Below are 60948 nucleotides of genomic sequence, written 5' to 3'. Positions count from 1 at the left end.
TGCAGTGATCCATAAAGATGTTTTCTTCTTGGTTTCAAGTTTGGGTATATTTTATTTTATTATTATCATTTTTTTTTTTAGACGGAGTATCACTCTGTCACCCAGGCTTGAGGGCAGTGGCACGATTTCGGTTCACTGCCACCTCTGCCGCCCAGGTTCAAGCGATTCTCCTGCCTCAGCCTCCTGAGTAGCTGAGACTACACGCACCCGCCACCGTGCCCAGCTAATTTTTGTATTTTTAGTAGAGACGGGGTTTCACCATGTTAGCCAGGATAGTCTCGATCTCCTGACCTTGTGATCTGCCCGCCTCGGCCTCCCAAAGTGCTGGGATTACAGGCATGAGCCACTGCGCCTGGCTAAGTTTTGTACTTTTAGTAGAGACAGGGTTTCACCATACTGGTCAGGCTGGTCTTGAACTCCTGACCTCATGATCCACCCACTTCGGTCTCCCAAAGTGCTGGAACTACAGATGTGAGCCACCGCGCCCAGCCATGTTTGGGTATATTTTATTAGGTTTGTTTTTTCCTTTCCTATACTTTGTCATTCATGGCCTTTTACTTAGAACATAGGGAATGTGAAGAAGTGTGAAATTAAGGGGACCCTGTTTGACTGGAAGTCCATTTCATATAACTTTATCTAAAAATTAAATATAAACTTAAGCTGGCATGCAAGATCTTTCACAATTCAGATCCGCTTCCCACTCCCACTGCTAGGCACCCGGCACTTCACTCACATCAAATTGCCTCCTGTTTCCTGAACACAGCACATGCTTTTATTCTTTGGGGTACGTGCGTATCCAGAACAACCCTCCTGCCATACCTTTGATCTTCAAGACCTTCGTGAAAACTCATTTCAACTGGGAAGTTGGCTCCAGATCCCACAGATTAAGTTACTTCTTCCCTCTCTGTGCAGCTGGTATTGTTAAATACCTTTATGTAGTGCTTTCTGTATTCCTCTGTATTCTATTTCTATATACTACTTAATGTCATCGAATTGTGAATTTTAGTATTTATAATCTCCCCCAGCTAGGCTGAGAGCTTCCTGAAGACAGACACTGTCTTTTCCATATTCATATTCTTGGAAGTTAGCACAGGAACTGGCACAAAGTATGCACTCAGTACGCATGTACTGAGTAAATGAATGAATGATTCATATGATGTACAGATAAAGTAAGCATATAGTACATGTGGTTTATTGCCATATTGTTATGTCCATAACAATTGCTGTTTATCTAAGTGTCTGCTTTGGGCAACAAGAATGTGCTATATTTATCCACTGCACTTAGAAATAAAGGGAAAGCAGTGGACAAATTTTTGTCCTAAAGTTTGCCTTATATAACTACCATTAAGCTAACTCTGTGTAGAAGACAATTGACATACTCCAATACACCTTTTGTAAAAGTGTGGTTTTTACAACTATTAAGGCAACATGAGACAAACAGTCTCATTACCTTCCTCAATTTCATGGCATTCTTCGAAAAAGAGTGGAGGAGGATGTTAGCACGAATTGTTATCTTTCTTTTTTTTTTTTTTCTTTTGAGACGGGAGTCTCGCTCTGTCACCCAGGCTGGAGTGCAGTGGCGCAATCTTGGCTTACTGCAAGCTCCACCTCTCAGGTTCACACCATTCTCCTGCCTCAGCCTCCCGAGTAGCCGGGACTACAGGTGCCCACCACCACGCCCGGCTAATTTTTTGTATTTTTAGTAGGGACGGGTTTTCACTGTGTTAGCCAGGATGGCCTCGAACTCCTGACCTCATGATCCGCCTGCCTTGTCCTCCCAAAAAAGTGCTGGGATTACAGGCATGAGCCACCACGCCCGGCCCGTTATCTTTCTTTTGAGCAAAGTAAAAATACGATAGAAAAAGCTCTAGTATGTTTAAATGCTTTTACAGCTATAACAACTCAGTTCTATCTTTCTATCAATTATAATTCTATCTCAGGAGAAGGGTTACATTTTTTTGTTCCTTTTTTTACAAAGAGGATATAATTTTGATACCAAATGGCATGCTGTGTGAGCAAACATATTTGTCTAACCATCCAACTTTTCTGGAATCCTTCAGGATACTATTTCTTCCTCAGAAACAGAATGAAGGCTCTGTGACATGGAAGAAACAAAAAGGTTTTCATTCTGGCGGGAGTTACTTGTGCTTTCATTCCCTCCAGCTCGATTGCATGTCTATGGCAAAAACAGAAATTCAACTGAGTAGAATTTCTGTTCTAAAAACATCTAAAATTCATCTCAAATCTGTATCTCTTCTGGGGAGAGAAACTAAATCCATTCTAACAACTAATTAAACAAACAAACAAATACCCTAAAACCACAGCCTTCTCCTGGCGCCAGTCTACACCCACTCCTCCCCAGACCCCTTCCCCCATCTCCTTCCGCACTAGCCCAGTCCCACCTGGTCCCGGGATCAACATGGTGGGTGGAATGTGTTGGATGAAAGTTATATGTGGAAAATGTGGGTAAGAGAACTAGAAAATGAATGTGAAGTTATCACTGTGTTGAACTTCAAACTTTGCCCTCTGATTCCAGCAGTTGTCACAGTTTTCTGAAAACCTGAAATGTAATGTACGTGACGTTTCTTCTCCCTAGTGATTCAGCAAACAAAAGCCTGAAATTCTTCTCCAAATCGCCATTTTCCCCCACATTCCTAATTCAAGCTCAAAGCTTTATTGAATTTAACCACATTTAACACATAATTTTTAGTTATGTACCCTGATTGATGCAGTACTTCTTATGGATATAGACTTTGAATGCATTGTATGACCTCAAAAAGAATTTAGAATTTAGACAATTTAGAATTTGGAACCAATTTCAGTGTCTCCAGAAAAGATCCAAAGTTGATAGCTTGCCGCTTCTCCCTGTATGGTGAGCCATCTCACTGTCCTCGAGACTGCTACATCTTGGAGAAGGGGATAACACAGAGGGACACAGAGATTTTTTATTTACAGAAATAGTATCTGGAAGTGCCCTTTGGTTTACTATCTTGATCTTTTATGTTAAACAACTACGAATGTTTGAAAGGGAGAACAAAAAAATCGCCACTAAGAGAAGGTAATATTACCTGAAGGAGGCCGGGTGCGGTGGCTCATGCCTGTAATCCCAGCACTTTGGGAGGCCGAGGCGGGCAGATCACAAAGTCAGGAGATTGAGACCGTCCTGGCTAACACGGTGAAACCCCATCTCTACTAAAAATACAAACAAAAAAAAAATTAGCTGGGCGTGGTGGCAGGCAGCTGTAGTCACAGCTACTCGGAGGCTGAGGCCGGGGAATGGCGTGAACCCGGGAGGCTGAGCTTGCAGTGAGCCAAGATCACGCCACTGCACTCCAGCCTGGGCGACAGAGCGAGACTCCATCTCAAAAAAAAAAAAAGAAAGAAAGAATATTATCTGAAGACAATGTTATCAATGACAATTCCTAGACACTAATTGTGGTATGTTGCATTTCATTTCATTTCCAGTCACACTATGCGCATCTGCCATGAGCTAGGTACTGTATCAAATTCTAGACCAGCTCTGTTCAGTAGAAATAGACGCCAGCCACCTACGTAACGATAAAGTGGACGCATGAAAGCCATTAAAGAGAAATGGGTGAAATTAAATATTTGTATCATTTCAACATATAATCAATACAAAAATAATGAATGAGATTTTTTTTTTTAATACTGCATCTTCAGAATCTGTTGTGTGTTTTTCACTTAACAGCACAGCTTAACTTGGACTCACCACCTATCGAGTGCTTGGCAGTCATGTGTGCAGTGGTTCCTACATCGAGCAGCATAGATCCAGAGATGCAAATATTAATGAGGACAGTGCGTGCTAGTTATAGAGTTGCTGAGCAGTCTAGGTCCCCTTGTAAGAAGCAGTGCCCCAGGGGAAGAAACAGAACTGCACAAGGTAGCAGTGTGAGTGTAGTATCTGCACATGCCCATGTTATGGGAATGTAGATGGGGAGTGACCACCACCAACAGAAGTGTGGCCATCTTACCCGAGATGCATAAGGACCTCCTGTTTTTAGATGCTGCTGCCCAAGGCCCGCATTTCACGCTATGGCTTTTGTCATTAGCAGTCTCGGAGCTAATAGGCTTCACAAGGCCCTGGAGGATATCATCTTATACAGTCCACTGGGTTTTGGATATGCAGTCTGTGTCTTTCATTGCCTTCCTGGAAAATGATAACTAAACTCTTCCTCATCAGGCTTTTTGTCTATTTTAACTTTCTCTTTGTCTAGTTTATTTTGGTATCTCTGTTACTATCGTTTCTTCAATGTTTTTTTCCTGCTTATCTAACTCCTTTATCTTGTTCAAGTTAAAAAAAAAAAAAAAAAAAAGGACCAGGTGCGGTGTCTCACGCCTGTAATCCCAGCACTTTGGGAGGCCCAGGCAGGCAGATCACAAGGTCAGGAGATTGAGACCATCCTGGCTAACATGGTGAAACCCTGTCTCTACTAAAAATACAAAAAATTAGCCGGGCGTGGTGGCAGGTACCTGTAGTCCCAGCTACTTGGGAGGCTGAGGCGGGAGAATGGCATGAACCCTGGAGGCAGAGCTTGCAGTGAGCCGAGATCACGCCACTGCACTCCAGCCTGGGCAACAGAGCAAGACTCCGTCTAAAAAAATAAAGAAAGAAAGAACTTTGCCTGGGGCCTGGGGCCTGTTGAGGCATCTATGGGCATAGCTTATGCACATTGGTGACGAGAAATGTTAAACACAGAGCTAAAATGTATCAAGTATTTAAAACTATTGTATGTATATAATAAGTAAATCCTAAGATAATGATGCTGACACAAGGGTGAGCAGAATTTGTGAGGGCAAAGCTTGAGAGTGAGAGAGTAGAGATGTGCAGGTCCCAGTCCCTTATGTCTTGCCGCAGGAGCAGAAAGAGAGGCCGTCATCAGAGATACAGGATGCTCATCTTTCCATCTTGTCAGGACCATTTTGATCTCAAGGACAATTTGATATGCAGGATGCAAAAAGAATATAACTAAGATATTTTTGACAGCAGCAGAAAATGTCTTATGAAAAAACCACTGAATGTCCACTTTCAGATATTATCAAGTAGTAAATCCCTCATCCTTTCCCCATCCTGGACCCTGTTCTACTGGGTGGGAGTCAGCATAGGGTGGAGGGTGTCCTTGACATCTATACTAGGGCCACCGTACAAATAACCCCAACAACAAAATGACTACTCCAGTCCACATATGGTATATCCCCCTTCCCACCAGAGGTTAAATCCATACCATGTCTCCAGTAAGGATTGTGGCTTAACTTTTGACCTGGAGCCCACACAACTTTCACACATTATAGTTCTCTCAAGTTTAAGTCAAGTTTAAGAAGACAACTGATATGGTTTGGCTGTGTCCCCACTCAAATCTTATCTTGAATTGTAGTTCCCACAATCCCTACGTGTCATGGGAAGGACCTAGTAAGAGGTAATTGAATCATGGCGGTGGGTTTTTCCCATTCTGTTCTTGCAAAAGTGAGTAAGTCTCACAAGATCTGATGGTCTTACAAGGGGAGTTCCCCTGCACATGCTCTCTTGCCTGCTGCCATGTAAGACATGCCTTTGCTCCTCCTTCACCTTCTGCCATGACTGTAAGGCCTCCCCAGCCATACGGAACTGAGAGTCCGTTAAACTTCTTTTTCTTTATAAATTACCCAGTCTCATAGCAGTATGAAGATGGACTAATACAGCAATTATTTTCAAAGTTAGGCTCCCAGCTGAGCACCCTTTCAGTAGTATTTGGGTTATTGGTCTTCAGCCATTTTTCTTATATTTCCTCTGCTCCTTTCCCTCTCTCTTCCCCTTTGACACCTGCTACCAGGCTGGGAGTTCCAGAAACCCCATGTGCAGAAGCTTGAGGGCCCAGGCAGGGGAGGAAACATGACAGTTAGGCAGAAATACCCCTGAGAGGTCAGGTGCTTTATTGGATGGGCACCGTGAACCTAATGCTCTGAAGGCTGGATGCCTGGGCTTCTTTCCCCAGACCTAAGGCTGGATCTGAGGCAAACTGGCAAATAAGTGAGGCTTACTCTTCTCCTCTACTGTGAGCATCCTTATCTACCCTGTGTCATGCTGTCGCCTTCTAGCTAAACCTACCAGCCTGCCCTCGTGGGGCCATGCCACCACTCTGCCAGGCCTCCCCTCCATCTGTCTCCCTCTTTTCTTGATGTCTGATAGCTGTCATGTGGTAAAGAGCAATGCGCTGATGCCTGGTGGGAGCTGGATGTGTACTCAATAACCAGGAGTGCCTGCACTTGGTGAAATAGGGAATAATACTATATTTCCATCCAATCATATGGAACGAGATCCAAATGGTGAAATGCCAGACTCCCAGATGAAAGGACTGTCATCTGTAATTGTATAAATCAAGCTTGTCCAACCCACAGCCCACAGGCCACATGCAACCCAGGACAGCTTTGAATATGGCCCAACACAAATTTCATAAAACATTATGAGATGTTTTATAAAACATTATGAGATTTATGCATGGACTTTTTTTTTTTTGACTCATCAGCTATCGATCAGCTATCATTAGTGTATTTTATGTGTGGCCCAAGACAATTCTTCTTCTGTGACCCAGGGAAGCCAAAAGATTGGACACCCCCGGTGTAGATTGTTCTCTACACAGGATGTGAAACCTAGGAAGTGAGTGAGGTGGTCAGTATTGAGACCAGCCTGGCTAACATGGTGAAACCCTGTCTCTACTAAGAAGGAAGTGTCAGAAGGTGCTGCCACATAACAAATGTCCCATAAACAAGAGCTGTTACAATTAGTCTGGCTGATGCACAAAGTGAACTACAACAACAGGGGAGGAACTGAGGCTGAAGGTTTATCTGGTGTCAGATGATGACACTCCTAAAAATTCATGCTAAGATATCAGGACTTTATCATAAGGTCAATGGAGATTATCAAATATTTTTAAGCAGCTGATAATTCCTAACAGAGGAGCTACTTCACAGTAGTGAGGGAGACTACAAGAACACAAAGCGCCGGGCGCAGTGGCTCGTGCCTGTAATCCCAGCACTTTGGGAGGCCAAGGCAGGAGGATCACGAGGTCAGGAGATCTACTGACCAAGCCACACACCCTAACACAGAACTGTGTCCCACTGAAGGAAAGAGTACCCTTTGCTGATTTTCATAAAACTACTCTAGTACTGCTTTATGCTTAAGGGGGCTTTGGGTAGAAGAAGACTTAACCTTTTAAAACTCATTTTACAGGCTCATGCCTGTAATCCCAGCCACTCAGAAGGCTGAAGTAGGAGGATCTCTTGAAGCCAGGAATTGAAGACCAGACTGGGCAACCTAGCAAGACCCCCATCTCTAAAAAAAAGCAAAAAACAAAAACTTAGCCAGTTGTGTGGTCTGCACTTGTAGCCCCACATACTCAGAGGCTGAAGTGGGAGGATCTTTTGAGCCCAGGAGTTTGGAGCTGCAGTGAGCCGTGATCGTGCCACTGCCCTCCAGCCTGGGCAACAGAGCAAGGCCCTATCTCTCAACAAAACAAAACAAAACACATCTTTTAGTCTGGAATGTGCATATTTGTCACCATTTTAGGTCCTGACTATGAGATTCTTACAAAGAGAAACAGAAAAAGAACAGAAACATCAATCATTTCAATAAATCTTCTTTTGGGCCCAATGTGGATCATCTCTCCTCAGGACTCTGCTTTGCTGGCATTCAGGTGGGAGTTTTTCATGACAGCAGGAGGCTGGGGCATCTGTCTCATGCTATCTCAGGGGTGATCCTTACTAAGGACTGGGAGAGAACAGAGTCATGTCCAGATGTAGGAGGTCTTCTGTAGAAAGGTCTGAGGGACACGGCCATTGCAGACTGCTGTCCAGGTGCTATAAAAGCTTCCTCACAATATTACCCCCACTCTATAAACACACTGTTAATTAAAAGAGAAACTCATTAAATACCCTTATAAAATCCAGAATATCCCCTACTCATCTCCCCTCCCTTTCTCCTCCTTACCATATGCCAATAATCAACCATTTTTTTTTTTTAGCGCATTCTCTGTGCGAGCAGTGACAAAGAAAGAGAGGCTGTGGTCTCATAGAGCTTATCATGGGTTTCTCGGTGAATTTCTCTCAACAGAAAAGTTGAGGTCTGAGATGGTCTCTAGGAATTTGATGTTCAGGTTCTCAGAAATCACTGGTTTCCTCCGCGTGTTCTGTAATATGTCCTTAAATGCTGAAGAGACTTAGTTCTAACGTCACTAATTATATATCAAGGAGAACAAAGTGCCCAGTCCTCCTCGAAAGGAATGAAGCTGTTTCTTTTCCGTGTTCTCTTTTCACTCGACAAATGCATCTGGATTTCCCAAACACCAAAAAAACCAAAACAAATCAAAACAAAACAAAAAACGGAGTCTCGCTCTGTCGCCCAGGTTGAAGTGCAGTTGCATGACCTCGGCTCACTGCAAGCTCCGCCTCCCAGATTCACTCCATTCTCCTGCCTCAGGCTCCTGAGTAGCTGGGACTACAGGCGCCCGCCACCACGCCCAGCTAATTTTTTGTATTTTTAGTAGAGACGGGGTTTTACCGTGTTAGCCAGGATGGTCTCGATCTCCTGACCTCGTGATCCGCCCATCTCGGCCTCCCAAAGTGCTGGGATTACAGGCGTGAGCCACCACGCCTGGCCAGGTTTTCTTAATTCACTCTCCCCTCTGAAGGTTTTTGTACTATCTATATAAAAATGTATACATTAATTTGTTTACCATCAAGTATTTATCGAGTACCTGTATTCATTTTCAATGAGTTTCAATGAGTTTGGATAAGCAAAAATTTAAAAATAAATAAAAGTGATAAGACATTTTTGAACTGACTGGGCAGTGGGAGACAGACAGGTATGTAAACCATTTTTTTCTTGAAATTGTCCCTGTCCCCTCCAATGTTAATATAAACAAAAAGACAAAGCCAGGGGCGTCTTTAACACTGCCTGGAAATTTCCTGAGCTAGAGCAACCTGTCCATTAGATACATCCGTTTTGCATGTTACCAGGTGATGTGGTTTGGCTGTGTCCCCACCCAAATCTCGCCTTGAATTGTGGCTCCCGTAATTCCCATGTGTTGTGGGAGGGTCCCAGTAGGAGATAATTGAATCATTGGGGCAGTTCCCCCATACTGTTCTTGTGGTGGTGAGTAAGGCTCATGAGATCTGATGGTTTTTTAAGGGGAAACCCCTTCATTGGACTCTCATTGTCTCTTTGCTAGCTGCCGTGTAAGACATCCTTTCCTTCGTCTTCTGCCATGATTGTGAGGCATCCCCAGCCATGTGGAACTGTGAGTCAATTAAACTCTTTTCTTTATAAATTACTCAGTCTCAGGTATGTCCTATCAGCAGCATGAAAACAGACTAATATGGCAGGCAAGAGTCTTGCTAAACTGTCTGCCTCTTCATGGAGCCTCTTTTCTCTGATTTCCTCACTTTTCTTTAATCCTTGACAGCCTTCTTGAGGGACATCAGTCTTCTGCTCACAGTCTCTATGAGATACCTGATAGATTTTTACTAAATACTCTCCTCAAGGACCTTCTGGCATCTGCCCACCACAGTCCCAAAGCCACTTCCATATTTTGGGGTCTCTGTTACAGCAGCAACTCACTCACCTCTTGCCTTCTGCACCCCCACTTCAGAGCCCCCTGCCCATTTACATCTCCATCTATAGCCCACCAGGCACACTCTGGTCCCATCAAGGCAGAGGGTAGGCAATTTTCTCCAAAACTTCTGCCCCTTCCAAAGGCCCCAGAAAATAATTCTAATATCTCCTCCCAAAGGTGGGTTCCCCAGAGGAGCTGTCTTGGTAAAGGGCTAACAGGTAGGGTTATAGAAAGAAGTTAACGATGCTGTCTTCAAAAACAAATAAACAAACCAACAACGTTTCAGGACACCGAATGTTTTCTCCAGAGAAAAGTATCAAAATTCTCTGGGAAATATTTTCAACTTGCTGTTTGAGGGCAAGCTCCAGAGAATTAAATCTATTTCTAACAAGAAATATTTTTTAAAAGAGAGGAAAAAATGTGAGATTAAATTTATGTTAGGCTAACATGAGCTTTTATTTATTTATTTATTGTAAGACGGAGTCTCACACTTTCACCCAGGCTGGAGTGCAGTGGCGTGATCTCGGCTCACTGCAACCTCCGCCTCCAGAGTTCAAGAGATTCTCCTGCTTCAGCCTCTTGAGTAGCTGGGATTACAGGCACCTGCCACCACACCTCGCTAATTTTTGTATTTTTAATAGAGACGGAGTTTCACCATGTTGGCCAGGCTGGTCTCAAACTCCTGACCTCAAGTGATCTGCCTGCCTTGGCCTCCCAAAGTGCTGGGATTACAGGGGTCAGCCACTGGGCCTGGCCCCGTTTTATTTTAAAGCACTGCTACCTCGACAGTGGAAGACACGCATGGCAAAATGGGAAAGGCCGGGAGCCGAGGACTCATGCAGACCTAGACGGTGAGCCCAGGCAAGTTTCTTAATCCCCAGGAGGCCCTGCTTTCTCATCCCCAAGGTGGACATGGTCATGATAACTACCTCACAAGGCTACTGTGAGGATTGGAGAAGGTGAAATGTATGTGAAATAGCCAAGCACAGCATCTAGCCTATGATTAACAAATTATCCTGGACTCACTAACACGGAAACCATACAAACCAAACCTCGTATTTTCCTAGACGCCTCCATTTGGCTTTTCAGAAGGTTTTGGAATCAGAAGTCTGTTCTCCTGGGGAGGATGTGGTGGCCACAAAGGAGTAGGAGGAAGGGCAGCTTCCCTCTTACCCTCTTAGGAATTAGATTCTCTCCCATAAAAAAAAAAAAAAAAAAAAAAAAACAGAAAAAAAAAACCCAAAACGAAACAAAACAAAAAAACCCCCACATTTAGGACTACGGAATGTGCAACTCTCCAGGGTCCCATTAAGTCTTTTCTCAACTGACTATTCCAGTGAAGAAACAATATCAACTTCATTTTATTTCTGCCATAAATCCACTCTTGATCTAATCTCTCTGGGTTTCTCACTTTCCCAGCCCAAATCTCCCTCATCCAGCTTCAGTTCTTCAACTCTTTCTCCCAAGCAGCCCTTGCAAGAGTGTAGGGCCAGTTCTTCCTCTGTCACAAGAAACATGCCCCAACTCCCATGTGGTGTCAAGCTGGAAGAAGACATGGAATTAGATGAAGGACAGAATGAAGATGAAAAGGAGATTTGGAGGAGAATAAATTTTAGGATATCAGAGAGGAAAAGCAATGAGGCATGTGGATGTGAGAGGAAGGTATGGGGAAGACTTGAATGAAAGCAGAGATGCAAAGGCACAGGGGCTGAAGGAGAAGAGTTTGAAGGATGCTTCATGGAAAAGGGCTGTGGAAAGAGTGAGATGAGAGGATGGAGTTAATGAGACCTGCTGGAATTGTCCACAACTTCCTCTTCTTGCTCTTTCCACACCACCTCTTTACATGATCCTACCTTTTCAGATAGTTGTTTCTGTCTCCTTCGCTCCCTTCCAGCTTAGCTCAGGCTATGTTGTCTCTTGCCCTAGAGAGGGCAATGGCCTCTGATCCAACTGGTCCTCCCACCCCATGCCCCACAGCCCTGATCCACCAATCTGTTCTTTGTTCCATAGCCCGAGTGGCCTCTCTTTAGTTTGACCTTGCTCCTGACCCACCCCTAAGCTTAAAACCCAGGTACAGGCAGATCCCTGTGCCTTCAGGTCAAGTCTGCCCTCATAATGGTGGTGCATTTCTTCCCTCCTAGCCTCATCTCTCTCTCTCTCTTTCTCTCTGCTCCCCCTCTCTAGGCAGCATGTCACTCCCAGAGCTGGCCTTGCTTCCTCACCTGTTTGCTTTTGCTCTGGCTTTCTCGCTGTCCTTTCTCTTTCATCAATCCAACTTCTGTGCCTTTGGCCATGGTATTTCCTCTTTTTATCAGATCCTTCCCTCTTCTTCATCTAATTCCCATTTAGTTTCCATGTTCCCTCTCAACCACTCTCTTTCTCCTGCAGTCCTTCCCTGCTGCCCCACCCCACCAACACACACACCCCCGACAAGCTCTTACTCCCACTCTCATCCCTTTCTCTCACCAAAGCTGATCCAGCCACACTTGGGCTCACTTCTGTCTCAGCACTTATCTCAACACCCATTTTTCTGTCTCTGGCACTAGGAAGAGAACTGCTCCAGGACAGAGGCCCTAATTATTAGCATCTAGAATGCCTTGTGTGGTTTCTGGAATGTAGATGTAAGTAAGAGGAGTTATGTAATGTTGGTCAAGTGAATGAATGGATGAATGAATGCTCACTTGGTGGCCAAGAAGAGGCCGTCACAAGAGATCCAGTGAAGGAAAGAGGTCTGGTGAGGAGGAAAAGTGTGAGAATATATGAAGAAGAAAACAAAGTGTTTGGGTAGAGGGAACATTTACTTTTGCTGGGGGTAGTAACTTCTATTTCAGTGGGAAAAAGCTCCACATCCAAGAAAAATGTTGGGTTTTGTTTGTTTTTGTTTGTTTTGTTTGTTTGTTTTGCATTTTTTTTTTTTTCTGCTGCATCTGAAGGAGAAATGGGGGTGGGAAGGGGTAGCGGTCTCAGACCCTACAACTGACACCACCCAGGAATCATCTGCAGGGCCTCTCCTGCTGGACCTCCCCTCCTGGACCTCTGGATGTCTAGCTTCCTCCCTTGATGCTAACTCTGTTCCAAACACAACCCTGAATGCATCCCTAAATCATCACCCAACACCAGGAACAAGCGCTCAGTCATTTTTCTTACTCCAGAGGCCTCACTTTCTTCCTCCACTCCCACCTTGACTTACCTCACATGTCCACCCATCCGTACCCCAACCGCCCAATTCTTGCATTTTTCCATGTCTTAAGACCTCGTGCTATTATTCATCCATTTGTCCAAACCCCCCACCAAACACGTGCTGCCTCCACTTTGCCATTTCCTAACACTCCCAAGGACTCTCAAGCTCCGTTAAGACAATCAGAGAATTTATGGATACTCATTTTTTAAAACCTCTAAGGCACTAAATTGCATCTACCCGAGATACTGCTTTGACCGATCTCCTCTAAGGTTGCAAGGCATACCTTGTAGCTGAAGATGAATGTCTCCGCTTGTTGAGGGTCAATGACTCATGGAGTTTTATCAGTGTGGGCAGACTGGAAAAGGTAATGCAGAGCAGGATCAAGGGCCCCCTTTCTCCCTCCCCAGCTGCCTCCTGATCCCCTCTCCTTTGGTGCAAATACCATCCCCAGAGCCAGAGGACCACGGTTTATTTTTATCTGTTTATTTTGCAATTAACAAAGAGAAGGGGCCCCTTTTTGATGTGCTGGTTCAGAGGTTCAAAGTGTCTAGCTACCTTGACCCCTTCACCAGCCTCCGACATCGCAGTGTGGCTGCCCAACTGCGAAAGATTTATACTTATTTTTATATAATGGAAAACTCATTGCCGGACATCGAGTTACTCACTTTGATTTGTTTTCTTTGGAAGAAGCGGCCGGCGGCGGCGGCAGCGCCCCAAGCTGGGTCATTAACATGGCAGCAACAGCAACAAAGACCTTTACAGCCGCTGCCTGTAAACCGTGGATAAAGTTCAAGCATTTATTCTGTTTGAGGCCTCCCAGTGTCTATAAAAGCCCAGCACGATTATATGATCAGTGTCAAGACCCACTTTCCCCTCTTTGTGCTCTGGGATGCATTTCCTTGCCCTGTCCCTCCGTGTTGCCACCGCAGCTGCTCTGGCTTTAATAGCAACCCAAGGCACACACTATTGGAGTGTTCCTTGGGCTTTGTTTTAAACATGGTTTTTGCTTGTGTTAACTACCGCCTGGCTCTCTGACACCCGTGAATGGGGCTATGCGGGGCTGTCAATCAACAACAATAATAATGCCATCTGGGTTTGAATAATACTAATGAGAAGAAGAAGAAGAGGGATACTGTGTATTAACATAGCACCTTTGTCCCAGAAGCTCAGAGGGCGTTCGGGATAATAATTCATTCATGCTCTGCGCACTGCTTGGCGGTAGATATTATGATCCCACTGCAGGGGACTGAGACACAGAGAGGGCAAGTGGCTGGCCCCAAGGTCGCACAGTAAGTCAGAGACGGTACACAACTTAGTCGTTGTGAGTCCCTGAAAGCATTAGTCCTGTGGGATCATGCTGAACTGTAGCTCTGTGCATCTGGTTTTAAAATCTAGCCTTAAAAAGAGCGGTATGATCTACGTATTTCATGCCTTCTAGGGTGAAGGAGAAAATAAAAAGAATGTTCAAGGGTGGAGGACAAACCTCAAAGATCCTCAGTATTATAGGAGAGACCATCCAAGCCAGGGTCAGGGAAGAGGGCGATGAGATACTAGTAAACTACTCCAAGGGGCCTCTGAGATTTCTGTGTGGCAGGAGGATGGTGGAAACATGTTAAATAAAGATAAACGGATGAAGAGAAAGAGAAATCTCCCAGGTAGGTGAGAAAGCAAGCTAATCACAAGCCAAAAAGCTCTTGGAGGGCCAAATAAGGAGCAGCAGGCATCCAGAAAGAAGGATATTGCTGAAGGCACCAAGAATGTCCCTGTTTGATCTAAAATCCCATTCTGCACTTTGCAGATCACATCAAGGTGACAGGGCCCTAGCTCTCTTTTCTCAGCCCTCTTAGTGCAAAGAGGGGTTCAAACCTGACTCAGCCACTTCAGAGTAGTCATACCTATCTAATTTCTCTGTGTCTCAATTTCAACTATGTAAAATCGGTTAATAATTATCTCATTGGGTTAACTAACGTACTGGAATAAGTCCTGAACTGATTTCCCCCACTTCAATCTCTGCCTAGAATTCTCTATCATTGGGTTGTCATGAGGATTAAATAAGTTAATATATAAAATGCTCAGACTAGTTCCCAACATGTAGTGGAAGCTCAGTAAATATTAGCTAGTATTATCATAAACAGCAGTAGATTGTCGTTGTCATCATCATCATCATTATTATTAACCTCTAGTTTGCTGGTTGCTTATTCCTGAGCAGATAAGAAATAGATCAAGCACCCACGAAGGAAGGGTTCAGTCATATAAGGACCTACAATTAAACCCCCCAGCACCTCTTTCCCTCTTCTGTGCTTGTGTTGCATTGTTACTGCACGATATGGATCAGCACTTAGTTATTCTCACTTGCTGTATGTCTTGGTTTTGTCGCCTCCAGTAGAATCTAAACTAATGCACAGTAATTCATCTAATTCTCCTCTATTCCTCGCAGCACCCAGCCTTCCCCTTGACAAGCAGTCTCTGCTCAGAAGATGCATTTTACCTTTCCATGATTTCTTGAACACCTGCCATGCGCCTAGCCACCGAGCTGAGGGGCTCTGAGGGTGCATCAGGGAAGACTCTTGTCCTGGGAGAATATACTTCTTTTGTGGAAGAGATAAGCCATATAGTGATTAATTCCCAAAACTTACTATGCATCAGAATCAGTTGGAGGGCTTCTTAAAACACAGAATACAGTTAAAATGACCTTGAATGACCATTCAAATTTTACCTTTATTCTTAAAAGGAGAGTAACAAGATCAAAATATTATCCCAGGAAGATAAACCTGGGAATATTGTGGAGGACAGATAAGACCAGGGAGAGATTGAAGTTGGGGAAATCATAATATGCTAGGTAAGAAAGAAAAGTACTGAACTAAATAATTGATTTATTGATTTTGAAGGCTTCCAAAACCTTTCATGAAATCATGACGTTCCTAGTTTCCTTTTTCTTGTAGAGAGCCTCTAAATACTTGAGCTGACACTTTCTGCCCCATAAGTTCATTATTTATGGTATCGTCTGTCCTTTGTTTTTGTCCCTGACCCAGTTTAGAAGCACTTTATCACTGAGACTGAATCTCAGGCTCTCTCTAGTTTCCAAGGCAAGTATTCTTTGGCAATAGACAAACAGATTTACAATTCCTCCCCAGAACTTCAAGCAGAAAGACCCTGCTTTCACATCTTCACAAACTCCCTCTTCATCTCTCACCACAAACGCAAGGCTTCTGAACTTGCACTTGGTAATTTGTCTCACAGCTCCCCTTTTTCTGAAAGACTCTGAGCTTCTTGAGGACAGAACCAGCATCCAGTTCCATGTTTGAGTTTCTGATTTTTAGTGAAGTGACAGTCACAGGGTACGTGCTTGAGAAATCTTTATTGGGAAAAAAATAAAGACGAACTTTATTAAAAGTATCTCATATTGTTCTTGTATTCAAATACATAATGCCACCTCACATGTAGATTTCTTTGTAAAAGCATCTGGCTTTCAGGGTTTCTCTTTCAGACAGAATTTATTATATCCACATCAGAAGGCAGTATTTGTAAGGTCCACCTTCAAGAATAAGAAATCACCTCATTAAACAGAGTTGTTTTCAAAAAACCATATGACTTCCTCCTTCCTGCTTCCCTCCCTCTTTTCCTCCCTCCTTTTCTTCTACTCCCACCCAGTCCGGTCCCTCCTCCTTCCCTTTGTCCAACAAGAACACAATAACACTTGGGGCACTGTACAAGCCACACGGGGGAATGGTTACTGCCCTTGCAGAGCTTGAACTCCAATGAAAGATACCTAATTCCCCTGTCATTGTATTATATAGATTTGCTTCTTATTTCAGAGTAAAACAAGGTTCAGACAACACAGTGCAGGCATGTGGAGGGAAAGGAAAAGAGATCACACCTTATTGGTACAAGAAGGGGCAGTGTGCGAGTCAGCTCTGGCTGGGTAGCTGCCTTTTCAATAGACAGAGAAGGGAGGGAAGGGCTTCGCAGGCTGGAAGCACAGCACTGAAGGTGTGGTGAGCTCCAGGAAGGGTGAGCAGCCATGGGGGCAGCCGTGGTGCTGGCCGATGAACCGCGCCAATATGGAGGGAGCGAGGGATGGATTTTAATAAGCCACAGTGAGGATGGTGGATTCTGCTCACAGGCAAAGGATAGTGACTGAAGCTTCTGGAACAGTGACATGTACCTGACATCTAGTTTTGACAAGAGAGTGCTGGCCCCGATGGCCAGCCAGGGTTTGTCCTGTGGCTCAAGGTTACTGGTACTTTCTGTACTATTTCCCCAAGGCTGTAGGAGAAATAAGAACTCTAGCCAGATTTGCTGGGCTCTTCTCTCTGTAGCCTAGTGCTCTGGGGACCTAACTGGCTTAGAGGTGGGTTTGTCTTTGGAGTGCTTTCTTGAGAAAGGAGTGCTCTCTGCAAACCCTCTCTCCCTTCCCTCTCTTCACCCTGGAGATTGTCTTTACATTCAGCTTGAGACTGAGCTGAAAGATCCTTGTGACCTCTGTGGTCTCTTGAGTGGACTGCCCGACCCAATGGGCAAGGAGCCCCCATGTCTGGCAGACCAAGCCAGCCCATTCCTCACATGTCTTGGATTTTCCTGGAGGGAAGCAGCGGATACCACGTGGTCATGGCTTGAAAAGAGTCCATGCTGTCTGCACAAACAGGGACTGGGGCCTCTGGAAGCAGCCTTGCCCTCACCTCCCTCCCGGAAAGCCTCCCTGCCCTGGCCCGTGCAAACAGGCCGTGAATTGTTGCTCTCACTTCTACACACTGATGTACTGTGGGGCTGAGGCTTGGGGTTTTTGCCTTAAAAAAAATAAATCTCTTCATCTCCTTTCTGCATTGGACATGCTTGTCTCTGGGGACTTTTCCTTCCCAGACAGCCCTGAGCGACACAGACAAGAGGATTCTTGGAAGGGGCCTAACCGAACTGCAGCCACCGAGGCATTACCAGTGTGGTTGAGAAGATGGTGAGCTGACTTTCACCAGCCCCACCCCCTCTCTACACCCCACCCTTCCCCACCACCCCACTTCCCCATCAATGAACTGTCCTCTTGCACTTATGGTTTTCCACATTCTGGTCCCTCCCCCTAGAATGCCCCTTTTTTCTGCTCTGCTTGGAGAACTCCAATTCATTGTTCAATGCTTAGCTTTAGGGACATTCGTGCTGTGAAATCTTACCCAGTTCCCAAAAAGATAAGTCCTGGTTTCCTCCTTCTCTGTGCTCTTTGGATGTGTCTCAGTGATCACGCTGATGAGACGGATTTGTGGTTGCTTGTTTAGATACCATTTCTCCAACCAGACCCTGAGCTACCTGAGGGCAGTGATAATGAGGGCCTTGAGGGACAGTTGCGCAGCTTGTGTACTGCCCAACCCTATGGGGAGTCATTCAAATTGTAGTCTAAATACACCCTGCACAACCCTAAGCAGCAGCTTTTGGGATAGGTAAGACTTTTTAACATAGGATCTGGCAAATAATAAAAGGTTATTCAACTTAATGTGGGACTACTGCTCAGATTTTTGCTCTTCCTGTTCTAGTCACAGGGAAGAAACAATAGTTAGCTCCACAACCTTACAGTGAGGAAATAGCCAGTTCTCCTTGGAGACCGGACATTGGTTCTAGATCAAGGTGAGAACTGAAGAAGTTCCTTCTGGTCCCCCTTCAAACAGCCAATGGCTGCTCCAGGGGTGTCAAAGGGGTGTCACGTCATGGGACAAATCAGGTTATGAGGTGGTTAACTGCCTGAAATACTCAAATGAAACATCTGAGGAGAATTCAAACGTGGTGGGGAAGCACACCCTAATGGGTCTGTGCAGTCTGCTGTGGTGCAGAACTGGGACATGGAGCCATGCCTGCCCCCATGGCTGCCTCCCTCTGGTTTGGTCTGGATTACTCACACAAGCCGTGTGGAAGCCTGGACTATATGATAGTGGTCCCTGTCCTGTCTTGCCTTCATGTTCTCAGAGTCCGATGAGCAGTACATGAATTTTTGTCCCTGTGCCTCAGATGTTCATCTACATAATGAGATATCTTTCTGTTAGGGTTTTGGAGGAGTGAAACAGAGATCAAAGGGGAGCTTGTATTCCCCCCAGCAAAAGAAAAAGACCATGTAGGAGATGAAGATGCCTAGGATCCCTTTCAAATCATCAAACAACAGAGATTTCTCAAAGAACTAAGAGTGGCACTCCCATTCAACCCAGTAATCTCATTACTGGATATATACCCAAAGGAAAATAAATCATTCTACCAAAAAGACACATATATACACATGTTCATGGCAGCACTATTCACAATACCAAAGATATGGAGTCAACCCAAGGTGCCCATCAACAGTGGATTGGATAAAGAAAATGTGATGTGGTACATATAGATCATGGAATACTATGCGGCAATAAAAGAGGATGAAATTAATGTCCTTTGCTGCAACATGGATACGGCTGGAGGCCATTATCCTAAGCGAGTTAACACAGAAACAGAAAACCAAATATTGCATGTTCTCACTTGTAAGAGGGGGCTAATCACTGGGTACTCATAGACACAAACATGGTAGCAACAGACACTGAGGACTACTAGAGGTGGGAGAGAATGAGAGGGGCAAGGGCTGAAAACCTAGCTACTGGGTACTATGCTCAGTACCTGGGTGGTGGATTCATTCATATTCCAGATCTCAGCATCATGAAATATACTTTTGTAACAGATCTGCATATGTACCCCCGATTCTAAAATAAGAGTTGAGAAAAAAGAATATTTAAAAACTCACCAAATAATATGGGATCCTTACTACTCTATCCTAGCTCCAATGTCTAGGTTTTCTGTATCCCTTCTTCCCCTCCACTCTATCTTGAGATTAGGGGAAAAGTGAAGATGTGAGGGTAAGACAGAAACACTGAAAGGTGGTTATAATAATAACAATAATCCTTATTATAAGAAACTCAGTAAATGGGCATAAAGACAGTACAGAAAGAGTTCTGATTTGCCCTTTATCCCTGGAAGAAGACACAGAGATTCTGCAACGGCACTGCCCAGGTTCAACTCCAGCCTCTGTAATCGGCAGCCGCGTGTCCCAGGCCCGGGCAGGTTGCTTGACCTGACTCTTCAGTGTCCTTGTCTCTCATCGCTCTTACCTCACAGAATTGTGAGGATTAAGTGAGCTCATAAATGCAAAGTGTCCTGAACAGAGTTTAGTAAGTTTCCATCATTACTATTCCTATCGCAATAACAAGTATCATCATATAGTATTACTCTTCAGCCCAGCGAGGTTGAGAAAACAAACTTAGATGCTATAACCAAAACACTTGAGAACAGATCAAGGGACATACATAGACAGATGTGACTGTTTTTCATCACATCAACCCTGCATTCCCTCCTCTTAGTGTCTGGCTTTCATGGAAATGGCTAAAGCCTCTATGAGCTCAGCTTGGCGTCCCTTTGCTCGGGGTGGTCTATGAATATGAATATGCCCTCAATATCCTGGGCATGCTGCTAGAAACCCACACATTTGGTTATTAGTCTCAGGTATTCTGTCTTGGGTCCTCCTAGAAGGTCTTCATATTCCCTGTGAAGTGCTAGGTGATTTCTGCATTTATTAATTATTATTTTGGTGTATGCTAATTGACTATATGTTAAGTGTGAGAGCAAGGTCCCAGAGGAAAGAAGGGGATCCTTGTCCATCTCTTCACCCAGTTGCACCTACTGACTCCTGCACCCAGAATGCCATTTCCTCCTTTGTCTACCTGACAAACCCTTATTCATCCTTCAAAATCCAGCACAAATATAACCTCCTTTGTAAGACCTTTCTTAACATCCCCAACCTCCAAACAGAGTTAGTAACTTTTCCTTGTGTAGTTTTTGGCCTACATTTTATCATCGACTTTCTGAAATTATGCCTAATTATTTGCCACACTGCATCTTGAAGGCAGGAGCACCCTAATTTACTTCTGAATTCCTAGAGCCTGACGTAGCCTGGCACACAGTAGGTGTTCAGTAGTGTTTGCTGAGTGAGGCCCTTTCAGCCTATAGTAACTCTTTGGGGTCTTGGGTTCCATAAGTTTAAGATCTGCTTTTAGGTTGTGAACACCAGGCTGCCAAAGGAATCAAAAGTAAATACGACAGAAGATCTGTCAATAGCATAAAACTCCAGAACAACCTACTGAAGATTCTGGAACCCTTTTCTTGAATAAATTTTACAAACGAGAAAGGATGATGTCACAATCCTAGTTGGGAGATGGAGCGTAGACCCATCGGCTCTCCACTGGCCTTCTCGGTTGCAGGAATGATTAAGTAGACATCTGGACATGTGTAGGGTGCATGTGGATGAGAAGAACCAGCTTGTCCCCACTTCCCCAATCATGTTCACCCTTCCACCTTGTTGAGGATGCCTCTTGCCTTTCTGCTCAAGTTACTCCTCCTCCCCAGGCAGCTCAAGTCCCACCTCTTCCACAAAGCCTCTTCTGACCACCCCAGTCCAAAGGGCAATCCCTCTGCTCTGGGTTCTGGGCAGTATGGCACAGACCAGCCTTCTAACTGGTTTGGAAATATGTTATTTGACTTCATAATGGGAAATTCCTTTGAAAGAAAAAGTATTTCTCTTAGTCCCCTTGTTTCCTCTCCAGGGCCAGGCACAGTTTGGGACACTAACATGTGTGTGCATGTGTATGTGTGTGTGTTGTCATGGTAACATAATGTGAATAATCCGAATCGGAGATCCTGGTGTCATACATCTGGAGCAAAATAAACTCATTTATGACATCTTCCAGCATGTACAATGTCTCTGAAACATTGAGATCTCAAAGAAACAAAACAGCTCCAAAACAGGGTGGAGAGCTCACATTCTTTCCTCGCCTGTCTGCCTGCCCTCCCCCCTGCCCACCTCCCCATATACAGAATGGAAACTTTCAGGGAAAAGAATTTTGAACAGCTGTTGTGAGAGACCACACAGACTTCCCCACATCTGCTCGCACACAGCCGGTGAGCTCATTTCCCGGGGAGATGCCGTCTGAGTCTGTGGGGTCCACTTAAGGATACCTTGGGAGGGGCTGAGGAGAAAAGAGGAAGTGGCCCCAGGTGGAGGGGGACCTTTCTCATGTCAGAAAATTCACTGGAGACAGATTAAAGGGAGGGTGATCCCACAGATTCCTTCCTTGCCTAGGAGAGTTTGCTTTCTAGAAAGCCTCTTTGCTCATTATGTTTAAAAAGAGGTCTTTTCAAATTTACAATTGATTTTAAAAAGAATCTTGACTCCCATCAAGTCCTCCTCCCCTCCTCCAAAAAGCCAAAGTCAAGAAGCATTTCCTGGTTTAGAAAATATCCTGCAAAGGATTATGGCCACAGGCAATGACAGCTTCCCCCACGCTTTTTAATGTTGAAAGTAATATTCTGGTTTCTACAGTGCTCTGTGGTCTCCAAAGAGCTTTTACCCATAGTAATGTATTAGATCCTCGAGTGGCTTTCTGGCGAGACAGGGAAGCTACTGCTAGCATTAATGTTGGCACCAGAATTGGTATGGATAAGCATATCGGCACTGGCATTAGGACGAATTAGTCCTGAATTTCCAATGTCGAAGCTGTTTACGGCAGTTTCGTGAATTGCCCAAGTTCACAAAACAGAGCAGAGAACTTAGAGTCTTCTATTTGACCTGTAAACCCCTTTTGCTAAACTATGAAGTCATCTTTCACAAAATAACAGCTCGTTTGCAAGCTAGCTTTTCCTTCTCCCATTTCTTGAACCCCCAGCCTCAGAAATCCAACCAAGCCCTGGGATTCTTATGGGTGTGACACAATCACTTTCCAGGTTGGGTTTTGGCCCCATCCCCTGACAAAGAAGCAAAGGGAGGTCCAGAGAGGACACCTATCTCTTTTGGAAATTCCATCTTCATCCTCTGGATGTGTAGCTGTGGCACCCAAACTAGATCAGGAAGTGGGAGATCTGGGTGCCCAGGCAGCCTCTGCCTCTACTGTCCACTGCTGCGAGTCATCTACCCTTTCCACCTGTCAAATGAAGAGGTTAAGCCAGTGATTTCTGCAGACGCTCCCAGCTCCAGTCTTCTGTGATTAAGTGACGCTGTGATTCCATGACAGTCTTCTATGATTCAAGAGCAGACAGGTTACAGGGGTGCTGAATTTTCCTTGAGGGAACCTGTGCCTGGGACCCTTCCCTCCACACTCACTCACTCGCCCCATGCCTGCTGTCAGCCTGGAGCTGGCCTGGCCCTGCCTGGCTTGGAGACATCATTGTGCAGTATCAGTTGAAGGTTTGGGTGAGGGCGGGCTGAGGCTGGCGGGGGGGAGACTCACTGGGGTATTTTTTTCAGATGCATATGTCCCCTCTCAGGCAGCCCTTTCAGAGCTCTGGACAATGTGCTCTTTTTGTCTCCAGCCTTTTCAGCCGCCTGTTCATTCTCTTTGCATCTGCTGTCACACAGGACATCCCGGCTGGCAGGCGACCACGGGGACACATTGTGCTCCCTTAATGAAGCATAGGGCTGGTGACACAGGGCTGGGGGTGGGCGGGCTGCAGGAGCAAGGGGTGAGCACAGGGGCACCCCATCTTTCTACTCCAGGCTCCTCCTGGGGGAAAGGACAATTGGCCCCCCTTTTATTCCTCATGGTCCAAATGGATGTGCCTGCAAGAAAGGAACTCACTTGTTTCAAGGGAGAGGCTTTGGTGACTGGGTGGCAAGTGGGTGATGGAAGAGAGAGAGCTCAGCTTCTTCTTCAGGAAAAAGCGCACTGCTGGGCAGGTGGGCGGGAGGTCCTGGAAAAAGGAGCATTAGCCAAGAGCATTTTGCCCACATCCTTTTCACAGAGAGTCTCCAAACATCATGCAACATGTGACTAGGAAGAAGAGGGCACGGGGGCACCCCCTTTCATTCTTTAAAAGCTTACAGTGTCACCGTCCACCTGGGGTTAGTGTCTAAGAAGTTAGTCCTTGAGCCAGGAGGTTTGGTGAAATGAGAGCTGAGGGTCCCTTAAGGTCCTAATGTGTTCTAGGTGGAGGCCCTCTCCATCCAGGTGAAGAAGAAAGAAGGATGGCTGCAGGAGTTCGCGTAACATGGCCAAAGGCCGGGCAGCGTGCAGCGGAATGCAAGATGAGCGGCCGGGTTATAGGGCGAGATCATGAAGGATTCTTCTCCGGCCCCAAATGTTCTTTAAGAGTGTCCTCTCACCATCCCTACTCTCATCCCCCAAGGATAGAGAAAAATGAAATCAGCAGAATCCCGGAGAGCAGAGCTTTTTCCTCCTTGTGTGGCTTGTAACAACACATCTCTGATCTTTTCACCAGATGAAGGCGATGCCACCAAGGCTGATGACTATCTGTGCTGCGGGTGTGGCTGGCAGGCCCCAGGGCACTTCCCACCATGAAGCCAGCCAGATAAGGCAGCCCTGATGTTTTTAAACAAGGCTACCCATGATAGTGCGGGCTCCACCTGCAGCTCTCAGGTCAGCGAACTCCTTTCCCCAAAAGAGAGCCCCTTTCCCCCAGGCCCCTTTCTGCTTGCTGTGGAGTTACCTTGCAGAAGCCCAGGGTTCACTACAATGTTCTGGCATGTGCAGATGCCTTCCCAACTCCTACTACAACTTGGAGTTTGTCTTTCTGGTCTGTTTACTGCACCCCACCCCCCACCCCCAGCCCACCCCTCACCCTTCCTGGCCTGCTTACCCGCCCACCACCCAAAGAAAAAAGCCTGGGCCTTGTCCAACAAGGCCCCCTGTCCCCTTTAACAAGCGAAGTGTGCTGGCATTGCAATTGGTGGTCTTCTCCCCTGAAGGTCGTTAATTAGTACAGAATGTAGACTTCAGTTGTCTTGCCAGCCCCGATGAAAACGCAGCTGGCAGGTAGCCGAGACAGAGGAATTTGTCATAGGTTAGATCAGCGCAAGCTCTAAGGACCAAGTGTACAGCTTATGCAAATAGTTTTGCTTAGCATGGATCCTGTGTTCTTATTCCCCCTCTCTCCCCCCAAGATTTTTTTTTTAACTGAAGGGTGGGGAGGGAGTGGGGGAACAAGGGAAGGAGGGAGAACAAGCACTTACTTGCCAGATCTCATTCTAAATCAGAAAGGAGCAAATTGCTTTCCCTAAAAAAGAAAAAGGCAGGGAAAAAAGAAGACAAAACACCCATCCTTTGGTCTGATGTACCAAGCATTTGAAAGCTGAATTGCTCAATGGGAAAGACTAGCAGTGAGTGTATTTGGAGAGACTATTATCCCCATCAAAACCCATTCACACTCTCTGGGAGGCCTGCAGAGCACCTGGGTGGGGACTTGGAACATTGGGGTTCTGTTCCTCTCCCTGCCCTGATGGTGTCACCTCCTCAATCCTGCCCTGGTTTTCCCAACTTTGGCAAACACTTAGTGCTAGCCTCAATTAGACAGAGCATCTGGGCACCCATGAATCCCAGAAGACAGAAGGGTTGTGGTGGCTTCTCTCAGCATGCGCAGCACTAGCTTGGCATACTATAAAGACCTGTGACCTCAAAGTCCGGCGGGCAAGCCAGTTATGAGCTGTGCGATTTGGGACACTTCACTTAACCTCTGTGAGCTTCAGCTCTCTCATCTATAAAAACAGGGACAGCCATCTTTCCCTCATATTCCCTCAGTGGTGTACCTGGCACCTAGTAAGGGCTCAATTAATACTTGATGAGAATGAATGAAGCAAAATAACGAGGTAACAAGCATGCTGCCTGATGGGCAGTAGATACTCAGGAAAGTGTTGGCATGCTGATTATGGTGATGAGACCGAAAAATAATGAAGAGAAAAGTTGGATTTCAAAGTTGCAAAATTGCACTGAAGTCACTGAGTTGGCTCAACATTGGTGGAAGTGAAGATGAGGGGTGGGGTGGGAGTAGGAGAAGAAAACCTCAGGGTTTGTCCAGGACAGGGATTTTTAATCTCAGAATTATTGACATTTTGGACAGGATAATTCTTGGTTGTGGAGGGCTTTCCTGTGCAATGTAAGATGGTTGGTAGCATCCTCTACCTGCTAGATGCCAGTCGTACCTTCCTCAGCTGTAACAACTAAAAATGTCTCCAGACATTTCCAAATGTTCCCTAGAGGGCAAAGTGTCCCCAGTTGAGAACTACCACTGATCTAAGATAATTTCCTCCAGGAAAGCTGATTAGCAATCTGGTGAACTCCATAGACTGTGGCTGTGTGATGCTTACATTTCAGCTGCTACCTAACGCTGTGGCAGAAATAGCAATGACTTGCTTAAGGACCACTCTGAAGGTCAAAGGAGGATGTGAACCAGATTGATGAAAAAGTTATTATAGACTTCAAGTTTCCAGACCAGTATGTAAGGGGTTTGGAAGTTGCCACTCTGTCCTAATAAGTAAAAAGATGAACAAACTGAAAAAATCAATAATTCTCCTTAAAGCTATGAGGGATGTGAAATCATAGGGTAAACTGCTGCCCCCAAAATTGGAGAGACAGACAGGTGAATACAGAGAGTTACAACCTAACTGGAGCCGGAACCTACTCACAGAAACCACTGCAGGAAGCAACACCCGCCTTGGAAAACTAAGCTGTAACTGACAAATTACTGCAGGCTCAGTGTGGACAAGTTTGAGAGTTAAACACTCTGGTGGGACCCAGTCATACAGGGGTAACCACATTTTTGTGAGTTTTACTGCAGGACCTCCACCAGGTTCTTACAGTGAATATCAGAGGAAAGTCCCCTTGTATTCCTAGCAGGTAAAGGGTGAAAAGAACCATTTTGAAATACACCAGAGTACTCTGTCTCCCCTCAAGAGAAACTGTTCTAAAAGAGCCTAAAATATTGGGGTTTTACCAGAACCTAGCTAAACTGGGGAAAGGGAAATATACCCAGCTCCAGCCCCCATAGTCATTCTGTCCCACTCAAGGGCAGGGTGTGGGGACTGAGATGCACCTGTGAGGTTCACAGCCTGGGGCACAGGTTCACTAAGAGATTGACACCTACTCCAGGGGACTATAGAATGTTTACTCTCCTCTCACGCTTTGCCACCACACGCTAAAGGCCTGTTTACAGCAGTTCCTTCTATCCAGTATGTCCAGCTATCAAGAAAATTACAAGACATATTAAAAGGCAAAAATCACAATTTGAAGAGACAGGAAAAGCATTAGAACCAGACTCAGATACAACAGGGATGTTGGAATTATCAGACCGGGAATTTAAAACAGCTGTGATGATTAATGTGCTAAGAGCTCTAGTACATAAAGTAGACAGCATGTAAGAAAAAGATGAGCAGTGTAAGCAGAGATGGAAATTCTAAGAAAAAAGCAAAAAAAAAGGTTAGAGTTAAAAAACACTAGTGATTAAAAAAAAAAAATAAAAAAGCTGGAGACGTCCGGGCGCAGTGGCTCACGCCTGTAATCCCAGCACTTTGGGAGGCCGAGGCGGGCGGATCACGAGGTCAGGAGATGGAGACCATCCTGGCTAACATGGTGAAACCCCGTCTCTACTAAAAATACAAAAAATAAGCCGGGCGTGGTGGTGGGCACCTGTAGTCCCAGCTGCTCTGAGGCGGGGGAATGGCGTGAACCCAGGAGGCAGAGCTTGCAGTGAGCCAAGATCGCGCCACTGCACTCCAGCCTGGGCGACAGAGCGAGACTCCGCCTCAAAAAAATAAAAAAGCCAGAGATTTGAAAAAACCAAATGTCTTTGATGGGTTCATTAGTAGAATGGACACAGCTAAGGAAAAAATTCCCTGAGCTTGAGAATATGTCAATAGAAACTTTCAAAATGAAAACACCACAAAAAATAGACTGGGGAAAAAAAGAGAAAACTCCACAAACTGTGGGACAACTACAAAAGGTGTAACATTCATATAATGGGGATATCAGAAGTAAAAGAAAGAAATGAACAGAATAAATATTTGAAGCAACAATGACTGAATATTTCCACAAATTTGTGTTTGGTCAGACATTAAACCACAGATCCACAGATCTAAGAAGCTCAGAGAAAACAAGCAGGATTAAAAAAAAAAACCATAAAACGAAAACCAACTATATTTAGACATATTGTATTGAAACTGCAGAAAATTCAAAAGTAAGAAAAAGTCTTGAGAGAGGCCAGAGGAAAATGCACCTTATCTATAGAGGAACAACGATAAGAATTACCTCCAACTTCTCATCAGAAACTGGGCGAAGAAGAAGAATAAAATGGAATCAGGTAAAATGCTCAATTAAAACCACAAAAGGCAACGAATAGGAAACCAAAAGCAGGGCAACAAAAGCAAAAATTGACAAGTGGGACTACAGCAAACTAAAACACTCCTGTGCAGCAAAGGAAACAATCAGCAGAATGAAAAGGGAACACATAGAACAGGACAAAATATTTGCAAATTATATATATAGTAAGAGATTAATATTTTAAAAATAGAAGACTTCTACAACTCCATACCCAAAAGAGAAAAAATAAACAAAATAAACAACCTATTAAAACACAGGCAAAGGGCTGGGTGCGGCGGCTTATGCCTGCAATCCCGGCACTTTGGGAGGCCGAGGGGGGCAGATCACGAGGTCAGGAGATCGAGACCATCCTGGCTAACACGGTGAAACCCCGTCTCTATTAAAAGTACAAAAAAATTAGCCGGGCATGGTGGTGGGTGCCTGTAGTCCCAGCTATTCGAGAGGCTGAGGCGGGAGAATGGTGTGAGCCCGGGAGGCAGAGCTTGCAGTGAGCCGAGATCGCGCCACTGCACTCCAGCCTGGAGGACAGAGTGAGACTCTGTCTCAAAACAAACAAACAAACAAAAACATAGGCAGAGGACTTAATAGTCATTTCTCCAAAGAAGACATACAAATGGTCAACAGGTTTATTAAAAGTTGTTTGACATCACTAATGACAAGAGAAATGCAAATCAAAACGACAATGAAATATTACCCACATCCATTAAGATGGCTACGATCAAAAAACCAGGAAACAGTAAGCACTGATGAGGATATGAAGATGATGACTGATGAGGATTTTGGAACCCTTGCGCACTGTTGGTGAGAATTTAAAATCATGTAGCCGTCATGGAAAACAGTACTGAGGTTTCCTCAAAAAAATCACAAATAGAATTACCATAAGATCTAGTGATCTCACATACAGATATTTATCACAAAGAACTGAAAGCAGAGTCTTGAGTAGATATTTGCATTCTGATGTGCATAGCAGCATAATTCACAACAGCCAAGGGATGGGAACAATTTAAATGTCTATCAATGGATGAATAGATAAGCAAAATGTGATATGTTCATGCAATGGAATATTATTAAGTCTTAAAAAAGAAGAAAATCCCATTATATGCTATAACATGCATGAATCTTAAGGACATTATTTTAAGTGAAATAAGCCTGTCATGTAAGGACAAATCTTACATGATCCCACTTATATGAGTATCTAAAATAGTCAAACTCATAGAAGCAGAAAGTAGTATGGTGATTACCCGAAGTGGGCAGATGGGACTGTCCAATGGGTAGTGAGTTGATGTCCAATGGGTATAGAGTTTCAGCCATTCAAGTTTAAAAAGTTCTAGCAGGCCGGGCACGGTGGCTTATGCCTATAATCCCAGCATTTTGGGCGGCCGAGGTGGGGGGATCACAAGGTCAGGAGATCGAGACCATCCTGGCTAATACGGTGAAACCCCTTCTCTACTAAAAATACAAAAAAATTGGCCGGGCGTGGTGGTGGGTGCCTGTAGTCCCAGCTACTCGGCAGGCTGAGGCAGGAGAATGGTGTGAACCTGGGAGGCGGAGCTTGCAGTGAGCCAAGATCAAAAGAATCACCTTTGAAAAAAATTGATAAACTGGACTTTACTAAGATTAAAAAATTTCTGCTCTAAAAATACACTTTTGAGAGAATCAAGACAAACTACAGAGTGGGAGAATATATCTTCAAAACACATAACTGATAAATGACTTGTATTCAAATATGCAAAAAAAAATTCTTAAACTCAACAGTAAAAAAACCCAATTACTCAGTTAAAAATGGACGGAAAATTTGAACAGATACCTCATCAAGGACGACATAGAGATGGCAAATAAGTATACAAAAAAAGTCTCAACATCATTTGTCACTAGAAAATTGCAAATAAAAGCAATAATGAGATATCACCACACACCAGCTTCAATCTCCAACATCCACAAATCTGACAATATAAATTGCTGGTGAGGATGTGGAGTAACAGGAAGTTTCATTCATTGGTGGTGGAAATGCAAAATGGTACAGGCACTTTTGCAGACAGTTTAAGAAACTGCCAAACTGTCTTCAAAAGTACCCGTACCATTTGCACTGCTGGGTATTTACACAACTGGATTTGAAATTTATGTCTACACAAAGTTGCACACAAATATTTACAACAGTTTGATTTATAACCACCAAAAACTGAAAGTACCAAGATGTCCTTTAATAAATGAATGGATTAAACAAAATAGGTACATCCAAGCAGTGAAATACTAATCAGTGATTTAAAAAATGGAACAAAAAGTGGCAAAAATACATGGATGAACCTTAAATGCATATTGATAAATGAAAGAAGCCAGTCTTAAAAGGCAAAACTCTAGCAATGGTTTTAAAAATAAGTGGCTGGCCGGGCACAGTGGCTCACGTGTGTAATCCCAGCCCTTTGGGAGGCTGAGGCAGGTGGATCACAAGGTCAGGAGTTCGAGATCAGCCTGGGCAACATGGTGAAACCCCATCTCCACTAAAAATACAAAAATTAGCCGGGCTTGGTGGCGGACGCCTGTAATCCCAGCTACTTGGGGGGCTGAGGCAGAGAGTTTCCTGAACCCAGGAGGCAGAGGTTGCAGTGAGCAGAGATTGTGCCAGTGCACTCCAGCCTGGGCGACAGAGTAAAAAAAAAAAAAAAACCAGTGGCTGACAAGGGCTCATGAGACAAGAGGAAGGGTTGAATAGGTGAAGTACAAGAAATTTTTTAGTGAACCTGTTCTGCATGATTCTGTAATGTTGGATACTATTTGTCAAAATTCAGAATTCGTTGCACTTTACAGCACAAAGAATGAATCTTAATGCATACAAATTTTTTAAAAATCATTTAAGAGGTTGAGAAACATCAGAATGGAATGATAAAAGTGATGAAACAATCTAACTCTATCATAAATATATAAAACAACCTCACTATGGGAGTTGGGAAAAGAGCTGACCTAAATAACTTTGGAAATGAATAGAATCTGTAAGACTACAGTCAAAAGAAATGATACATAAACACTGAACTCTCCCTGGTAGGTTGTTTCCTATGGGGATATGAGCACACAGCCTGACGCTACACTACCATACGTGTATACTGGAAATGAACAATTAAGTAATTGGATGGTAGGTGGTGGGAGCCAGATTTTTACTACTAGACTAGGGGAATACAGGTTTGCTAGGGGAGGAGGCTAAAATTAACCATGTGGTAAAGGTTTTGAATTGAAGACATTAGTATGAATTTATGTTCATAGATGTTTACACATAGAAATACGTATAGACGTGTACACCCACAGGTTAGTCAACACACGTACATTTCCTTGATATGCCAGCTGAAATGGCCTAGAACCAATGGGTCTCCAATAGCAATGAGCACACCTAGCACCCAGATCTTGATTTCTAACACCATTCTCCAATTAAAAAACAAACAAACAAAAACCCAGACTCCTTGAAGAAATAGCTGATTCTAGGACTAGGTCAGAAAATTTACAAAATGAATCTGGAACATCTTGTATTGCCAGAAAGTAAGGAAGTACTCAAAAATTAAAGTGAGTGAAGATTAAAAGATAATATATGCAAAAGCAGCTTATAAAGCATTATCGTTTATAAGAATTTGTGCTAGGACTCATAAATGGGTACTGCTGCAGCCTGGATTTGACTCTCGGTCAAGGAACCAGTTCTGTGGAGGCATAAATCCTTTAACACAGGAAAAAACAAACATCTATAAAAATTAGCTTGATACAACACAAGGAAATGATAAATGAGGTGATGAATATGCTAATTACCCTGATTTGATCATTACACATTTGTATACATGTATCAAAATATCACTCTGTACCCCTTAAATACGTACAATTATTTTGTGTTAATTAAAAATAATAATAAAAGCCAAAAGGAGCTAAATCTGAAGAAGAAAACCGAGAACAAATGGGCTCTGAGGAAGCGTCATGAGTTTTAGTGCATGAGTAGTATGATGTTTGTTTTGACTGCTCTGAAGCCCTCCTGTTCCTAGGCTGTTGAAGTTGTAGAGTAAGTAATTCTGAGTAAGGGAAATGTCATTGTATTTAAAGAAGTACAAGTCCTCGTTTTCATGGGCAACTTATATACACAAATTACCCCAGTCCCAAGTGACACAGAGATGCATATCCACCCTCTTAGATACGTATTTTTTACATCTATCAAAGTTATGAAGCCTAGATTGTAAAGTCCTAGAAGGCTACCTGGAAGTTTGAGGCAATAAGAATCAGTGACAAATATCTAAGTGGAGCTTCTTACATTCCAAACACCATGGCATTTTCTTTCTTGAAAAGGAGGTAAATTCACTGTCCTCAGTGTCCCCCCATCTAATCCATGTTCCACACTGAACCACATAAAGAAGTACAATCATTTTATTCTCCTGCCTAAGACTGTATAATCCTTCCCCATGGCCAAAAGGAGTGCTTTTTTGACATTCCTTTGAAAGGAGTACAATGTTCCCAAATGAGCAACCCATTAAATAAAACAGCAACCCATTAAATAAAATAATAATAGCTAATAGCGTGATCCACCAACCACTTGATACAAGCAGGGGCCCCTGAGGCATCTCCAAAGGACCCCTGGGCCCCTACTCGGAACAGAGCTGGAGAAACATTGGCCCAAGGGACATGATACAAACTCCTTAGCATGATACAAAAAGCCCTTCGCAATCTAAAATCTCCATCCTCCTGTTGTGCTACATCTTCCCATCCTTAGACCAATCTTTCACATATGTGAACATCCCTGTACCTCAGTTTCCTCCTTTGTAAAATGGTGATAATAAAACTCACATGACCGTTGTGATAATCAGTTGAGTTAATATATTTAAAGCACTTAGATTAGTGCCTGGTACTTAGCAAGTGCTCAACAAATATTATTTTCTCCTTATGTTTTTACATTAGCCTTTGATATAGTACTTTGAGACAGTAGTCTTAGAACAAATAACGTTGTTTAGAGCATCTGTATTTTGCATATGTGATTTCTTCTACCTAATAATCCTTGTCCCCACTCTTTCCTTCACTGCCTGTCAAACTCTAACTCATCCTTCAAAACCCATCTCAAATGTCTCTTTGTGATGCTCTCCTAGTTTTCAAGGCCAAAGTCAATTTTTCATCTTTGTGCTTCCATAGCACCCAGTGCGTACCTCCATTATGGCCTTGCCGTACAGTACTGGGAGTCCCTCCAGCTCAGCAGTGCACTACTTATCTTCATAACCATGGGTTCTGACATCCAGCAGTCACACAAGGCATGTTTCTTGTATAGAAATGCAGCAATAAAAGGATAGAAACCAAAATGATCCAGTTGCAAACTGGAAAAAGATTTTAGATTCCGTTGTAAAGAAATGCCCACAAGAGGACCAGAAGCGCTTAAGAATGACAAAGAAGGGGGCTTTGATGGTGTCAACTGAGCCATGGAATTATGACTCAGTGGCAGCTCAGCTAGGACTCTGCCCCACAGGCTCTGAGGATTCACAGACAAGCCGTCACATCTGTGGTTCCTTGGTTCTGCCAGCTTTCTTTCTGTGACACGGCTGTTAGCTTTATTATTATGCTGGACACCCAATGCCCACATTTCCCCTGCCCACCATTCTCAATATGGTCCTGACTCAGAACCTTCTCTGTTCCTTACCTATCAAAATTTACTTGTCGTGTATCCCATCTCCCCAGAGCCGTCAAAAGGTCCATCCAGAGAAAAGTTTAAAGGGAGAGGAGTATCAGACAGGCAGACAGGATCACGGGCAGCTATTTGCTGGCTGGAAGGCCTTTTGTACTCTTCCAACCAGTGAATGGGATTAGTCCATCCTGCAGGAAATCCTGTCTCAGGAAAATTGAGAACCACCACTATAAAAGTGGTTTCTCTGTATCCCTACTTCTAAGCAAAGATGTAACTAATCATTCAGACGATCATCTTGCTATTAGCTGCTTTATCAACCTGGGCCAGGATCTGACCACCAATTCTGGTCAGAAATGTCTTGCTTACATGTCTATTGAGGCAATCTCAAAACAATACTGCATTCTGGAACAGCAGTGCTTTGGTGGTTAATAAGTTCATTCATATCCTTAAAGACTTCTCAATCTTCTCTACTCTGAACTAAGTAATTTTGTTATCTTGTTTCTAAAATTTTATGGTCTATTAATTCGATCATTTCTGAAGCTCTTTTCTGAATCTCCTGTAAGCTGTCATCCTTGAATATAGTTGCAATCTTTTACATCACCTTATAAGAAGCACTCCAATTAGTTTGCCACATTGCCTACTGACCTCTCAGCTCCTCTATCAGTAGCCTACTGAAACGCTCAAAGTAGGTGGATTACCCGCGCTGTGAATCTACAGACAGCCCCAACTGTAAGGGTTCAAGTTACAATTTTTTTACTTTAGCGTCGTATGAAAACCATTGGCATTCAGTAGAAACCATGCTTCCAATACCCATACAGCCATTCTGTTTTCTAATTACAGTACAGTATTCAATAAATTGTATGAGATATTCAACATATTTATTGTTAAATAAGCTTTGCATTAGATGATTGTGCCCAACTGTAGGCTAATGTAAGTGTTCTGAGCACGTTTAAGCTGAGCTAGGCTATGATGTTTGGTAGTTTAGGTGTATCATATGCTTGTTCAACTTAAGATGGGCTCGTTGGGAAGTAACAGCATTGTAAGGCAAGGAGCAGCTGCATTTTCTTTGACTTCAAAACCCTGGTTGACTTTTCCATCTCTGAATAATAGAAGTCTTGCTCTTCTCTCCCATATCCATCAGCTGATTTGTGATTGATGATGCAAAATAATTCTTTTTTTTTTTTTTTAGACGGAGTCTTGCTCTCTCGCCCAGGCTGGAGTGCCTTTATCACTCGTTGTACTCCTTGAATACACTAAAAGCCCATGATCAAATGCAAAGACTTAATCCAAAAGAAGCACCATTTTCTATCTAACTTAAATACTGAGCTCAAAGCCTATCATGAGGAAATGGGACACCAGACAGGTGAGTTCTGATTAGAGCAAGCAAGGCAGGCGGGGATGGTTGAGGGAGAGAGGCTCCCCAGGAGTCATGGCCTGAGCAATGGATGCCAGGTGAGAACACTGTGAGCCCAGAGGAGGAGAGTGATGAGCTGTTATTACAGAGTGGCGTTAAGTCTGGAATGTCTCCATGGAAAAAGTGAATTTTATCCCATGATTTAAAGGTGGCAAATAAGGCCGGGTGCGGTGGCTCACGCTTGTAATCCCAGCACTTTGGGAGGCTGAGGTGGGTGGATCACGAGGTCAGGAGATCGAGACCACGGTGAAACCCCGTCTCTACTAAAAATACAAAAAAATTAGCCGGGTGTGGTGGCGGGCACCTGTAGTCCCAGCTACTCGGGAGGCTGAGGCAGGAGAATGACGTGAACCCAGGAGGCGGAGCTTGCAGTGAGCCGAGATCGTGCCACTGCACTCCAGGCTGGGTGACAGAGCCAGACTCCGTCTCAAAAAATAATAATAATAATAAATAAAAAATAAAGGTGGCAAATTGAAAGGGAGATGGTAGATACCTTGGGAAAGACTGTTACCAAAGGCGAGAGGAGGGGACTATTTACATTCTCATCTTTTCCTTGTCCCAAATGCTCAAAGAGACAGTCTCTATGTTTAGGAGTTTGGATTTTCTTTTCTTTTTTTTTTTTTTGAGATGGAGTTTCGCTCTTGTTGCCCAGGCTGGAATGCAATGGCATGATCTCGGCTCACTGCAACCTCCCCCTCCCAGGTTCAAGCAATTCTCCTGCCTTAGCCTCCGGAGTAGCTGGGATTACAGGCATGTGTCACCAGGCCCAGCAAATTTTGTATTTTTAGTAGAGACGGGGTTTCTCCATGTTGGTCAGGCTGGTCTCGAACTCCCGACCTCAGGTTACCCACCCACCTTGGCCTCCCAAAGTGCTGGGATTAAAGATGTGAGCCATGGTGCCTGGCCTGGAGTTCGAATTTTCTAATGGAAGTGAGGAGAAACGGCCATGTCTTATAGATTTCGTAGTCCAGATGGAAACTGGATTTCTATCATTTCTCCTATCTCTAGCACTTCCACACACTATCAAATGAAGATAAAATGTTGACATCACCAGGATGTTTTGTGGATGGAGAAAAACCGTATGTGGGTAGTTCTTCAATGATATTGAATACAAGGGCCATGTTCATTTAATACTTATTTTACGAAGCATTCTTCTCTAAGAACTTGAAAGTATTTAAATCTCAGCATTCCTGGATAATTAAGAAAGAACAAAATGGAAAAGTACTCATTTTGTAAAGTAGAAATTATTGAGGTCTGCCCAAGCTCACAGATACGCCTAGAACTATGCCAGGGTGAGGACGCAAAACTCTTTCCACTTTTTTTTTTTTTTTTTTTGAGACGGAGTCTCACTCTGGCGCCCAGGCTGAAGTGCAGTGGTGCCATCTCGGCTCACTGCAACCTCCGTCTCCTGGGTTCAAGTGATTCTCGTGCCTCAGCCTCCCTAATAGCTGGGATTACAGGCACGCGCCACTACGCCCAGCTAATTTTTGTATTTTTAGTGGAGATGGGGTATCACCATGTTGGTCAAGCTGGTCTCAAGCTCCTGACCTCCTGATCCGCTCACCTTGGCCTCCCAAAGTGCTGGGATTACAGGTGTGAGCCACCGCTCCCGGCCAAAACTCTTTCCTCTTAAGCAATATATTTATTCACCGCTCCAGAGTGCACCCAGAAATCGTTGACTCAAGGATGGTTCTGGAGCGGAATCAGCAGGGAAGCCTCATTCGCAAACCTAATCTTATGCAACTGTGCTAAATTTCATTACCCAAGGCTAAACAAGGCCATGAGGGATCCAGAATGATCTAAAGGAGAGCCCGTGACATGATTGGCAATGAAAGGCAAACAGATTTTACCTCTGCCTATCTGGATATATGGCATAAGAAAGAGGCTTCCACCCTGGCCGGGCGCGGTGGCTCACGCCTGTAATCTCAGCACTCTGGGAGGCTGAGGCTGGCAGATCGCGAGGTCAGGAGATCGAGACCATCTTGGCTAACACGGTGAAACCCCGTCTCTACTAAAAATACAAAAAGTTAGCCAAGCGTGTTGGCGGGCGCCTGTAGTCCCAGCTACTCGGGAGGCTGAGGCAGGGGAATGGCGTGAACCCAGGAGGCACAGCTTGCAGTGAGCTGAGATGGTGCCACTGCACTCCAGCCTGGACGACAGAGCGAGACTCCGTCTCAAAAAAAAAAAAAAAAAAAAAAAAAGAAAGAGGCTTCCACCCTAACTCCACTGCTAGCCCCCTGGATGTCCTCAAGAGTGATCTGTAGGCCGGGCGCGGTGGCTCAGGCCTGTAATCCCAGGACTTTGGGAGGCTGAGGTGTGTGGATCACAAGGTCAGGAGATCAAGACCATCCTGGCTAAGACAGTGAAACCTCGTCTCTACTAAAAAATACAAAAAATTAGCCGGGCGTGGTGGCGGGTGTCTGTAGTCCCAGCTACTCGGGAGGCTGAGGCAGGAGAATGGCGTGAATCCAGGAGGCAGAGCTTGCAGTGAGCTGAGATCACGCCACTGTACTCCAGCCTGGGCAACAGAGTGAGACTCCATCTCAAAAAAAAATAAAAAAGAGTGATCTGTATTATAGAATAAGAAGATTTGACAGCAGATCTCTAAGACCTCCTTTAAATTTTTTTTAGGTGTAATTTCAGACATACAAAAAAGTTGCCAGGCCAGAGTTCTTCTGGCTGGGCATGGTGGTTCCTATAATCCCAGCACTTTGGGAGGCCAAGGTGAGAGGATGGCCAAGGTGAGAGGATGGTTTGAGCCCAGGAGTTCAAGACCAGCTTGGGCAAATGATGAAGCTCCATGTCTACAAAAAATACAAAAATTAGCTGGCTATAGTGGTGCACTCTTGCAGTCCCACCGACTTGGGTGGTTGAGACAGGAGGATTGCTTGAGCCCAGGAGGTTGAGACTGCAATGAGCTGTGATCGTGCCACTGCACTCCAGCCTGGGCAACAGAGCAAGACCCTGTCTCAAACAAACAAGCCCTAGTACAAAAAAATTCATGGTTAACATTTCATCCTGTTTGCTTTATCCTTTTCTTTCTCTGTGTGTGCACGTAGGAACTGTGTGAGAGCAAACTCCAGACATGACACTCCTTCAACCCTACATAGTTCAGAGTGTCTTTCCTTTCTTAAAAACAAGGCATTCTTGGCCAGGCAGTGTCTCACGCCTGTAATCCCAACACTTTGGGAGGCCAAGGCAAGTGGATCACCTGAAGTCAGGAGTTCAAGACCAGCCTGGCCAATATGGCAAAGTCCTGTCTCTACTAAAAATACAAAAATTAGCTGGGCATGGTGGTAGGCACCTATAATCCCAGCTACTTAGGAGGCTGAGGCAGGATAATCGCTTAAACCTGAGAGGCAGAGGTTGCAGTGAGCCAAGATCGCACCATTGTACTCCAGCCTGGGCAATAAGAGAGAAACTGTGTCTCAAAAAAAACGAAACAAAAAACAAACAAAAAAAAGGCATTCTCTAATATCACCATAATACAATTATACAAATTAGGAAATGAGGCCGGGCGTGGTGGCTCACCCCTGTAATCCCAGCACTTTGCGAGGCAGAGGCGGGCAGATCATGAGATCATGAGATCGAGACAATCCTGGCTAACACAGTGAAACCCCGTCTCTACTAAAAATACAAAAAAATTAGCCGGGCGTGATGGCGGGCGCCTGTAGTCCCAGCTACTCGGGAGGCTGAGGCAGGAGAATGGTGTGAACCTGGGAGGTGGAGCTTGCAGTGAGCCAAGATCCTGTCACTGCACTCCAGCCTGGGTGACAGAGCAAGACTTCGTCTTAAGAAAAAAAAATAATTAGGAAATTAGCATCAATAACAATACTACTGTCTTAACTACAGACTTTATAAAGATTTCACCAGTTGCCCCAATAATGTCCTTTATTGCAAAAGAAAATCCAGGTTCATATTACATTAATTTATCCTGTCTTTAATTTAGTCTCCTTTAATCTGGAACAATTGCCCAGTCCAACTTTGTGTTTTATGGCATAGATATTTTTGGAATTCAACCCACTTCTTCTGTATGATGTCTTTTAAGATGGCATTGTTTTATATTTCCTGGTGATTAGATTACACATTTTTGTCAGGAACACCTCAAGAAATGATATGTTCTCCTTAGTGCTTCATATCAAGAGGCAAGGAATATCTCATTATTGGTGATGGTAACTTTGATTGCTCAGTTGAGAAGTTGTCTGCCAGGTTTCCCCACTGTAAAGTGACATTTGCCCCCATTGTAAGCAAGTGACTTACGGAAAGACACTTTGAGATGATATAAAATACTAATATAGTATGCCTCAAAGTTTTATGATCTATTGATGTTTCTTGCCTAATCCAATTATTATTATGATGGTTGCCAAATGGTGATTTTCTAATTTCATCATTTCTTCTACATTTACTAGTTGACTTTCCATGGCAAAAAAAGTGTTATTCCTTCTACCTAATGTATTTATCTATTTATATTAATGTGGACTTATTAATGGGTTATATTCCTTTAGTATTTTTTTATTTTGATAATCCGATTGTTCTACATTCTCTAAGATGTTTTTAAACTCTAATCTTGTATGAGAAAAGAAGGCTGAGCATTGTCTGCTTGTAAGCACACTAGATTATCTTTTGATGGTGATATTTAAATTATAAACCAAATGTTGAACCTAAAACATCACCAAGAAAACCTGATGATGCCTAAAACTCACCAAGGAAAGAGATGCTACGGTTGAGTGTTCAATCTTGGGGAAGAAAAGGATTACATGCTTTTAACCCAACTGTTTGTGTAGGGTAGAGAGAAAACAGCTATTTGAAGACGGGGACCCTGGAAGACAGCTAAGTCCATGAATTGCAGAAACCCCCCTGAAACGATGGCATGTTTGAGCTTCCTCTGTTTTATTCAGATCTCAAGGTTATTTATTTAACCTTTTCCACAAGCTGAGTGTGATCAGCCATACAACTCTTCCACTCTCAAATTTATTCTGACTATATCTAGTTGGTTTTATTTTTCTTCCAGATCTGCGCTCCCCAACATACACACACACACCCTCTCCTAACTATAATAGCAGGACACAGAGCTACTGGCGAGCACCGTGATGCTGATTGAATTATTTGGAAATAGTTTCTTCAAGCATGTAGAATGGCATTTGCAACTTCTGGGGCTGGTTCATGTGAAACAAACAAACAAACAAAAAAGCCCACAAAACTTAACTGCGTAGAAGAACCCACATGTAATCTACAGAATTGCAAATTTTATGCCCCTTGTGTTGGGCAGTATCTGAGAGTCGTGCACCCTCCACCCTCACCCCAGTCCCAACCTTTAGATAAATCTACACATATGCTGGTTCAGGCTGATAAGAAACTGTTCTCTTCTTTAACCGGGCTCCTAGAGAAATAATAGGATGCCTGAAAAATAGCTTGGAAAAAATTAATGCCCTTGCCAACTCCAGCCATCTAAATTGGTTTAACATCTTTGGGCTGAGGCAGAGGCCAACTGGGCATTGGTGCCTGGGATAACCTGCATTTTCTGCACTCTCCTCCTGACAGAATGAAGAGGTGGGGCACATGGTTGGGAGCGGCCTCATTCCCACTCAGTTACCCTTGGAAACTCAGCTTAATGACCCGGCATTACAAGAATCTGCCCAATGTGCTTTGAGGAGGCCATGGAAGCCTGCAGTTTAGTGGTGGCATTTAGATGTTCCTCTGAAATGCTAATGAAGAGTTTATTTCAGAATTGCTTACAAAGTTCTCAGACTTGTTAATGTATCACCCCCTCTGAAAGCCAGAGACAATAGCACTGAACAAATGGCTTGAAGTACCCTAAAAGGAATGATTGCCTTAGTTGAAAGACTTCCAGGGAAAGAGTTTCTGGTTCTCCTCGACGCACCATTCTATTCACTCAGTTAGTTCCCTGATAGCCAATATGCTGTTTGTTTCACCTAACCTACATCTCTCCAACTGATTTTAACCTGATTTTTGCCTCATAGCCTTTCTCAAAATCAATATCTATATCCTCTCCCTCCTTTCATTTTATTCCTCTCTTCTTGGATTAAGGAGAAAAGGAGAGAAGGAAGTTAGGAGGGAAGGAGGACATGGAAACTAACATTCACTGAATGCTACTAGTGTCAGGTTCTTTACGTGGTTATCTCATGTAATTTTCACAAGTGAGGCAAAGCTAAAGAAACCAAGGCTCAGAGGAGGAGTGATTTTCCAGAGCTCTTTAATTCAACCCGTTTTCCCCTGTACTGAGCTGCCTGTGATAAGTCAGAAAGAATGGTCTATAGTCATCGCCTGGCTACAGGTTTTAAAAATGACTTTCAGCAAATCATATAATTTTTCTGAACTTGTTTTCTCAACAATAAGATAGGGATTTGTGTGTGGGCATGTGTATACACACATACACATACATATATATGCAGATAGATAATAGGCAGATAGAGATATATATATGTTCACATATGGAGATATATATCTCCATATTTGTGTCTGTATACTCATGCACTCACAAATCCCTATTTTATTGTTAAGAAAAGAGGTTCAGAGAAATTACATATCTTGCTGAAAATCACATAGAAAGTCCTTTCTGGAGAGATAAGGAAGTGTACATAGAGAGAGAGAGAACAGATCTATTTCCTTTTTCCTCTGGGAAAGGATCTGCAGAGCTCCATCTCCTTTTTCCCCCACTCCCTAATCAACCCACTCCAGTTTGGCTTCCATTGCATCACTCCAGGAAACAGTGTTCACTGAAGTCATGAGTAACTGCCATGTTGCTAATTCCAAAGGATATTTACAGCCCTTATTTTACTTAAACTCTCGGGAGACTTTCCTTCTTGGAATGCTCTATTTCCATGACTCTCACTACCCAATGCCTCCTAGTTCTCTTCCAACCTTTTTGCCTGCTACTTCCCTCTCCCATTTACAGCCTCTTTTTCCTCTATCCAGCAATTAAATATCAGACTTGGTTAAGAAATTATCTTCTCATTCTGGATTCTCATTGTAGTAATCTAATCCTTACTATGTTTCTATCATATAAAGACAGTTTGTACATTTCTATCTTTAGTCAATACCTTTTCTCCTTTTGCCATACCTACATAATTAAATCCAACCTGACTCTTCCACTTACATGCTCAAGAGCACTTAGAACTTGAAATTTCCAAAACCTCAGGATTTTTCCTCCTAAAACATAGTTATTTTCCAGTGTTTCCTATTTCAATAAACAGTGACATCATCCACCCAGTTTTACAAGCCAGAAATCTAGATGTCACTCTTGATTAACCATCTCTTTTTGCAGGATTGAATCTATCACCAAGTTCTAAGTATCCTCTTCATTTCTATCCTCACAACCCTTGTCCATTTAACAGGATCTCTTACCTGGACCATGGCTGCTCTTCCAAATTCACCTTGTTCCCTTGTAATCTGTTCTCCACATTGCAGCCAGAGTGTTCTTTAGAAATCACAAATCTGATAATGTCATACTCCTACTCAAAATCTTTAGTAGCTGCCATGGTTTGGATATTCAAACACACTTGAGTTTGAGTTTGTCTCCATCAACTATCATGTTGAAATTTGAGCCCCAGTGTGACAGTGTTGAGAGGTGGGGCCTAGTCGGAGGTGTTTGGGGCTAGGGAGGTGGATGTTTCGTAAATGGTTTGGTGCCATTCTCATGGTAGTGAGTAAACTCTCACTCTGGCAAGGCCGATTAGTTCCCAAGACAGCAGGTTGTTAGAACGAATCTATTTTCCTCAGTTTCACACTCTTGCTTCCTCTCTCACCATGTGGTTTTTTGCTGGTTCCCCTTCTGCCGTCCACCATGAATGGAAAGAGCCTGAGGCCCTCACCAGATGCCTAATCTTGAACTTCCCATCCTGCAGAACCATGAGCCAAATAAATCTCTTTTCTTTATAAATTACCCTGTCTTGGGTATTCTGTGACAGCAACACAAAATGAACTAAGACAGTAGCTTTCCTTGCTCCCATCATGAAACTCAAAATCTTTAGCAGGCCCACAAGACCTGTCAGGTTTTCCCTCCTGACTCCCCTAGCTCATCATGCCCCATGATTCTTCTCATTCTGTAGTTCCAGTTATTCTCACCTTCTTTTAGGTCTCTGAATATGCCGTGTCTCCACCCTTCCATGGGCCCTTAGTACATGTTATTCCTGTAGCCTAGAATACTCCTCTTCTTTCACCCAGGAAACTTCTACCCTTTTTTTTTTTTTGGAGTTTATCTCAGTCATTACTTCCTTGGGAAAGCCTTCTGTGATTTCCTTGAGCTAGCTCAATCTTCCTGTTATCTGCTCTCATACCATTAATTACCATAAAACATCTCTTAACCAATCTATACTTAAGCAACTTCCCAGATTCATCAGCATTTTCCACCTCTCTGTGAGGCATACTGATTGATGTCCACCTTACCTTGATTGCTGGTGGCTGGGAGGCCACTCTTTAATACGTCTGAATATTTCTGCTTCTTTCTTGTTTAGTTTTGGTTTATCAAGAGTCATTTCTATTTGTTTCCATCAACTTGAAAGTTGTACACATCATTGTAACTTACATAATAGAATTAAATATTATGTAAGCCAATGAAATGTGAATGCAAAAGTTATTCATTTGTATGAGAACTAAACTGAATAATTTGGAAAGACTCGATAATAGTGAGGCATCAAAACTTGCTAATTATTTAGGAATGGGTAAGACAATTGCAAAAGACTCTGTGGAGTGGATTATAAAACTAAAGAAGAATTCTGCAGTCAGATTACTTTTCAAGTGTGTCTTCAACTTCTCTCTCATCTCTTTAAAGAAATGAAAACAGGAAATCATAGATGATGCGTTAAGGGTGTGGTTTAAACAAGAAAGATGACAAAGAAAAAGGCATTGGTTCTGCATAAAAAGATTCATGTAGATATGTATATATATACATACATACATATATATAGTTTGTGTTAAAATAAATATTTAGGGTAAATATGTATATTTTTTCTTTTTGAGACACAGTTTCACTCTGTCGTCCAAGCTGGAGAGCAATGGCACAATCTCAGTTCACTTCAACTTCTGTCCCCCAGGTTCAAGTGATTCTCGTGCTTCAGTTTCCTTGAGTAGCTGGGACTACAGGCGCCTGCTACCACACCTGGCTAATTTTTGTATTAGTAGAGACAGTGTTATGTCATATAGGCCAGGGTGGTCTCGAACTCCTGACCTCAAGTGATCCGCCTCCCAAAGTGCTAGGATTACAGGCATGAGCCACTGGATATATATCTTTTTTAATAATTCCTTTCCAAGTAGATCAAAGCCTCCTTGAAAGTAATGACCCTGTTTCCATTAGGACTGGCCACAGAATTTGTTGAGCCCAGTGCAAAATGGAAGTGTGGGGCTCCTTGTTCAAAACATATTAAGAATTTCAAGATAGTGATAGCAGCGCGTGAAGCTAAGTGAGGGGACTGAGTTTGAGGCCCTGTGAGACTGCACAGGTTGCATCCATGAAGCCGGCTCTGATTCCCATCTTTTAGCACAGAACTTGACATACAATAGGTAATTCTTTCACTCGACAGGTATTTTGCATGTAGTATGCCAGGCTCTGCTCCAGACTCTGGAAATACAGTATGGAACAAAAAAGAGAAAAAGTGCTTACCTTCGTGGAGCTAAATTTCTTTCCTTTCTTTTTTTTTGAGACAGAGCCTCGCTCTGTCACCCAGACTGGAGTGCAGTGGTGCAATCTCAGCTCACTGCAACCTCCGCCTCCTGGGTTCAAGCGATTCCCCTGCCTCAGCCTCCTGAGTAGCTGGGACTACAGGCGCCCGCCACCTTGCCCGGCTAATTTTTGTATTTTTAGTAGAGTCGGGGTTTCACCATGTTGCCAGGCTGGTCTTGATCTCCTGACCTTGTGATCCACCCACCTCGGCCTCCCAAAGTGCTGGGATTATAGGCGTGAGCCCCATGCCCAGCCTCCATGGAGCTTAATTTCTATGGACAGTGTTAGGAAGTGAGAGCTATACAATAAATAATAAATAAGAGATATAACTTAGATGGTATTGAGGGATGTAGAGATAAATAAAACCGAGAAGAAGAATAGAGAGTGAGAGGATCAATATGAAACCAACCTAGCAGCCCCACAGACAGTTCTTTTGGATAAATGTAGAAATTGACCCTCCTGATCTTAAAGCTTGAAACTTGCATTTGTTTTATCTGTGTTCCTTCCTCAGGAAAGGACCCCCAGGCCTCTCAAAGTATCAAGGAAGTAAAACTCACCAGATCACTAGATCAAGACAATGAGACACCAGGTCCCCCATTTTGTTTCCTTACCCTTTCCTAATTCTTGTTTTCTGAGACATTGTTACATTTCTTCCCTGCTATAAAAACCCCTAATTTTCATTGGTCAGAGAGATGGATTTGAGACTGAGCTCCCATCTCCTCGGCTGCAGCACCCGACGAAAGCCTTCTTCCTTGGCAATAATCGTCCCAGTTACTGGCTTTCTGTGCGGTGAGCAGCAGGACCTAGACCAAACCCCTGGTGTTTCAGTAACAAATAAATATTTGTTAAATGAATGCAATTAATTTCTAATTAAACTCAGAATAGAATGGCAATGTATACTTTGAAACAAATGAAAAACAGACCCAGGGAAAAATCAACACAAGGAACAAACAGAATAAGTGATGTTTGTGCTGCAAATTTGGTTCTGAGCTTCCTGGTAACCAAAGTAATAAGAGATGACCAATTACATAATTCTTATCATCAGAAAGAAGGAAGCACAGCTATGTCCTAGAGCTGGAAAGGGAGATACAAGTATATCTTTAACTTCCTTACAGAACCAGATGGCATCGCAGCTGTGAAAATAACTTAAATAAACATAAGGTACTATGATATACAGGGAGGTATTCATATAAGAATTCTTTCACAGGATAAAAGAGAAATTTTTCATTGTAACAGCTTTGTTTTTTCTGGAAGAGTGCTAAGTAAACTCATCTTTGTAGGCAAAGAAACTTTCAAATAGACTAACATCTTAAAGTTGAAATCTGTTGAAATCTAACAGTCGCTTCAGCCCACAAACATTTCAGCCAGTCTGTACAAGTCCCACCAATTTCCCTTCCTGACCCTTTAGAGTAAGAAAAGCGCCCAGCGCGAGGCGGGCAGTGATATTAGCCTCCCTCCAACACTCCAGCTCTGTGCCCATTGAAACTAAAGCTGCCATCGCCTTTTCCTTCCACTCCTCCCTCACAACCCTAAGGCCCCAAATAGGAACAGACCCAGGAAACCAGATAGGTCCATTCTCAGTGACACGGACATGTCTTGTCCACACACAGACTGAAAACCCAGAAACTGCTGGCTAAGAGCAGTGAAAAATGGCCCCACTCATTCCTCTACTTCCTGCCATTCTCCCTGTCTCTTCCTCTCTATCTTTAATCTCTCTTGCTCTACGTCGCTTGGTCTTTCTCTCTGCTTTCTCTTCTCCTCACCACCACCACCATTTACTTAGAGGATGTTCTATATATTGTTAGTTCACAGACAGAGTTGAACAGGAGAGACAACTGAACAGAGGTGCCTGTTATCCTGTGTCTGCATGCCTCTCTCCCACACACTGACACACCAAATAAAGATCTGTGTCTATTTCAGAAAGACAGAGATTGATGGGAAACAAATGAATAAAAAGTGCCAGCTACATTGACTAACAGATTATCTTTTATCTAGATAGGAAAAAAAAAAAAAAAACCACAAAACACCTCTTTAGATCAGAAATGTCCCAGGACCTTCAAAGGGGCCTAGAGAAGTTGCTTTTGTGAGTATCTTCGGCATGATTTTAAACGAGCCTACAAATTCCCTCAGCCACCTGTTTGAGGCTGTTCTGATACCAAACATCAACTCATGGAGACCAGCTACAGCCAAAAAGAGAAAAATCTAAGTGTTTCTAACAAGGATGTCGCGAGACTATGAATCTGGTTCCATGTGAATTTCCCTGTAAAATGTGAAAGAAAAGGCATTCTCAACCAGCCACTGTTTCTGGCACTAACAATTGACACAGCCCGCTCACGGGTATCCCCCAGAGTATTAAAGAGACCCCGTTAATGAGAGAAGAGCTTGCTGCGGGATTTCTATTTCAGGCCTTGTGCTAGTAAATATAACTGTTTACACAGACTTGAGTCTGGAGCGTGCTGGAGCTCCACAATGGCTGTCTGGACCACACCTTAACGTGGTCTCTGAAACTCTGAGCTGTGGTCCCTGTGGTTGTGTCTTTTCCTTTCTTTCCTCTCCACCATGGTGTAATTGGAAACTCTTCTTCCGTGACTTGCATCATATCCCTGTAAACCAGGCAAGGATTTGGGGACCAGCCCATTCACACCTGCACCTCAGGTGATCTCGTGCCTGAGAATTCACAAGGAATGCCCTCCCCTCTCTTCACTGCATCCTGTCTCTAGAGCCCGCGTCACCTCATCTTCCCACCTCCCTGGACATGGCCTTAACCTCATGTTTTTCTTTGGTGCACTGCTGCAGTTCGGGCAGGCTCTTTGAATCTGCAGGAGCCCATGCTGCATTGATGACCTGTTCCCTGGGGCTTACTGCTTGTGGGTGCCCATTCAGGATCAGCCCCAGTGGTCTACCGTGGCAGACTAATGCATCTGTGAAGCTCCGTGGTTTGTTCTTACCCTGGAGTGTCTCTGCTGAGCCATTTCTGTTTTTACTAGTTTCTCTGCCTCATTTATCTCCAAATCTTGTCCATTTTACCCTGAATCTCTTTTCTTTCTCTATTTCTGTTGCCAAAGCCTTACGCTACATCCTCTTTATTGTCTTAATTATTACAATAGCCTACTAACTTTCTCTGCCAACTGGCCCCCTCTTCTAATCTATCCTCAACCTTGCCAGCATAGTTATCATTCTTCTTTTCTAATATAATATTTAGGATCATAACTTTTTCTTTAAGTCAGGGTTTCTTAACCTGAGCACTATCACCATTCGGGGCCAGATAATTCTTTTTTTTTTTTTTTTTTTGAGACGGAGTCTTGCTTTATTTTCCAGGCTGGAGTGCAGTGGCACCATCTCGGCTCACTGCAACCTCCGCCTCCCGCCATTCTCCTGCCTCAGCATCCCTAGTAGCCGGGACTACAGGCGCCTGCCCCCATGCCCAGCTAATTTTTTTGTATTTTTAGTAGAGATGGGGTTTCACCGTGTTAGCTAGAATGGTCTCGATCTCCTGACCTCGTGATCCGCCCATCTCGGCCTCCCAAAGTGCTGGGATTACAGGCGTGAGCCACCGCGCCCGGCTGGTAATTCTTTATGGTAGGGGGCTGTCCTATGCACTGTAGGGATGGCAGCATTTCTGGCCTTTACCTACTAGATGGTAGTAACAGCTGCCCGTACTTGTGACAACCAAAAATGCCCCTAGACCTGCCAAATGTCCCCTGAGGAGCAAAAGTCCCTCTATTCAGAACGACTGTTCTCTGTACCTTATATTCCTCAAGTTTTATGTAGGATTTTAAATGTTATTCGGTCTGAATATTTATTTATTGCTATTATACTTTTTTCTGTGATCCACAAATTAATTAGAAATGTTTTAAATTCTAAACATTTGGTGCTGTTTTCTTTTAAAGTCACTTTTTTGGTTGTTGTTCATGTCTATCTTAATTAGATTTTGATCAGAGAAGGTGAACTATATGGTATTTATTTTTTGGTGTTTGTTAAGACTTGTTTTGTGGTTCAGTAACTTGTTAATTTTTCAAATATTTCTTGTGCATTTGAGAAAAATGTACAGTCTTCAATTGTTGAATACAAGACTGATCAATCTTGTTCATTGTGCCATTCAAATCTTGTAAATTCATGCCAATTTTTATGCGATTTGAACATACCAGAAGGTGTGTTTTTAAATCTCCTATAAAGATTCAAAATTTCCTCCTTGTAATTCATTCCAATTTTGTCTTACACATTTTTAAAGTCTATAATAGATAAATACAATTTGCATTTGTTATCTCTTTCTTATAATTCATCCTTTTATCATTATATAATCATAAAATTTTGCCTCAGACTTTTTTTCTTTTTTCTTTTTTTTTTTTTGAGACAGTCTTGCTCTGTCGCCCAGGCTGGAGTGCAGTGGCGCAATCTCGGCTCACTGCAAGCTCTGCCTCCCAGCTTCACACTATTCTCCTGCCTCAGCCTGTCCGAGTAGCTGGGACTACAGGCGCCCGCCACTACGCCCGGCTAATTTTTTTGTATTTTTAGTAGAGACAGGGTTTCACCGTGGTCTCGATCTCCTGACCTCGTGATCTGCCCGCCTCGGCCTCCCAAAGTGCTGGGATTACAGGTTTGAGCCACCGTGCCTGGCTTATGGTGATTTTGAGCAGTGGATGAATTTCTGACTTTGCCTACTTGTTTATCAGCTTCCTTGATTGTTCTTCCTTCTTGCCTTCACCTCCCTTGGGGTTCAATTTTTTCCATCCTGAAGTCCAGAGTCTAGAATATCTTTCCCACAAGAGTCCTTGAATGGTAAATTCTCCTGGTCATTGTGTAAAAATATCTTTATTTCCCCTTGTTTTAAAATGATAGTTAAAAGAGGTAAAAATGAAGGCAGACAGTTATTTTCTCTCAATGCTTTAAAAATATCATTCCATGGGCTTTTGGCTTCCATCATTGCTTTTGAAAAGTCAGTTAGTTGCTTTACAGGCAATCCACACTTCTCTCTAGATGTTTTAAAAATATCTTTATTTTGCGTTTTTAAGAGTTTCTCTGTGATGTGACCTGGTACTGATTTCATTCATTGATTTTTCTCAGGACTCATTTCCTGCCCTGAAGATTCATTTCTTTCATAGATTCTGGAAAATTCTTAGCCATTTTCTGTTTGATTAATTCCTCTCCTCATCCTCTTAATGTTCTTCTCCTGAAATTTCTATTAGTAATACATTTACCCTTATTCTGTCCTTCACGTCTCTTAATCTTGCTTTTGTCTTTTCTGTCTCTTTATGTCTCTGTGTTGTGTTTTGGGCAGTTTTCTCAAATCTTCCAGCTCTTATATTCTCACTACAGTTATATGTAAGCCACATCAACTACTACACTTTTCTTCTAAGTTCTATTTGTTTTTCGAATCTGTCTGGGTTTCATTCATAGTGTCTTACGGTTTTTATTTTTTCCATTTTTTCTTTATATATCTTTAACTTTTTTTTTTTTTTTTTTTTTTTTTTTGAGATGGAGTCTCGCTCTGTCTCCCAGGCTGGAGTGCAGTGGCGCAATCTCGGCTCACTGCAAGCTCCGCCTCCCGGGTTCCCCCCATTCTCCTGCCTCAGCCTCTCCGAGTAGCTGGGACTACAGGCGCCCGCCACCACGCCCGGCTAATTTTTTTTGTATTTTTAGTAGAGACGGGGTTTCACCGTGGTCTCGATCTCCTGACCTTGTGATCCGCCCGCCTCGGCCTCCCAAAGTGCTGGGATTACAAGCGTGAGCCACTGCGCCTAGCCATCTTTAACTTTTTAAAAAAAATACTAAGCTATTGTCTCTCTTCAATAGCTCTATTTTCTGATTCTTAGTAGTCTACACCTGTTGCCTGTTGTATCTGCTGACGTTTGCTGACAGCAGGTTATGAGACTATTCTGTGAGACTACTTTTTTTTTTCTTTGAGGCAGTGTCTTACTCTGTCACCTAGGCTCAAGCTCCCAGGCTCAGGTGATCCTCTTGCCTCAGCCTCCCAAGTAGCTGTGACTACAGGTGCACACCACCACATCCAGCTAATTGTTTGTATTTTTTGTAGAGACAGGGTCTCACCCTGTTGCCAAGGCTAGTTTCAAACTCCTGAACTCAAGAGATCTGCCTGCTTTGGCCTCCCAAAGTGCTGGAATTACAGGGGCCAGCCACCGTGCCCAGCTGAGACTACTCTTGTAGAACTCACAGTTCAGTAATTGTAAGACTCGATTCTGACTATAACTTCAGAATTGATCATTCACCACTTTGGCAGTGAGAATGCTGAGAGAAATGCATTAAGCCTGAGTCCTACCAGGTCCATTTTGTGGATGATTCTTCTTGGGGCCCCAGTAGTATCATCCACCAAAGAGGACTTCTCATTATTTTAACTTAGGGGCTCCCAGACCACTCGAGTAAGGTAAATGCAAACCTCTGACTCTCAGGAAGCTGGTCACGTGGTTATGAAATTTCAGGGACATTTTTTTTCCCTTCTACTCATAGCTCAGTCTCAACAGTCAAAGGCACCTTCTCTGTAGGTGAGTAGAGTGTTTCCTTCCTTACAAATCTTTTCTGGTTTTACGTGAAGGCCTTAATTTCAACTCTCCACCTAGCACAGGCACAGGCTTCATAGTCAATATTCCTGTGGACCTGAAAAACCCATTCTACACTTTTTTTTTTTTTTTTTTTGAGACAGAGTCTCACACTGTGGCCCAGGCTAGAGTGCAGTGGCGCCATCTCGGCTCACTGCAAGCTCCGCCTCCTGGGTTCACGCCATTCTCCTGCCTCAGCCTCCTGAGTAGCTGGGATTACAGGCACCTGCAACCTCGCCCGGCTAATTTTTTGTATTTTTAGTAGAGACGGGGTTTCACCATGTTAGCCAGGATGGTCTTGATCTCCTGACCTCGTGATCCACCCGCCTTGCCCTCCGAAAGTGCTGGGATTACAGGCGTGAGCCACCTCGCCCGGCCCCATTCTACACTTTTTAAATGTACAATTTGAAATGCCTAAAAACCCAGTCCCCCCAGTACTTGTCCCAACACCCTGAGTTGCCTCACCTCATTCCATTCAGTGACGGCACTTGTTTTCAATTCTTGCTTGCTTTCCCTCCAGGAGGTCTTCCTTATTTTCTTGTGAGTTCAGCTTTGCATTTGGAAAAACGTACATTATCATTTATTCAGCATTTGTAGGAAAGTTGTTAGGTCATCTAAGCTGCCATATTGTAGGAAATGGAGACCTAAGCCCCTGACGTAAGTGGTCAAAAATCCTAATTTGATGACCCCCTATTACCTGGGCATTACAACTAAGCTCTTTAGCATTGACTTTAGAAAACAGTCAGGTGCGGTGGCTCACGCCTCTAATCCCAGCACTTTGGGAGGCCAAGGTGAGCAGATCACCTGAGGTCGGGAGTTCGAGACCAGCCTGACCGACACGGAGAAACCCCATATTTACCAAAAACACAAAAATTAGCCAGGCGTGGTGGTGCATGTCTGTAATTCCAGCTACTCAGGAGGCTGAGGCAGGAGAATCACTTGAACCTGGGAGGCGGAGGTTGCAGTAAGCCGAGATCACACCATTACACTCCATCCTTGGCAACAAGAGTGAAACTCCGTCACCGAAAAAAAAAAAAAAGAAAAAAGAAAACAGTCTGGTTCATACCAGCGTTTCCAGTTCATTTCCATCTCTCTCTTCTGCACATGCTATGTTCTAGCCACACAGACAACTCACGGTTCTACAAATTTTCATACATCTACAACTGTCAAACCTAGGCTATGCCATGCCCTTCTCCCAAAGCGTCTTTGTTTTCCCTTTCGCAGACTTTTATTCTCTGGCCAAAGCAAACCTGAAATATTAACTCGTCTGTAAAACCCACTCCAACTTCCCAAAACACAATCAATGAAGTTCTTTCCTATGCTCTCATTGCATTTGAATATTCCTTGTTTGTGATCGTTATTACATTGCACAGTCTTTGTTTTTATGTTTTGACCAGATTCAGATCTTCTAGAGGGCCAACACAGGGTTTTATCTACCGTCCCCAACCCTTAGCACAATCCCTGGCACACAGTGGATACTCTCATTAATGCTATAGCAATTTTCTGGAATTGCGAGACTACTCGATTCTTGCCAAGAGTAGTCTGAAATTATGACCCCTGTGGGTGTCATAAGCAGTCTTATTCAAAATCTCCACATAGCCACTAATTGTCAGAGGTGCTAAGTGAGCCACAATACATGGAAAATAGATTTCAAACAGTCCATCTACAACTTATTTATTTATTTATTTTGAGACAGAGTCTTGCTCTGTTGCCCACCCAGGCTGGAGTGCAGAGGTGCGATCTTGGCTCATTGCAGCCTCCGCCTCCTGTGTTCAAGTGATTCTCGTGCCTCAACCTCCCGAGTAGCTGGGATTACAGGCATACGCCACGAAGCCCAGCTAATTTCTATATTTTTAGTAGAGATGGCGTTTCACCATGTTGGCCAGGCTGGTCTCCACTCCTGACCTCAAGGGATCCACCTGCCTTGGCCTCCCAAAGTGCTGGGATTACAGGCATGAGCCACCATGCCCGGCCCATCTACAATTTTGATTACATGTTAGTCCTGATTCATGACTAAGTTCTGCTGCTATATCTAACTGAGTAGATATTTGTAATCTAAGGCATATAACACCACCAGAACACCACCAGGCTGCCTTACTCGTTGTTGTAACCCGTGGCATATTGACTGGCATGGACACAAGTGTGAACATGACTCCACCTCTGGTCACAGGGCTAGGCTGTGTCTCACTCACCCCTGTATGTACCTGGCACATTGAACACACTCAGTGAGTGTATTAGTCCGTTTTCACACTACTGATAAAGACACACCTGAAACTGGGAAGAAAAAGAGGTTTAATTGGACTTACAATTCCACATGGGTGGGAAGGCCTCAGAATGATAGCGGGCGGCAAAAGGCACTTCTTACACGGCAGCGGAAAGAGAAAAATGAGGAAGAAGCGAAAACGGAAACCCCTGATAAACTCATCAGATCTCGTGAGATTTATTAACTGTAACGAGAATAGCACAGGAAAGACCGGCCCCCATGATTCCATTACCTCCCCCTGGGTCCCTCCCACAACACTTGGGAATTCTGGGAGATCAATTCAAGTTGAGATTTGGATGGCGACACAGCCAAACCATGTCAGCGAGTGTTGGCTAAACACATAAATGAATGATTGAATAAACTTAACTAGGCAGAAACTGAACGCATGAGAAAATTCCAGATCTATAGTTATGAAGAGAGGGAAACTTTCACTCGCGTCCGTGTGAAGAGACCACCAAACAGGCTTTGTGTGAGCAACAAGGCTGTTTATTTCACCTGGGTGCAGGCGGGCTGAGTCCGAAAAGAGAGTCAGCAAAGGGTGGTGGATTATCATTAGTTCTTACAGGTTTTGGGATAGGCAGTGGAGTTAAAAGCAATGTTTTGCGGGCAGGGGGTGGATCTTGCAAAGTACATTCTCAAGGGTAGGGAGAATTACAAAGAAACTTCTTAAGGGTGGGGGAGATTACAAAGTACATTGACCAGTTAGGGTGGGGCAGAAACAAATCACAATGGTGGAATGTCATCAATTAAGGCTATTTTTACTTCTTTTGTGGATCTTCAGTTACTTCAGGCCATCTGGATGTATACGTGCAAGTCACAGGGGATGCGATGGCTTGGCTTGGGCTCAGAGGCCTGACAGAAACCAAAAGGCTATCACTTTGGATAAAGACGAAAAAAATAATTTTCATAAATTGTTTTGGGTTTTGCTTCATCATGCATGCTAGTCTTATTTGTTTGCTCCATCCATCCGTCCGTCCGTCCATCCATCCATCCATTTACTCATCCACTTAGCATTCATCCACTCAAGAAACATTTTCCAAGCACCTAATGTGAGCCAAGCACTCTGCTTTCGGTTTGGAGACTTTAGGTTGGTGTTAAGAAAAGCTTCCTGGCCGGGTGCGGTGGCTCACGCCTGTAATCCCAGCACTTTGAGAGGCTGAGGGGGGCGAATTACCTGAGGTCAGGAGTTCAAGACCGGCCTGGCCAACATGGTGAAACCCTGTCTCTACTAAAAACACAAAAATTAGCCGGCCGTGGTGGCATGCGTCTGTAATCCCAGGTATTCAGAAGGCTGAGGCAAGAGAATCGCTTGAACCTGGAAGGTGGAGGTTGTAGTGAGCAGAGATTGCACCATTGCACTCCAGCCTGGGCGACAAGAGCGAAACTCCGTCTGAAAAAAAAAAAAAAAGAAAAGAAAAACTTCCTAATTCTCTATCTGTAAAATGTTATCATTGGCATGCTAGAAACTGATTATTTCTCAAAACTTTCATTCTGTGATCCATCCATTTATTTGTTCATCTATTTATTCAGCAAATATCTTTGAGCACATCCTTTCTGCCAGACAGTGTGAGGCAGGCACCAGGAATTCATTCTTTTTTTATGGACTCATTTAATTAGCAATCTTAAGTACCTAAAAAGCGCCAGGCGTCCGTGGGGTCTCCATCTTTAAAGAGCTTAAGTATTAATAGTGGTGGGGTTCAGGTAGTAGACAATAAACAAACAAGTAAATAAATAAATTTAGATAATGATAAGGCCAAAAATAATAATAAAATATGTGCTAGAGAGATACCGCCTCTGCCCTCAGAGAGCAGAAATTTCTAAGTAAACAGGGCTATCACCAGATTATCTGAGTAAATGCTGCCTACCTGGGTTCTTTTGACATGAATATGTGACCTGGCCTGGGGGCAGAGAAGGGAGGTCTTGGAGAGAATGGAGCCAGAAGGCAGTGGAGGCCTCTCCAGACCTGCACCTCATGTCAGCGGGACAGAGCTCCTTGCCCTGTGGCCCTCATTGACCTGCCTGAGCTGTCTTCTGGGAGGACAAATATCTGCCTTCAAGCCACTCAGATGAAACCCCCACCATGCCCCCTTGGTTGGAACTTTGACTCACTGGTGACCTGGTTTTGAACTAGTGACCTGGAGGTGAACGACTCCATATCTCATTACTAATTCTCCACAGCCACCACTTCTTCCTGCTAGCCACAAGCAGGAATGTTTGACAAGGATGAGGACAGAAGTCCAGCCAGGGGCCCTGAACCCATCAGCCATGGCGCCCACCCCAGCTTCAACCCCTGCCATCTGGCCTTCTGCCGTTCCTCCCATCCTTGGCCTGACTGAACAGGTTTTGAAAGAGGCCAAGGTCACCCTGGGGCCAATCTCCACAGATGGATTCAGCCTGCGACTCAGCTGTGGTCGGGCTCGGACATGAATGCTCAGGGCCGGCACATGCTCCTCCCTTATGGTGGACGTAAGGCTTGTGAAGCCTGGACCTCCACCAGGTGGGATCTGACTAGATCTAGAAACTATAAACTCCCCGCATTAGCCTGACTCCCTCTTCTCTCCACCCCATTTCCTTCTGCACCCCAATTTTCTGGTTTCCCAGTTCTGCTAGTTTTTTGAGTACTCTTGCCCTTCAAGAGACCATCCTCACCTCTCTGAGTTTAGTGTTCAGGGCAGGTGACCTCCATCCAGGAACCTGGACAAATACTGATAAGAAAAAGTCATTGAGCGACTTAGCAGGGGCTCAGTTCTCTCCCTCTTCCTTCCCAGCCAGGAGAGCTCAGAAGCTGCCAGTCGCAGCAGTTCACTGGGCTGAGGCCCACCACCTTCAGGGGATGCCCAAGTCCTGAAGGAGCCATGGCCTGTGTGAGCTCAGGCTTTGCAGGGGAAGCGAGCTGGGCTGTTGGAGGTTGTGTGAAAAAGTGCTCGGGATGGTGGATCTCCTAATTCTTGCTTTAGTGAGCACAATTGCTCTGGGCCTTATGTTTCCATTCTATGAGCTGGAATGAAATACATTCTCTTTTTGTAGGGGCTTATGGTATAGGAAAGTGGAAGTGCTTCATCTTTTCTTAAAAGTATAGCCTTCACCACTGCACGTTCAGTATGTTTTTGTAAGAGCGTGCATTGCATTATACTCAGATATCCTCTTCATGCAACTACTTCCTCCACTAGACTGCAAATTCCTCAAAGACAAGAGCCCTTTCTTATTTATTTTTGTTTCTTCACTGGTGACTGAGTAAGTAAATGATGAAGACAGTATCTATGTAGATAGCCCATAAAGAGTGAATTCAAATTTTATTCCTTGCCTCTTTGGATTTATCTTAGAGTTCATGTTCAACGATGGCCATATTTAATAAGTCAGACACTAAAACAATCTGATATAAAATTTAAAACCAAAACTTACTGAAAAGACAAATGAGGGAATGATATTCTGGTTAACAATAGACTCAGACTCACTTGAAATGGTGAGCTTTATAATAACCCGTAAGTCAGTTCACACAAAATTAGCATATGCTTCCAGTCTTTAACTAGAACGCTCAGGTTTTATAGGAGGAAAAATAAGTGTCATCAAAACTCAGTTGGCAACGTGTTTCTTATGATCACAAGGCAGTCTTGCATCTGACATGCTTTTGGTCTGTGAGTCTCAGGATCCGCCATCCTTGGATACATCCTCAGATTCATCAAGTTGAGACGGTACGAAAACCGTGCAGGGGCACTTCGCTGTTAATCACACAGCCAGTGTTGGAGCATGGACTTTACAAGGAAATAGTTTTCTCAGACTTTATCCCGGTACCATTTTCCTCACTTTCATTCCCAGCTATGTACAACATTCTTGCTATTCCTAGAGAGAGCACAAAAAGCCACAGTGGGAAACGAAAGATTTGGCATTGACCTCTCAGTCTGTGACTTCTAGGCCTCCAAATAAGGCTTTCTCTCCTCTCTTCTCATTCTTTAACAGCCCTTAGTCACAAAATTCAGCTAAATATACCATATCAATCTCTGCAGTTTGTCTTCACGGTCAGCATGCCACCAAGGTCGTTTTACACCACATCACCTTCTCTGTGACCTTGAGCAGGTCCCTGTGCTTCGGGCCTTACTTTCTTCATCCTTAAATGGAGTGCAAACGACTAGATGGTTTCAGATTTCCCCTCCAGTTTGGAGTGTGTTTGTTCATCACAGGATTCCTGGTTCTTAGCACAGTCCCTGGCACAGAGGGAGAGCTTAGTAAATATCTGTTAACTCTGTGAATAAGCCCAGTGATTTAATGAATCCATCCATTCCATGGTGCTGGAGAAAGGAGCAGGGGCTGAGCTTTAAGTGCTACTGTGTCATAGGTTGCTGGGTGAACTTAGTAAGTCGCTTCCCCTCTCTAAGTCCAGAGAGGGAATGAGGTTAACCCAAGGTCACACAGCCAGTAAGAGCAGAGCTGGGACTAACACACAGACCTTCTGATCCTCTTTTACCAAGCTGCCGTACTTCAAAGGCCTTTTTTAAACTGGGAGAGGGCACTGAGGACCTGTTGGTCTCATTTCTCTGTCTAGACTCTGGATTTAGAGCAACAACCACAAACTTGAGAACAAACACATGCTTTGCAAAAAAGAAAGCCTCCCAGGGGCCCCTAACCAACAGTTTCTCCTTCACTGCCAATTTGAGACAAGCAGCCACCAAGTAGGCTGAGTGACGTGGACTTAGCCCACAGCCCTGCTCGGCAAGGGCTTGCTGCTTCCTCCTAGAGGCGGCTCATGTCTGGGCTGGTGGCACACACTTCTGCTTCTATTGCCTCCTAGGTGTGGGTGCCAGACACTAGAAAGAAACCTGAGAATAAAAGCTTAAATCACAACAGTTTCCTTTGACCTACACCTTCTGCAAGGCAGAGATGGCTGTGGCTCTGGTGATTAACTATGCGCTTGAGGTGGCCTGAGCTGGGCCAGGGTTGCCCCAGTGGGTCCTGGTACCAGCTGTAAGCTTACCTCTACTCAGCTTCCCCCACTCCCAGCAGGAGGGATCATCTTCACCTTCTCCTTCCCTGGCACTGTGACTCAGGAGTATGCTTGGAACCAGACCCCAATACACTGATTTCCAGCACAGTTCTTGCTGTCAGAGGGCCTGTGAAAAGGTCCGGCCTTTGCATTCCAGCTTTGCTGCTTGCTAGCTCCGTGACTTTGGGCTGTTTCATTCTCTCTGTGCTTTGGTTTACTCATCTGTAAACTGAGCATAATAACAGCTCCCTCATGAGATGGTTGTGAGGATTAAGTGTGTGATATTTCTAAAACACCTAATACAATGCCTGAAATACAAGACATGCTAATAAGTACCAGTAGTTCATTGGAGTCCTGAGATGTTTCCCAAGAGTTTAAGAACCAAAGCAGCTGGGGAGGAGAGGAAAAGTGAGTAGGGTTATTGGGTCCCGGCTTTAACTCCAGCAAATGCCCTGTTATCTGTTGTGTGTGTTTGATCCACCTCTAAGGAAAGTCTGAAACCTCTGCTCCTAGTGCAACCCCATCACATGGCAGATGAAGAATCTGAGACTCGGGTCCTTGGAAATGTCAGTGCTGCGTGGCTAGTCCAAGATGACGCTGGGACAACATTCTGCGCTAAAAGCACAAGTTCTGCAATTACCCCACCTAGCTTTGTGACTTTGAACTGGTTACTTAACCTCTTCATGCCTCAATTTCCTCATCTTTAAAATGAGAGAAAACAACAGTGCCTACTTCTAAGAGTTTTTATAAGGAGTAAACAAATATATATATATATATATATAGACACACACACATATTTATCACACACAAACACACACACATTTATCACACACACACACACACACACACACACGTAAAGTACTGAGGACTGGCCACGGTGGCTCATAACTATAATCCCAATTCTTTGTGAGATCAAGGCAGGGGGATCAATTGAGCCCAGGAATTTGAAACCAGCCTGAACAACATAGGGATAGTCTATCTCTACAAAAATTGTGAAAAATTAGCTGGACATCGTGGTACGCGCCTGTAGTCTCAGCTACTCGGGAGGCTGAGGTGGGAGGATTGTTTGAGCCCAGGGGTTGGAGGCTGTAGTGAGCTGTGATTGTGCCACTGCACTCCAGCCTGGGCAATAGAGTAAGACTCCGTCTCAATCAATCAATCAATATAAAGTGCTTAGAATGGCATCTGGCTTATAGTGCTCCTTAAGCATTAGTGATTATTATTAGAAAACTTAACCCCACTTCACACTCTAATAAAATTTAACCTTAAGTAGGATACTGACTTTTAATATATGCATTGCTATCCACTGACAGCCAGGAAGCTTCATGAAGTAAGAATAGCATCAGCAGGCTGTGGCCCACACTGAGACGGGATGGGCACCATTTGTCTCCTGCATTCCTGAAGCGCCCCAGCTTGGGCCAGGCACCCTTGTTGGGATCGTGAGTGGTGGAGAGATTTAGTTAGATGAAGGAGGAAAGCCCATGGAGCCTGAAAAAGGAGGGGTTGGAAAGAAGAGAGGATTTAACCTAAGCAATCTCTTCCCCAACAGCTATTATTTGCGACAGACTTGTGCAGCCGGGCTTGTGGGACCGCTTGGGCGCCATTTTGACCACTAGAGGTCAGTGAATGTTTACTCTCCCCAAAATGTGGGTCTCCAGGAGAGATGTCCTTAGATCAGCCGTAGTACCTCTCCGTCCCTCTCCACCACCACCCCTTTTGTGGACCTGGGTTTGGTTTGATTTTCCAGGCGTCTAAGTCATCCACAATTTTCTCCTGTTCCTTCCAGAACCAGGTTAGCCTTTGCAGGGCAAGGCTCTGGGCCAAGGGTGGAGAATATGATATGTGGCCAGAGATCCCTTTTTCCTCTAAAGCCCACAGGCTCAAATGCTCAAGACTGTCAGTGGCACTCATTTTATAACAAACGCAGTCTAAACTCTTCCAGACCTGCTAACTCTCATCCTTCCACCAGGGCATTACATTCTGTCGTCTCTCCCTGACTCTGCTCACCTCTTTCTCCATCATGTGTCCCTCTGTAGGACTCCCTCCTGTTTTCCAAGGCGTGCATCAAACACTATAATTCTCCATTCTAGAAATCCTATGACACATTATCTCTCTCCTATACTGGTTACATGTACGCATTATAGTATATACATACTACTGCCTATGACAATTGTTTTTGTCTTAGCTCATCTGCTAGACTGAGCTCCCTGAAGCCTCGGACTATGAATTATTCATTTTTAGTGTATTCATAGTTCCTGGTGCAAATGTGATGTTAACAACTATTTGCTGAATGAACATATTTTTCATTACAGTCAACTGACTCACTGGCTTAAATTGGTATGTGAGAACCTCTGTGCAGAAAGAGATCTGTATGCTTCCCAGAGGTGATCTATGCCAGCCTCTGCCTCAAGGCAAGCTGTGCCCAGGTTTCCCACACTGCTGGTGCTCCCCATGGCTATGTCCTCTTCCTTCAGACAATCAGATTTCATTTTC

The 60948-nt window shown here is 44.0% G+C and overlaps 2 long non-coding RNA genes across 3 annotated transcripts; one reads left to right on the top strand and one right to left on the bottom strand.

Annotated features, from left to right (window-relative positions):
* Positions 1 to 7535: 7535 nt before the first annotated feature.
* LOC134736688 (uncharacterized) lies at positions 7536 to 53577 on the bottom strand. 2 transcript variants are annotated; one of them, XR_010120939.1, is made up of 5 exons: positions 53521 to 53577; positions 51680 to 51764; positions 13452 to 13555; positions 13070 to 13141; positions 7536 to 7895 (listed from the first exon to the last, which is right to left on the bottom strand). It is a non-coding gene; the product is annotated as an uncharacterized lncRNA (long non-coding RNA). The 2 variants fall into 2 exon arrangements; XR_010120938.1 differs by lacking the exons at positions 51680 to 51764; positions 53521 to 53577 and adding exons at positions 15980 to 16141; positions 33098 to 33235.
* Positions 9227 to 19162, top strand: LOC129483521 (uncharacterized). The gene is made up of 3 exons (XR_008658073.2): positions 9227 to 9290; positions 17647 to 17737; positions 18810 to 19162. It is a non-coding gene; the product is annotated as an uncharacterized lncRNA (long non-coding RNA).
* Positions 53578 to 60948: the final 7371 nt, after the last annotated feature.

Source organism: Symphalangus syndactylus, chromosome 5 (genome assembly GCF_028878055.3).
Source record: "Symphalangus syndactylus isolate Jambi chromosome 5, NHGRI_mSymSyn1-v2.1_pri, whole genome shotgun sequence".
Classification (NCBI taxonomy): Eukaryota; Metazoa; Chordata; class Mammalia; order Primates; family Hylobatidae; genus Symphalangus; species Symphalangus syndactylus.
The sequence above is the reverse complement of the archived record's forward strand: the minus strand, read 5'-3'. Positions and strand labels throughout refer to the sequence as shown.